The sequence below is a fragment of the Haliotis asinina genome, chromosome 10 (assembly GCF_037392515.1).
Source record: "Haliotis asinina isolate JCU_RB_2024 chromosome 10, JCU_Hal_asi_v2, whole genome shotgun sequence".
In the NCBI taxonomy this organism is placed as follows: Eukaryota; Metazoa; Mollusca; class Gastropoda; order Lepetellida; family Haliotidae; genus Haliotis; species Haliotis asinina.
In genome coordinates, this window is record NC_090289.1 from 25662069 (window position 1) to 25721426 (window position 59358).

At 39.2% G+C, this 59358-nt stretch overlaps 2 protein-coding genes across 2 annotated transcripts; both read right to left on the minus strand.

Annotated features, from left to right (window-relative positions):
• Positions 1–6225: 6225 nt before the first annotated feature.
• Positions 6226–21289, minus strand: LOC137298093 (probable Bax inhibitor 1). Its single transcript, XM_067830168.1, has 9 exons — positions 21176–21289; positions 17752–17860; positions 15349–15469; positions 14615–14663; positions 13969–14069; positions 13235–13314; positions 9901–10001; positions 9431–9500; positions 6226–7713 (listed from the first exon to the last, which is right to left on the minus strand). Exons 1-9 carry the CDS (start codon positions 21226–21228, stop codon positions 7684–7686), a joined length of 714 nt encoding a protein of 237 aa, XP_067686269.1. The 5' UTR covers positions 21229–21289; the 3' UTR covers positions 6226–7683.
• Positions 21290–29396: 8107 nt separating this feature from the next.
• On the minus strand, positions 29397–35747 carry LOC137298359 (zinc finger protein 678-like). Its single transcript, XM_067830580.1, has 2 exons — positions 35668–35747; positions 29397–31310 (listed from the first exon to the last, which is right to left on the minus strand). Exon 2 carries the CDS (start codon positions 31130–31132, stop codon positions 29966–29968), a length of 1167 nt encoding a protein of 388 aa, XP_067686681.1. The 5' UTR covers positions 31133–31310; positions 35668–35747; the 3' UTR covers positions 29397–29965.
• Between the last annotated feature and the right edge of the window lie 23611 nt (positions 35748–59358).

Sequence of the window (59358 nt, forward strand, 5' to 3'; positions counted from 1 at the left end):
GCTCGATCATCAACTGAAACCGGTCTCACTGTGGAATGTCAAGCCAGTATCGGATACCACATCAATCTACATGCTGGAACTGTGACAGCAAGGGCCGAACTACCTGAAGACTTCGTGGTCTTGTCTTTCTCGTCCTGCTGTAATCTTAAATGGGATAGTTTCATCTTATTTTAGGAGTTTCTAAACAACCACTTGCTTGTTGTTTAACTCCGCACTCAGCAACATCCCAGCTGAATGATGGCGGTCTGTAAAGAATCGACTCTGGACCAGGCAAGCTAGTGATCGACAACATGACCGTCTACCTACGCAAATCGCATACGATGACCGCGTCTGACCATCCGATCCCGTTAGCCGCCTCTTACGACAAGCGTAATCGACCTTTGTCACAAGCATGAGCTGCTGAAGACCTATTCTATCCCGGAGCTTCACGGGTATAGGAAACAACAGAACCAATTAATCGCACATAATTTCATGAAAAAAACTGCGTCATTTCCGATTAAAGAAAGCTATCAGGGTTAACAATAATCTTGGCTTCAGCTGACTGTTGACATTCATATACAATTCAGAAGGATCATTTCTCGAGAACGGAGATAACGCTGTGTATGGGCGGCTTCGACAAGAAACTCTGGTCTCCCTACACACAGGCATCGGCTGAGAGCTGCCATCTTCCATGCGTGGTTTCAAGAACACAGTACCATCCTTTTAATATTCTGGTTGCGCGTCTGGTGCATGTGCGTGCATGAATCTCATATTTTATCTCACCATTTCGAACTACTTCCATCTGGATGCCGCTTTCGATTACTTTCACTTAAAACAAGCAGAGCTCGACACTCCTTCACGCCATCTGGTATTCGTACTATTAATTCATCAAATGTTTAGTCATCATGCACGCGACAACGACTAATTTAGCCTCTGTATCTTTGTATTAATTATCATCAGCATTCATTTGTGCTTGTAATTATTGTGTATATTTGTTGTTAATTTCGTGTATATTCATTATGAGAATGTTTGGGGTACAAAACGAATTTTCCCCGGCATAATAAAGTTACATCTTTCTTATGTTTATCTTATCGTCGCTTCGCACAGACGGAAAATGACGTTATTTTTATTCTGTCTTTGTATTCTGTAGAGACGGTATATCATTTTCTTTAAGGGTAACAACTTTATCACGTTTCTACTTAACAAAACGGATCCTCTCATTGATCTTAAATAGTCACATCCGAACTGTGTAGAATAAACAACATTGGTCCAGTGCCACGATTCGTAGTTGAGAGTTCAAACGTTTGGTAGCACATAGCGGCTTTTTATGTCCGCTGCTATTCACATGATACCAGAGACAGCTGCCGAGGAAAACAATGAGAGATCGTGTCACTGACAAAAAATGCAAAGTGTTTTTTTTTTTTTTTTTTTTTTTTTATTTGTTCTTAAGGTCTTTGACGTCCAGGTGCATCCATCACTTTAGTTTTATATATTCAATAGCGTTTATTTCACATCAGATAGGTCATATTTCATTATTTGTTTCATCACTTATAAGACAATAGTTCATTGGTGATAAGGAAAACATAATATCCTGTGAAGGGTGTAGGCGTTGAGGCACACAGGCTTCTATCATTTCAACCCGGTAAGTTCAGCAGCAGTGTATTTCGTGAAGGATTTGTCACATTTGCCAATTATTAATTTTCAATCCTTCAGGTAATGATTCATTGTTGACAGTGTCTAATTGTGTTCTCGCACATAGCAGCCTGAAAATATACGTGAAGATTTGGGACAGAATTGAAAAGAGGCCACTAGCGGAGTCGGAAGGTCAGGCTCGATTTGACTGATGCCCATGATGTCAGTCACTGGATTGTCTGACCAAATATCGCCGTTATATGAGGAAAATATTGCCGAATGCGGCGATAAAGGACGTTAAGAAATATCTCCTGAAAGTAATTTTCGAAATTCGTTAACACGGAGGTTGATAGACTTTACATCAACAGCTAACTACCGCCTGTGTGTATTCGCTTGCGTAAAGGTTCACGGCTTCGGTAGACTTTACATCAACAGCTAACTACCGCCTGTGTGTAATCGCTTGCGTAAAGGTTCACGGCTTCGGAAACTAAGGAAAAGCACGTCTCCTTTGTTAGGGAGTTCCATCTTAGTGGAAAGGCAGATTAAGAATGTTCCTAGACAAACGCCTAATCCTGGATAAGATTTAATTTTGACAGAAACGAAAGAACGAGAAAAGTGTCTCAGCATGGTGCGAGATTCAAAACGTGATGGAAATCTAGAATTTCATAATTTAGGTTGTTTGCGTTGCAGCAACAGTGGGATGGGCAAGGAAATAACGTGGTTCAGGGATTGTGAAGACAGGCTAAAATGACCATTGCGATGGCTCTTGTCGTGTGTTGTTCTTGTCCCAAATAGTTGTTTTCTGTTTGTTCATGCCATCAACTATTATTTTTCACTCTTAATCGGCTGCTTTATATACCATAGTTATGTGCTGTTAAAATCAATGGTTCATTTGCCTCGCGAGCCAGTGGTCATACTTTCAAACACTCGTTGTTTACACTCAAATATTGTCAGACCACGGCGATGTTTTACATTTATGGGAAACGTCAGCTCCTTTTGTCGTGATGAAGACGGACGTTGTTCATTGTGGCTTACAACAATATTCCCTTTCCTATTCTTTCGAATCTTTCTGACTGTTGCCCATGGATAGTCTGCATTGATACAGAAAACTGTGATTTTAAGTGGCAGGGGGCAATGTCCGACTATCGACCACAGTTTTAGATAATATCTTTTACAGGCATGAAACTATTCAGAAGCCCGTAATAAAGGCGCCATTTCTGTTGGCGCAAATGCCATTAACTCGTTCACAAATACCCATCTTGCCGGTCGTAAATGCGCTCGCACTACTGGGCTGGGTTTTCTGAATTAAATCAAATCACCATATTACATCCTCGCAGCGAATAGTTAAAAAATCCTGATGCGGTGTGAAATAATATTCACTCAGTCACTCAGACTGCATCGAGCACGTTATACGAATGGGTTACGAGGTAGGCACACATGTATATAATATCCACATAGAGTTTAAGAAATTGTTACTTGCGGTATTTTGTTTTGTCAACACCAGTTTAACGAGCGTCGCCTTTCATGAGGCATTATAATTTCCTATTTTTTACCTTTTAACTTGCTTAACGCACGTGTTACACGTGTCTACGGTTGTGGTTGAAACGTTAGATTGAGACCACCTCCGTGGTGTAGTCGTTAGAGCTTGTCCCTGCAGAACGGAAAGTCGTGGGCTCGATCCCCGGCCGCATTAAAGTATAGTACATGACCGTCGCTGACTGATACTCGGCATCACTGGATACAACAAGGACTGGTCAGCTCGGACTAAGCATAATGTAGCTGCGTGATGCATTCATCATAAATTGCAACACGGTGTCTTAGCACTAAAAAAACAGCTTAAATCTGGACTAGAGTACGCCATCACATTCATAAGCATGTATGCGGTATATCAGCGGGATATTCTAAATGCGACGTTAAATTCCATTTCACCTCACCACACCCAGGTCCCGAGGTAGAATAGGCCTTCAGCAACCCATGCTTGCCATAAGAGGCGACTCAGCTTGTCGTAAGAGGCGACTGACGGGATCGGGTGGTCAGGTTCGCTGGCTTGGTTGACACATGTCATCGGTTCCCAATTACGCAGATAGATGCTCATGTTGTTGGGCACTGGATTGTCTGATCCAGACTCGATTATTTACAGACCGCCGCCATATAGCTGGAATATTGCTGAGTGCGGCGTAAAACTAAACTCATTCACTCACTCACCCTCACCTCACCCAAAGTAATCATCGTTAAACCATTTCAGTGTCTATCCCCGCCCGTAGCGTGATACAGCTGATATATCTGAAAAAGGACGTTAAACACATTCTCTCACTGAAAAGTGTTCTGAATTGTCGACACTCCTCGCCTACAGGGGTCAGACTCATTGAGCCGGGTGAGAAGTCTCGATGATTTGCTTGACTGCGTGATATCACAGCCAGACTGCATGGGTCGTTGCCCATAATATCAATAACTATGATTGTTTTGCCTCGTCAGACTTTATTCGACATTATTTGGCAGCCGTCGACACAAAACTGGACTCTTAGCACATCGATAGTCACGCATGCATCGATAGTGATTATGTCTACATATCGCGACTGCCCTATCGCAGCGTCGGGAGGTGGGTTAGCCTAATGTTTAAAGCGTTCGCTCGTTACCCGGGTTCGATTCCTCACATGGGTACAATGTGTGAAGTCCATTTCTGGAGTCTCCCGCCGTGGTACTGCTGGAATATTACTGAAAGGCAAACTTACGCACCATCCATACGTCGCGGTGTTAAAATGGCATAGGCGTAGCAAAACGACGGTCTAATTGAGTGTGGCGTAAAACAGGAAAGTGCATCCAAACCGACCACAACCACACCGACACATAACTATTAACAACCTGTCAAACACAAAAAAGATTTTAATTATGATGCCGTTTTCAAAATCAATATATTTTACCACGTACAAGATATACGGGGAACTGCCTTTACATTTACGGGAACGTGTGTTGATTTTACGAATGCTTCATTACAGCCGCGACGACTTCAGGTCTTGTCTTTTCTGTTTTAAAAACGAAAGAGCTAGTTTGAAAGTACGCTGATCATCGCCTTGAAAGGTTTGTCTTTTTCATCATGGTGTGGAACGAAGTGCTCTGGAGAGATTTGCCAGATATTCATACATCCATGTTCTCAAGACCCGTAATAATATCCGGGTTAGAATCAGCAACCTGTCCTAAAGTGCGACTAACGGAATCGGACAAATTGTTTTGAGTTTCATCTCTCATAAGGGCGGTGGGGTAGCCAAATAGTTAAATCTTGGTTCGACTCCCAACAGCTCATGTCCGGTGTTCCCCGCCGTGATATTACTGGAATATTGCTAAAAGCGGCGAGAACCCATATTTATTTCCTGGCAGTCTAAAGCCGGTGTACAACCACACTTTCGCACTTACCCATAGAGTGCATACTTAAACATACATTCGGCTAAATACAATCGGCGCATCACTTTTATTTGTGGGCATAACAATTTTGACTCGTCCCGATCATAACTTTGTCCACTATAAGAATTTGTGTCAGAACGAGTGTGACTGAACCTACAACTCATTGACACGTGCTTAACGTCCCAAGATGTATTTCTGAGAGAAAAAAAAATAAATAAAAGTGTGTTTCTCCCTCGTCACATTTTTCTATCAATTTTTTTTTAAAAGTCCTACCGATCTCGTCACTTTCAGAAGATTAAAATGTGGTTAAAAGTTTGTTTCTTTATCGATTTGTAGGACGAGTTGTCTCAAGAGGGTGTCATGCGAGAGGTCACTTATTTTGTACATAAATTTTATTGGGCGTCTAAAAAAATCTAAAAAGTCACTTCCACCAGCCATATATATTTTAAGCAGCCCCTAAAGCAATAACGATGACATCTCATGCGCAATAACAAGGATTAACATTTAGCTCATTCGACCATCAATCCAATAGTTTCGGTGGGCAACAGTCCAACTCTTCTTTGGCAGCAAGTATTGGGTCTCCACCAGACAATGCATTATTTACTTAGTATATTGACTGCGGAGAACCACGGATACAGCCAAGATAACACTAGCAATAGGATAAATCCACAAAGTCACACAGCTTGACCAAAAGCAGTCTGGGTAATGAAACAGAATCCACCCTATCCTATGTCATTAAAATCACCCACTGAACAAAACCATTTTCCTTCAACAAGGCTTCCCTGAAACCAGTCCATATTTGGCGTTGCTCCGATCTTCCACTGAATGTCTATCAGGATCAGGCTTACAACGGGTTTGCTAAGTAAATATTGCTGTAGAAGAGAAAAGAAGTAGTGTACATATTCATTGAATGTTTTGAATCCTACTCCATAGAGCTGGAATATTGCCAAGTGCATAAAACTAAACTCACTCACTTTAAATGCTTCTTTAGCGTATCTCTTATCTTTCATGTCTTGCTTTGAAACAAGAAAGTACAAGGGAAACCACATGTTTTCGCTTGTATTGACAAGGTTTCAAACCACTATATCATGAAAACACATCTTTCAATATGGTTTAGTCAGTCTACCTTTATTTTCATGAAACATTGTAACTGTCAAGTTTAATGAAGCAACATAATGAATTACTATGGCCCAAAGCAAAATGTCCACCAGTATATATGATAGAATAAAGTTTATTGATTCATATTTCACACATACAATGAGGGTAACAACACAAGGTTACAAACGCTGGACAATGGAACAGTTCAGACATGCTGACTACTCTCTATTATGACATAAAAAGGTACCAATTGATCACACTGTAATATACAAAAGCAATCATTTGCTTCAGTAAGAATTTATGATTTAGTCATCTTTTGTTAGTAAATGACACTTCAGATATCTTCCAAACGTATGCAATCAAAAATGTCTGCTTAACACGAGTTAGTTATTTCCCAACAATGAAGCCATAACAAAGCTGTTGTACCATGTTGTGCTAGAACTCAGTAACACATAAGTGAAGTTCACCATGATAAATAACATTGCAATAATACATTACATAATCTTGAGAAATATAGTAAGCAACAAATTTGGATCACAAAAATAATCACAACTGGCTGTCACATCTTGATACAAAACAAAGAAAACAGAAAGAAAGAAAAAAACGTAACAAATTTAAATTTTGATGCATACTACACCAAACAGATGCAAAAAATGAACAAACAGATTTGGAGAAAAAATCAGTCATAAAAGCTAGAAGGGGTAACTAACAGTAACTACTCAAGAGCAACTGCATGGAATGAAAATGTTTGTTTAATAACATACTGGATCACCCGAATACATAACCAAAACTGTAGACTGGCAACTTGAATAGGACTAATTTCTTTATTTGCGTAACATAGACATACACTGAGTGTTCACATAAAATATACCTATGGTGTACAATGTTATAAGAATTTGCAGATCACTGACCTGTGCAGTTATGTTTTCCAGCTTCCAAATCAAATTACGTTGATAAAAACATTCACTTTTTCATGATGAAGATAGGGTTAAATTATTGCAACAACGTTTACATGGATGAAGAACTCCATTACCCTTGACAAGATGATGTAAACACACAAGTGGACTGGACAAGAGTTGCCTTATTGGATTCACAAAAAAATAATATCAGAGTCCAGTGAATCAGTCCAAATGCAATCAGTGCAATATACAAAAAGGACAAGGCATGTCTACTGAGAGAGTACTTGTTAAAGGTGCATATGTTCATTAAGTCTTTGAAGGACTGCTGTATCAAAAAGATTACATGAATTGAGAAGCTTCTGAGTAAATGCTAGAAATAACTCATAGGTACACTTCCAATGGTGGGTTGTATTAAACACTTCCAGTCTAATCACCTTGCCTATTTCTGTTGGAACTGGCTTACTTATTCTACATGGCTAGCTTTTGAAATGTACCTTGAAATACTGTTCCTGATAGTACTTCTCTGATAAATATTGATTTCTCCTTTAACATTTTCATTAAAAAACTATATTGTACATTAAGAAAGAGAAAAGAATAAAAAACAAATAGGTGTGTCCTTTCAAGAGTCTCCACATTAAACACACAAGATGTGATTCTGTGTCTTCAATCACGGAAATTAGTTTCTCTCCTTTTTCTTGTTCCCCTCCTGAAATTAAAAAACAATCAGTTGAAAAATCAGTTGAAGTTATAGCTATTTGAAAACAGATGTCATACAACAAAATTGTCTGAATAACTCTTGTGTCCTATCTCAGAAGCTGTTCACTGTTTGTTTCTGTCCAAATTCAAACAACCCTTATCAACTTTCAACTTCTTATCATTTGCAGTGAGTGAGTCATGTAGCACACCACATACATCTGGTGTTCCATAATCCACCCAACTTGAACCAGGTGTTACAGTCATTGTATGCCAACTCATGCACACTATGACCCACTATGGTGAGTTTGAAGTGATTCAGACCTGGTATCCTAACCTGAACATTATACCATGATGGAGTTAGTGCTACTGCATATTACCATTGATAAGCCCACAACCTAACCTGATTCTTTCAAAATCAGGATCAAAATGGTATGTTTCGTACATAAGCTGACCCACCACAGTGGGGTCCAAATCTCATCCAACTCAAACCACAACACAAGTGTTCTGTGTTATTCACAGAAATCACAAGCATGCTGCATCTACTCAAGCCCTGAAATGTAGTTAACAGAAAATGGACAAGTATGCATATTTTGTTTCGCTAAAGGTCATATGTACTGCACAATCTTGCATGCTTATTTCACTTCATTCCGTGCGCATACAACTCCCTCTTACCATGTTGTGATTATACCTTTTATTTACATTTATAGAGCCAAAACTGTGAGTGAAATTACAGAATGCTATGATATATTTCTCTCGGTAAAATAATAGTTTAAGATACTATACTTTACCGATCACTGAATAAGAATTCATCCCATAACATTACCGGGTATGTTTCAACTAGATTGCTAGGAGATGTGTGCACAGCTAATTGTTATTTCTCGCTTGACAAATATCCACAGTAGTCTAAATCCCTGCATATGATCCAATGACTAGCAAAACCAACAAGAACCAAAAAGGTAAATAATCTTGTCTTGTGATGTTTAATTGCAAATTTTACGTCTGACTGACAAGGTTGTTTTCTCGTGTTCATTTAAACAAAATGATACAATGTCATTTTTCATAAATGGTCACCAGAAAAAAAGTTTGATGAAAGTGTTACCAGTAGATAAGCTGATCCCCTCTTTTGGTTGCTTTTGGGGGGTTTTCAAAATTGTGGCTTATCTACGGTACTTCGTGGCTTAATAAAGCACACTTTATTCCAACTATTAACGATGTCAGCATGTCAATGAGCCAGGAGTCTTCCTTCAGGATATAGACATTTTACAAGAATCACACAAGCATGATCAAGTCAGGGATTCTACATATCTGTGGACAACTCTCATCCCTTTAGGTATCAGCATTTAGTCCTTGTGAATAAGTAATCTCATTTGTGTCCTTTCTCACAACAAACATAGGGTATTGTTGGCCTAGTGTTCCCCATAATCGTAACTGATCACAAAAAACGTAGGGCAGCTTTGAAGAGTATTCACTGCATGACAGCTTAATTTGTGACAAAGCCAAACATGATGTAATTCTGTGAAATTTACGTTGCTGAAATGCTGGAGCAAGGGAAGATTGCTGTCAAACCAAGTAACTTCATCGGGCAGACAACCAAGGTCATACATTGCCAAGGGGGTGCAACTCTGTACAGCTAATCACAGATACTAGGCCAACTTCATAGCCATCCAAGCCCCCATGCAAAGAGGTTTGGTGGCTGTTGATTTGAGTTCCTGTAAATGTCTGCTCACCTTTTTGGAGAGGATGATAAGGAGTCTGCGGAAAACCTGGATGAAGTCCAAGAACAGATCAACACTGTGCCTGCAATCATATAAACGTAAGAGTGAGTGAGTGAGTTGGGTTTTACGACACTTTTAGGAATAATCCAACAATATCATGGTGGTATCTGGAAAAATGGGCTTCACACACTGTCCACATGTGGGGAATCGAACCCAAGTCTTCGGCGTGACGAATAAACTCTTTAACCTCTAGACTACCTCTTCACCCCTACAAATGGAAGAATGAACATGACATATACCTGCTTTGACATGTTGTCAACCTAAAAGTGACATCAATTAAAGTATAGCCCATAGGTCTATCACCAGTCACAATGGGTAAAACCAGGAAACTATAGCTCCCTTAGGGAAATATGCATCTTTTAATCTTCTAATCAAGCCCTTTGCACTTAACAACACAAAGTCCTTGAATCATAGGGACCTACCAGATGTAGTCATCATCTCCACGGCGACGCTTCTCAATGATGAGTTGTGTGTCGTACAGGATGAAGGCACAGAAGATGGCCAGGCCAAGGTACAGATTTACCTGAAGACAAACAGTGACGAGATATATATCTTTTACCTGAAGACAAACAGTGACATGACACATAATGTATGTGTTTATCAAGCTTTTAGTTTCAAAACTCATTTTCTATTGAACAGACGAAGATGAAGTTTAATAAACTTTAACAAAATGTACAAAACTGAAATTTGTATATTTCTAAAGTGTTCATATGCATGATTATCATTCACTTCCCTCACAACAGTATATATAGTCTGGTTCATAATTATTGAGAATTTTTCTTCTTACTTTGAGCTATCCTAACACCTCAACTGATTCACTGATACTTAAAACTAAGTAATGGTATAAGGGAGGTAACTCATCTTGGCCTACTGAGTATAGTACAATTAGAGTTACCTCCCCTGAATTTGTAGCAGACGTCATTTTCCTCAGCACTGTCAACAATGTCTACTGAAGATAAAAGAAGGTTGATTTTTGAGTTGTGTAATCAAGGAATTGATGATGTAAATACATTGGCAGAGAGGACAGGAACTCCTCTTTCTACTGTGTATAGGATTAGGAAGAATTTGAAAGAGGGAAAGGATTTGGGGCACCAGAAAGGAGCAGGGAGACCCAGAAAATTGGACTTCTCAGATCGCGTCCGGCTGGGAATTTTAGCGTCTAAAAAGCAAAGGGCAAGCATCTCCAACATCAGGTATGAAATGATAGAATGGGGATCAACAGTTGTATCAAAATGTACAGTTAGAAGAAATTTGATTGATCTTGGATGGGAGAAAAAGACTGGAATTCCTTCTCCTCTCATGAAACAAGAACATAAAGACAGGCGTGTTGAGTGGTGTTTGGCACATGAAAACTTTGACTGGGAAAATGTGATTTTTACTGATGAAAGCTCAATATGGGTATATCCCAATAATGTGAAAATATGGACAAAGTCTGCGTCAGCACCGTTGTATCGACGACCTAAATACAGCCCAAAGTTTCATGTATGGGGAGGGATATCCTTATTAGGAACGACCCCGCTGTGTGTGTTTGAGGGAAATCTGACAAGTCAACGCTACACTAACATATTAGATAATTTTCTCCTTCCAAGTGCACATGTGTTTTAAGGAAATGACTGGATTTTGCAGCAAGATAATGATCCTAAACACACCGCAAAACATGCCAAGCAGTGGTTTCAGGAGAAAAATGTGACTGCATTACCATTTCCTGCATATAGTCCTGACTTAAATCCCATTGAGAACATTTGGGGGATGATGAAGGAATGTGTGAATCAAAAGGGGTTGACAAAAATTGAAGACATGAAGAGAGAAGTGGTCCGATACTGGGACAGCATAACTCACGAGACACTAACCTCTCTGATAGGAAGTATGCCTACCCGTGTTAGACTGTGCCGTGAAGCTCAAGGAGACTTGATAAAATATTAAATTGTTACCTACACAACATGAAAAGGTCAGTTCACTTTCACAATACATTAAATTTTATCTGATTTGTTCTCGTTTAATAATATGAAATGCTTTAGCTATTCTCAATAATTTTGAACCATACTGTATATATAATCCAGAGAGTAACATTTTGAAACTCAAAAAAATTATCACTAAGCCTCCAAGACATATACTGACAAATTATCACTAAGCCTCCAAGACATATACTGACAAATTATCACAAAGCCTCCAAGACATATACTGACAAATTATAACTGAGCCTACAAGACATATACTGACAAATTATCACTGAGCCTACAAGACATATACTGACAAATTATCACTGAGCCTCCAAGACATATACTGACAAATTATCACTAAGCCTACAAGACATATACTGACAAATTATCACTAAGCCTACAAGACATATACTGACAAATTATCACTGAGCCTCCAAGACATATACTGACAAATTATCACTGAGCCTACAAGACATATACTGACAAATTATCACTAAGCCTACAAGACATATACTGACAAATTATCACTGAGCCTACAAGACATATACTGACAAATTATCACTGAGCCTACAAGACATATACTGACAAATTATCACTGAGCCTCCAAGACATATACTGACAAATTATCACTGAGCCTACAAGACATATACTGACAAATTATCACTAAGCCTACAAGACATATACTGACAAGAAGACAAAGTCATAATATCCCCTGCAATGGCAAAGTATTCTTCATGAGTATGTCTCCTGGTTATGATTATAGTATGTCAGTGTTTTGGTGTGCACATGGCAGAGATGAAGGAGAGTATTGTAAGGTTTTCAGTTCTGCTGATGAAAAGAACAATATCATCAAAGTCAGTTGAGGTCAAACTTGTTGCCATTGAAAACACAAAAAAATACATTTCATACACTGGTGTAATCCCCAAAAGGCACGTCTAGAAGTGAGTGAGTGAGTTTAGCTTTACGCCGCACTCAGCAATATTCCAGCTATATGGCTGGAAATAATCGAGTCTGGACCACACAATCCAGTGATCAACAACATGAGCATCGATCAGCACAATTGAGAACCGATGACATATGTCAACCAAGTCAGCAATCCTGTTAGTTGCCTCTTACGGCAAGCATAGTTGCCTTTTATGGCAAGCATGGGTTGCTGAAGGCCTCTTCTACCCCGGGACCTTCGCGGGTCGCACGTCTAGGAACCATGGTGAACATGGCAAACATGTGTACCTCTCAAATGTTTGAGAGATCTGCTCCGGACAAGATGACATCCTAAAAGCCACAGCCTAAGTCATGTTTCCATGGAAAATGGAAAAAATAAAATTCACATGTGGCTCTGATCCCCAAACTGGCACACCTAGGGATCATGCTTGATAAGCGTACCAAGTTTGGTAAAGCCAACATGGAATGTTCAGAAGATGCTCACAGTCAAAACCATAGTCATGTTTCCATGGTCTAACCCCTAAAAAGGATCACGCTTGATATGAGTACAAAGTTTGATGAAGCCAGCATGTACAGTTTGGAAGATCTGCTTCAGACAAGATGACATCCACATCACCTGTCATAGTCACAGCCTCAGTCATGTTTCCATGGAAACCGCACATCTACAGATCATGCTTGACATGTGTAACAAGTCTGGTTAAGCTATCACAAATGGTTTTGGAACTAGCTTCGGACAAAGTATGCAGACAAAGGGACACATGGTATGGCATACGGAACTTCTTTCTATATCCTACTTGCGAGGGATAGAAAACTGAAATGACGTCTGTACATTCTGTGTTTCAATGTATATCTCCCATGAGCTTTGCTCACCTACCTCATACAGCATGGTAGAGCCAAAGAAGATGTTGGCAAACCCAAGCATTAACATCCAGGACAGGGCAGACATTAGGAATCCTGGAACACCATGGATATTAATTAAGTACATCATTGAATAGTATTGACATTGATCAAGATTGTGTGATTAACTACATCCAATATCTGAAGTCATTTAGTTTGCTCACCCCTCTAACACCGAGAAGTCCATTTCACTGCCGGAATTACTATACAGGTCAGTTCCTTAAATATTATTGTGGAGAAAAACTTAGATGCACAGTCTTGCATCTCCATTTAACATAGTGCTAGGTCTGTGATTTGCTTTGTGGAATGAGGGAAATATTGAGTGAGTGAGTGAGTGAATGTAGTTTTACGCCTCACTAAGCAATCTTCCAGCTGTATGGTGGTGGTTTGAAGGTAATGCAGTCTGGACCAGACAATCCAGTGATCAAATGCATAAGCATCAATCTATGCAACTGGGATACGATGACATGTGTCAGCCAAATCAGTGAGGCTGACCACCCGAACCCGTTAGTCGCCTCTTATGACAAGCATTGGTTACTGAAGATCAACTCGGATCTTCACGAGCTGGGAAATATTGAGATCACCGAGTCATGGAATCAGTGTCACTCAAAACGGAGAGTCACTAGGTAGCAAAGCCAGGCCTTTCAGGTTCCATATATATTTTTAACTCCCATTTGTCGGTTCATGAAATAGTCTGATTAGTGCACCCACCTCCCATGTAGAGGAATGTCCTGTCCCGTGCATTGTAGAGAGAAGCCAGAGTGAAACTGATGAAGACCACGAACGTTCCCATCAGAGCCGTTGGTATGATGCTGAGGGCAGGAAAAGACAACTCTGTCAACATCGTGTACTGGATAACAAGGTTTGAGTGTAGTGGAATTGACTGTAATTGATTAATTAAACAGGCCCACTTGTGGGGTTGATATGTAACAGCAGGTACAAGTAGTTCACCGGTACGGTTATACATGCTTTACTTATCTAATGTGTTAGAAATTAATCTTTCAACCTTGACCAAGCAGGCTTTAAACAAGGTAGCATAAATTTTCTTCTAGTTGCATTGTCTTCATTCAACACAAATCAACAATTATTTCATAATTGAACCCATTCTTCAATTTCATTACCATTATGGTTCTGTATGCCACCAGTGACATGACAAGCATGCCTGATTACTGTTTAATGCTGTAGCCAGAAATACTCAAGTTCAACTATGTGACATCAATTTAGTCGAGAGTGGAATCACCAGTGATGGGCACTGTCAGATGTGACAGACAATCAGAATGGAGAGGTGCAGTAAGCCAATATCACTTACATTATCCCATTCAGCACATCTAGTGCTTCAGAGGCACGAGTGACTTACCTTGGCTCAATTGAAATAACCATGTCAAGAAGGGGACCCAGGGACATTCCTGCCAACAACAACGAGCAATAATACCTGAAGTTTCCAGCGAGCGAGCGAGTGAATGAGTGAGTAAGTGCCACACTTTGCAATATTCCAGCTATATGAAATGGTCTCTAAATAAGGGAGTAAGGACTAGACAATCAGCAAGTTTGACCACCCAATCCTGTTAGTCGCCTCTTATGACAAGCATGGGTTTATTTATATGGGTTGAAGTTTAAAGACAATGAATCAGTTCATCAGCTTTCAGCTCTATTTAACTGCTCATAAATCCCATAATCAATGCAAAAGTGGAAGTGAGTTCAGCATAATATGTTAAGTGCTACTTTGATGAGTCTTTCAGTGAAAGGTTGTCAGCTTAAATGCAGAAAGTAAGTCTGAGGTGATGGAGGACTTAGATGCTTAGAATTCTGGAGATACCCAAGAGCACTGCTTACAATATATCACTGACAAGTCTAGAAAACAATATCTACAGAGAGAACAATTTTCAGCAAACAAGGATTGGTAAATGATCAAAATGTCCATACTGATGATATGATAGAGCGAGTAAATGATAGAGCGAGTGGCTTAAAATTGAATGTCACACCAGCAATAATTTAACCAATATTGTAACTTCCAGTTTGTGGGACCTAAATGGATTGAAATTCTCAACGTGACATTTGAAAATATGTATCTCAATATCAACTGAAATTTACCTGAGCAGAATGTGAAGCCAGTGAAAATGGCCAGCCTCTTGGGTTGGCTCTCTTTGTCATGCTTGGAGAAAGCCAGCCACAGCATCAAACCAATGGAGCCCAGTGTTGTCAGCAGGCCAGCCTGTCAGGAGACACAGCATTGAACATAAATCAGTACACAAAAGTCAGAAGTTGGTCACAACCCAAACATTATTATTAATAAGGTCCAAACACGCTGTCTATTTAAATACCACAGTAGCAACAAAAAAACTGAAGATACCCCTTACATATTCTAATGATTCAATGTTCCCCATCAGTACAATCAGTGTGGTGCTAAAAAGTAATATCAATCATTGACAATACATGTGCTAATCATGTAAACATCTCTCCGTGTCAGAATGGGGTTGGTGGGGTAACTTAATCATTGTGTGATGGTTAGAGATGGTTCGCGCCAAAGACCTGAATTTGAATCCCCACTTGTGTACAATGTGTGCAGCCCAAATCTGGTGTCCAGGTCGTGATACTGCTGGAAGTTGGTAAAACTATACTCACTCGCTACCTGAGAATGACAACCAGTATTCATCATACACTATTAAACTCATTAAGCCCTTTGGTTCTGATCATGACAATAATGGTCCTGATCAGAACAAGGACAGGATTGTGCCACAGAAAACGGCCTTCAAAGGAATGAAGCTCATACTCGTAATATGTCACATGCTTGATGATTACTTCTGACAAAATAGTTGTTTGTTTGGTTTGTTGTTTAACGCTCAGCAATGTTCCAGTCACATGGCTTCAGTCTGTAAACCCAGTAATCCAGTGAATGACTGCGTGAGTAGTATTAGTAACCTACGCAACCAGGATACAAACTGTGTGAACCAAATCAGCAAGCATGACCTCTGGATCTCATTAATCAGTTCTTATGACGAGCATGGATTATTGAGCATGCTGAGTGAGTGAATGAGGAAGGTTTTCCACCACTTTTAGCAATATTCCAGAAATATGATGGCAGGGTTCACCTGTAATGTGCTTCACACATCGTTACCATGTGGGGAATCAAACCTGACAAGTGGATGCTTTAACCACAAGGATACCCCACTACCTCCATATTGGTTACTGAAGAGCAATTCTAACTTGAATCTTCACAGATCTCCAAGAAATGAAGATTTACAAGTAGAGCATCCAAAACCATTAGAACTGAACTACCGTACACAAGCAAACAAAACACTGGAAGCTGTCTAAACCGGCACTCACAGGGACTGAAGAAATAATTCTGTTTAGGCATTGCGCTGAAACCATGAAAACTGAACTTCTGTACACAAGCAAAGAACAATACAGTGGAAGCTGTCTAAACCTGCACTCACTGGAACTGAAGAAATAATACGGTTTAGACAATGTGCCGGATTGTAGAGCTGATGATAAATGTACAAGCAACAGACAGGACTGAGATTTTATGCTTGTGTTGACAACTTGTCAAATTGGACAAATGTCGGTTTTGACAGCTTCCTGCAACATACCCTGTTTCACATTGTAAAAATGAAAAAAACTGTAACAGTACACTCTTGGTAGAGTTGGTGAGATTTAAATTTTAAAGGTCACATGCAACGCAAAACATAACTTTGCAGATTCTGACACCTATCGGTATGTACTTGCCAAAACAAATCATCAAAAATGCCAATTTAACACAATGAAAATAGCCAGTGAAATCAGTGTGCCAGAAATCACACGATTTACTAATTTTCCCCAAGGGATGAGGAAAAAGTGGTTTCAACAAATATACTGTGCTGCACTCATAATGCATGTGCAGTAAATAGCTTCGCAGAACTTGAAAAAGTATGCCTGCTCAGAGTATGAGGCTGTGTCCGGTTTAGGGACATCTATAGTATAAACCTGCCTTCCTGTCTGCTAATCACAATGTGCAATGCACAACTTCAATCACTGACTACATGCAATTTCAAATTAACACCTATCAGGCTTATAAACCATAAACAAAGAGCCAGTTATTGAGTTAAGCACATTGGTAAATGAACTAGTGGCCCATGAAAAAGCTTTGTTACACTTGAGTGCACAACCAACGGCTCTGACTGCGTTTAGTATCACTGCTGCTTCGTTTCGAGGCAGGTAAACCCGAGTGCAAAATATTGCACTTTTGATTTGCGATTATATCCTTATATCCTTATATATATCATGAACAAGTGATACTGTATTTTAATTATATTTGATTTTTTGGTTGCATGTGGCCTTTAACATATCATTCTGAAACCTAACAAGATGCAGTGATGCACTCCAGAATGTACAATGAATATGTAACTGCTTAAAGAAGAGATATACATATGTAATAGTACTAATACCCATACAGGCAGGATAAAGTATCATATTTTGTGTTGAATAATGATAATGGAAACTGCATTATTGATGACATACCTGCATGAGACCTGTAAACAGGTGTATGTATGCTCCGACAGCAGCTGAGATCATCCCGATTGCCAGAGAGCTGTACACATTCTTGAGATGTGTCTGGACATAACCCTCCCTGAAACACAGCCACATGATCACCATCACCTCAGAATCAGCATTATCAGTGTATAACCTATGTTATATTTGGGATTACATGTTCTTAGATAAGTACAAATTCTTGTACTGTTTTCAGTCCCATATTGGACTCGAACCCACACCCTTAGAGTCAGGCTCCTAATTGCTAGCACACAAAGTTTTGACTACCAGTGCTCCAACTTTCATTTCTGCAGAAGTTGCAGTAGCTGAGTGGGCTAGGCAGCTGACTTTTACTGTTAATTAGGTGCCTGACTCTGAGGGTGTGGTTTAAGTCCGGTATGGATGGGTCTCAACTCAAAAAGGTACTAGAATTTGTACTTTACTAAGAAAGTGTAATGTAACGGTAACCCTGTTTTTCTGGGCATTATCATGTGCAGAAGCCTGAGGTCTTTCATTAACTGCCCGACGAAGGAGGGCAGTTGAAAACACAGGGAAGCATTTACTGCCAACAACAAACGACGGAGGTCACTGACACACATTTTTACAAATATAGACACGTCATAGAACAACATAGATGACGTCACTATTACGAGTGACGATATTCGACCATGACCTTTGCCCATACTACCAGCCGCCATTGTTTTCAGTGATGAACAACGTTAGACTTCAAGTCGATATTTTCATTGCTGTATGTTGTCATTTATGGTAAAATTGATATGGTTGGCACAGGTAGGAAAGTGCATAATGGCACAGGTACATGTGACGAATGTGAGTCAAATATATGGTCAAAAATGAACCCTTGTTCAAACGAGCCGTAGGGGATTGAACTTCAACAGCTGAGCTACTTATGACGTCACCTAACAACAGGTTTGATAATGGCCCATCATCAAGCATTTTGCGGGCATTATCAAGTTACAGTGGCATGCTCATTTCTGATAACATGCAGGCCTTTTTATGATAATTCTGTCCATTTTAGCTATAATCCCAGATATAACGTTACATTGGACTGCTTTCTAAATGTCATTGTGTAATCTTTATCAGTGTATACTGGATACCATCCTGTTACCACCACAATTATGACCATTCAGTTAATACTCATAGTTTCTCTACATCTCACTTAACAGACATTCATTCCATATCAGTTACCTCACGGACAGTTTTATCTTAATTTCTTTATCTTCCATTGTTTAGGTGGAGACTTACTAAACCAACCAACTAAACCAAAAAAAAATAAAGATTTCTTCAAAAGTTTGACCACTGCTTTAGAAACACCCCAATGTGTCCTTTTTCTCCATTAAAGTGCCAATCCTACTGAAGATAACAGAAAATTTTTTCAAAAACAAATACAAATTTAATCCTGATCTTTCATCATGTCCATTTAAGATTTAGTATAAGTTTTCACAAACAATTCCCCAAACAATTTCAAACAAATTTTTAATACTCTTTCATGGTATTCCCGTGGACCCTAAAAAACAAAATGTAATTGTTTGTTTATTTTAGGGTTGTTATAAGGACCACAACCTTAAATACTTCATTTTTGATACTATCATTGCTTGTTAAGAAAATAACAAACAGTATTGTTGACCATGGATGCCAAATCACTTCGGCACCAGATTAAATAGATTCAATACTGCTTGTGTTCAACTTTTTAGTTGGTGAAAGTGGGAGGGACTGACATTAGATCTGATTTGAATGTAAGATTACATTTACTTGAAACTAAATGAATGATATCTGTTACAAATTTTCACTGGCCATGCTGGTAAAAGTAATATCAATATCGATATTGTAAAAAAACAATATCAGTAAATTAGACCACCATTTCAATGTCAGGTGGCAACCTGGCTACGTCAGTGGTCATGGTAGATAGATAAGACTTATTTTTCTGAGAGATTAACTTGATAGGCGCACCATCTACCACGTCCACTTGTCTGGCTGGAGATATGAGCTGACATTATTATTGAAAAACCATATGAAAATTTTAAATGGTGAGAGTTCTTCCTGTACCCCTAATCCCAACTAGTATTGATTAACTGATATACACCAGAATTACTAACAACACCTAATACAACAAATAGCTGAGGACTTACAAAAAACAACTAAAAGTCCAAAACTTAAGTCCAATAATTAGGGCTGAACCACTTAGTGTTACCTCTGTTGATCTGCGGGAGAATGAATACGGGGGAACTGAAAGAACTCTTTCCTATGACATCCCCGGATGCGGACAGCGCCATCAATTTCGCCAATATGTTGTTGTTAATGTTATTTTTGTAGGAAACACTTAATAGCTTTTTTGTGAAACACATGAATATATCACATATCTAAAATGTGGGTTAGTGATGGTCTTCAGGCACTTATGTTTGTACCCCTTGAAGACATGGGTTAGTGTTGGTCCCTCAGGAACCTATGCCTGTTCCTCAGGAAAGTCTGGGTTAGTGCTGGTCTTCAGGAACACAATCTTGACCCCTGTGGAAGTGGTTTGAACAAAATTCATTCCTAAACAGCTTACAGATAACCTTCTCTGTTAAAACAGATCAGCTTTGTTTTTCAAAATGTCATCTATATCAGAATACTCTTGTTCATGGTCAAATCATTTGAGTGTCATTATTCTTTTGCATCCTTTAGCAGGTGTAAGAAATAAGTGATTTACATGGATTATGCTCACAGGTTTGTTGATAATTTTCAGCGATGGGTTAACTTCCTTGCTTCCTTCCATACCTCTAAAGGTTAGTTGCATAAAACTTTAAATCATATTAAAGATAAAAAAAGTATGATTTTGTCTTACATCATCGAAACCCCCTGACATTGGGATATGCATACTCATAACAATAATTACAGCATACTGTTCAATTACAGATTTACAATGTTATCAGACAAAACAATCCAGCGGTCTTGGCTGGAACTATCTTACTATTTAATACTGAATCTCTATACTGCATCCATGAATATTCACTATGAAGTAAAGTACAGTATTAAAGCATGCTAAATACATCAACACGTCATGTTTTTTGTACTACGGACTTCTCTACTTTCGTTCTGTGTACATCAAGTGTGTTAGGAAACGATACTGTATTGTGCAGTGGTTGATACGCCACTGTGTGAATATGATTATATAATCATAGGTATTCCTTTTATGTCAAAAGTCAAAGTCAATCGGCACTTTACAAAATCTATATAGATTTCCTTCCAGACTGTTCAGGAAGCTAGGTGTAAATCTGACCTCGTCCAACTGTTCCACACTAATAATTGTCTAATTTTCAAATGAAGCCATATAACAGGGTTGTCCTTGCAAACTTTGATGTTTTGTGTAATCTACCTTTGAACCCTTACAATAGTTATAATTCACAGTAATACTTACAAATGGTCAAATTTGAAGAGATGAGCTGGAAGAAATTCGTTCCTCGTCGCCATTTTTGATAACTGATTGCAGTCAACTCCCCCTAGCGGAGCTTCACATGGAGAGAGTTATTTCCCCCTGAGGGTGTGTCACAAGGTCAACGTGTCTGAATGCCATTTGATCACTGTGCTTTGACGTATTCTCTTCTTGCATCAGAAAGGGTGACACACAGCAGCGTCATATCCTATTCACATATCACATATCACATAGCGAATAGTGAATTTAAAATTTAACCCAAATATCTAATGAATACATTGCTTCGGTTCCCATAACAACGAGAGAAATCCCAAGTCCCTTTATTACCAGGGAGACAATCTAATTTCCCATAGTCATTGTTGATGGAAACATTTTTCTTTTTTCAATGACAAAGTTCTTTCCATTTTTAGAATGATACAATGACACATTTACCCTCTATGAACAAATATTGAAAACATGCGCATTAAACTCGCTTTATAAACTCACTCAGTTCATAACCAACTGTTGTGTTGTATCAAAGACCACTCGGTGGTAGATTTATATTTTGTAGTCATGTTGAGTTGTTTAGTAAATATAATTACAATAATTTAGTGATGGCGGTAAAAGAATACGAACAGGAGGAATAGAGGAAGAAATTCAAATCGGGATAACCTGCAAACGATGATACAGAATAATATCGAAAAATAGTCATTGTGCGTGTCAAAATCCACAGGTTTACACATATCAATTAAATGCATATAAATGTGCATATTATTGAATTGTACACACTATAAAAAAAACTTTATTTTGACAAATAAAAACCCCAGGTATATACTGATAGGTGGTCACTGATATACTCTTTATGTTGAGCATCATCAGCACTACTCTCTCTGCCTGTCAATCAAGCATTGTGCCAAATAGTTTCCAAATGGTTCTAGGTGGTCGGGCTAGCTACGCCTGGAGGTTACTAACCTACAAAATAATTCTGCAAATCTGTAATCTACGTTACAACCTGATCAATATTACCCTCTGTTAACGCTGTTGAGTTAAGCATTTTATCTTTGGGATATTGCTTCTTCTTGTCGCCTGCTTTTGCGTAAATAACTGTACAAGATTAACGGTACAAGATAACGTTATGTGCGAGAGTGTTAACTTGATCAAGTTATTACTATGGTGCTAACAAACCAGACGGATTGGAGAGGAGGTTACAATTAATGTTTTCTTAAAGAAACACAACTTGAGAATTGAGGACTGAACTTTGTGAATGACATTTCCTTTCAATGTGTTATGCAGTCATCATGAAAAAATACGTAGATTACAACGATCATGTAGATTAGTGTTGCATGAGAAGTGTTAGTGCTTCAGGAACCCATGCTTGTCCCCTGTGAAGATCTGGCTTAGTGCTGGTCCTTCATGAACCTATGTTTGTACCCTGTGAAGATATGGACTACAGCTGGTCCTTCAGGGACCGATGCTTGTCTCCCGTGAAGAAATGGGTTAGTGATGGTCTTCAGGCACTCATGTTTGTATCCCTTGAAGATATGTGTTAGTGCTGGTCCCTCAGGAACCTATGCCTGTTCCTCAGGAAAGTGCTGGTAAGTGCTGGTCTTCAGGAACACAATCTTGACCCCTGTGGTTGTGGTTCGAACAAAACTCGTTCCTAAACAGCATACAGACAACCTTCTCTGTTAAAACAGATCAGCTTTGTTTTTTAAAATGTCATCTATATCAGAATATTCTTGTTCATGGTCAAATCATTTGAGTGTCATTATTCTTTTGCATCCTTTAGCAGGTGTAAGAAATAAGTGATTTACATGGATTATGCTCACAGGTTTGTTGATAATTTTCAACGAGAGGTAAACTTCCTTGCTTCCTTCCAAATTAATCTAAATTGGAGTAAATGTAGCAGTAACTAGAGCTGTAACTTTAGTTGCAACAGTATACACACATGATATTAGGGCCCCAAATTGTGTCTTCAGAAAATACGTCATCAACCAAAAGTACAGCACTTCTGAGATTTTGTCATAATTATGTTGTTATACCCAGGGCAGGTATTAGATATTCTTCAGTATTTCCATGTGTCTCCATATTGCAATGGACAGATATAGAAGAAACAGTTTTATCTATCTATTGTACTCTTTTTAAGCATTTTGCCCGCAGTGTCCAACTGCGAGACGTGAGAGAACAACCCCATCACGTCTTTAACGACAACGAATTTTATGACTAGATTTTAAAGACGTCCCAAGAGAGTACATATGTGAACCGGTAGTACCTGTATCCAACAGATGCTGCCATTTTCTTACGTACAGATTTCGATGAAACATTTTCAAAGTCTTTAGGTTTGATTGAAATTTGTTGGCAGAGTTGCTGGGAGATGATCCACCGTTTGTTGGACTATTGGGTGATGATCAATGGTTGGGGGAACTACCGGGTGTTGATCGATAGTTGGTAGAAGTACTGTGTGATGATGGACAGTTGGTGGACCGTACGGGTGATGGTCGACATTTGGTGGACTACCGGGTAATGATCAGTAGTTGGTGGGAGTAACGGTTGATGAGCGGTGTATGGTGGAACTACTGGTTGATGATCGATTATACAAACACAAACATTCAGACATATACACATGCATGTAAATACCCACACAGACACATATGTGCGCGCACACACACACACACACTTACATACATGTACATATACATGCACACACATATTTACGTATGTGCACATGTACATACGCATACACATTGATCTCGTTGTTATGAAACCGAAGAACAGATGAAAGTAACCCAAGTCTCCCCACTCTGCCGATTTCCACAAGTTTAAACGTTTAAGATGATATTAATTTGTAAAAATATAAATTATATAAATATTTTCAAAATCTTTAAGGCTTGGTTGAAATTTAAATAAATGAACTTCAGGAATTGTAGTCCGGATCTAATTCCTGTTTTCTAACGTGCTGTGAAATAATAAAAAAATGTCGCATGTAATGCGAGATTTCATGTTTAAAGTTATATCTAAGTTTAATATTCGATGCCACCTCTAGATCTATTTGTACCAGCTTCCTCGGGTTCTTTAAATGCTGTCTTTGTTACGCTATACAGAATTATGCATTATAATATACAATTATTGTGCTAGGAATACGCCAGGTTCCTCCATCTCAATACTTACGATACATTTTGTGCGTGAAAAGTTATTTTTATCTTAATTGTTTATAGTAATTATGAAACAATTGTATCATGATTTTGTAAACATCATCATTTTCTAGTTGTCAGCTTGTCGGAAAATGGTCTTGTCAATATCAGTGTTGATGTGTATCAGGTGGTGTTATGGTGTTCAGATGTTAAAAAAAATACAAATAACAATAATAATAATCTTAAATCAAAAGGTTTCATCACACAAAGACATAATTATGTTAATGCAAAATATGTTTTCAAGTTAAACCCGGGATGGTGGGGCAACTTTGTGGTTAACGCGTTTTCTTCTCATACCAAAAGCACGGATTCCAGATTTCGATCGCAGACATGGGTACAATGTGTGAAGCTTCTCTCTGGTGTCCCCTGAAGTATTATAACTGGAATAATGCTAAAATCGGCTACAACTACACTCAGTCACCAACAAGCTGCATTTTTAAAATTAAATTCTCAGCTCCATAGAGTATGTTGGGGTATGGGCGTCTACGATGTCGCAACTTACCGTGTAAAGTTATATCCCTTGAACACACCAGGAGCCTATAATGGTGAGTTCAAATCAGTGTTGGTGGAGTGCGGTAGCCTCGTGTTTTAAAGCGTAAGCTTTACAATGTGTCAATCTCATTTCAGGTAGTACTAAAACAGTGGAAAACTAAGTTCATTCATCCACTCAGATTTGTATTTTCCTTGATCACGTTTGTAGGTTTATTAGCTCCATGAGCTAAATAGTGAACAACTGACACGCCAACCAGTTAGGGCGTTCCTGTCACAATACCCACTAGTACACGACTGGTATACTCTTCCAACTGTCACAATACCCGCTAGTATACAACTGGTATACTCTTCCAACTGTCACAATACCCGCTAGTATACAACTGGTATACTCTTCCAACTGTCACAATACCCGCTAGTATACAACTGGTATACTCTTCCAACTGTCACAATACCCACTAGTACACAACTGGTATACTCTTCCAACTGTCACAATACCCACTAGTACACAACTGGTATACTCTTCCAACTGTCACAATACCCACTAGTACATAACTGGTATACTCTTCCAACTGTCACAATACCCACTAGTGCATAACTGGTTTACTGTGTATCACTGCTGTGTGAATTTGTTGATGATGCATTGTACAAAATATTTACATAATGTAATTTGAACCTTCTCTCTCCTATTTCAGCTTCGATCTGCTCAAGTTAATTAAAAGTAAACAAATAATGAGTTTACAATGATTTCACAAACACGTTTGGTCATGATATGGCTGAAATTTTGCCGATGTGACGATAAATCTTAACTCACTCACTTGCATCACTCTTTCACATTCAATCATAATCATTAATGTCAAGCTGTTGATCTTATTACTCAGTGTGATAATTTTTGTCAAAGTGCCACTAGCAAAACGCATGGTAGGGCAATGTTTCCCATGGGAAAACAGTCCGGTTGTGTGTGCTTTCAAGGTACCCAGGTACACACGGAGTACCTAGAACATATACTGACATTGCTCTTCAGAATCCCGCATGTGACTTTTTGAAACAATATTCAGATTCAGGATTCGAATACCAAATCCCGAATCATTTCCTAACATAATGCTGCTAATAAACTTTAATTTATGCACTCTACCCACGCTCGCCTCTGATAGTTGCATAAAGAATCATACTTAACTCTGGCTGTAATGGGTTTCCCAAATCATAACCCGCAAACAGTTAGAGCCAAATCCTATTGCCGAAATAGCGAAAACAGCAATGTATGCTAGTTTGAAATCACAGCTTCATACATGATAGACGTCCATTCCCTTGATAGTCAATCAACACATCAAGCATCACATTCAGAACAATCCGGCTTGTTTAAAACCGCTCTGGATGAGGTCCTTCCTCTTTGACGTGGTGTCATATATGCCTCGATTATCCATTGTCCATGACGTGGCTTGATGATGCTGGTCCTGGTGTCAACTGAGATTTCAGACACTGTATCATCATTCCCTGCATCCTGTTGCTCATCAACTTGTCGCACAACCTCACTGGAATACCACTCATGGAAGCACTGTTTGATCTCTTTCTTAAAATCACCATCTTGGTATAAGAATGAGAAACAGTTATACTTAATGTTACACGGTCAGTCTTGGATGTAAGTTGATGTTGATAATCAAACGTCCTTAGAGTTCTTGTTGAGAGCCAGGTCAGGTGGTTGCAGCGTGTCAGTACAGACGGCTGGGAAGTACAGGAACAGTTCTGATGTCCTCTTGTAGGAGTTCACCCAAACTGTTCTTATGATGAGCTCGGTAGACATCAAAGATGCATATAATGCCTCGTGGTCGGGATCTAATCCCAGTTGGTTAGGTGTTGCTATAGCACAGGGGGCAATAACTTTCTCCACAAATCTGAGCATGGCTTTCTCGGTGCCCCAGTGTAATTCTGCATGTGAGATGTCCCAGTCAGCCGGAACGTTGATGAATGGATCGGTCCAACGTAGATCAGAGTAGATTTTCCAGTGTAGATCAACTGAGGGGCAGCAATTTACCGCACTTGGTCATGGAAAGTAAACCAGTTCTATCAGCCATGCCTGAGATGGTCACTTGTTTTGTCCCACACTCTTCCACTGTACATTCACCACTAGGAAGAGGAAAGAGGCCGGTATATGGCATCAGTCATGGAAGCGCCACATGAAACCACTGATGACACAAGGTGTCACATATGACAATATGACAACTGCACTAAAGCAATACAGAAAATCAGTGATGACTCTCGGTGTCACATTCACGCACATGATATCGACCACTGAAGCACCAAAGGAAATTGGTGATGACAGTGACACATTCAACATATATGGCATCAACCACTGAAGCAACAAAGGAAATTAGTGATGACAGAGGCACATTCAACATATATGGCATCAACCACTGAAACACCAAAGGAAATTAGTGATGACAGAGGCACATTCAACGTATATGGCATTAACCACTGAAACACCAAAGGAAATTAGTGATGACAGAGGCACATTCAACATATATGGCATTAACCACTGAAACACCAAAGGAAATTAGTGATGACAGAGGCACATTCAACGTATATGGCATTAACCACTGAAACACCAAAGGAAATTAGTGATGACAGAGGCACATTAAACGTATATGGCATCAACCACTGAAGCACCAAAGGAAATTAGTGATGACAGTGACACATTCTACATATATGGCATCAACTACTGAAATGCCACATGAAGGTAGTGATGACTCTCCGTGTCACATTCAACACATGTGTCAACAGCCACTGAAATGCCACAGGAAACAAGTGATGACACTCGGTGTCACATCCAAAGTACAAATGTAGAAGAAAAACACATCCATAAATGAAAAAAATGCATGAAGTCAAAATTAAGCAAGGCTGTGACAGAAAATCGTGTGATGTTGTTTTTTGTTGTAAATAATCAAATGCACTGCTCGGCTATTTTATTTTGTGGATTTGTTCAGTATCAAGGTACACTTACTGGAAAAATATATGACTTGTTTGAAAATATACTTGGAAGTTTTTATAATACCTTATCAAAATAAGTACTAGGAATCATGTGTAAAGTGTAACTGCATAAACAGAGCAAAGTCTTAATTTGACAGTTTGCTATTTTATCTTTACCTCATTGCACCTCGTGTTACAACCATAAAGTTTTTCCATGCCAATGCAGACTATTGTAGGAAAAAGCATGATGATCGAGTGAAGAAACCTACCAGGTGACAGCGGAGAATAGTGGGGATGTACTGGGCGATGATCCACAGTTGGTGGAACTACTGGCTAATGATTGGTAGTAGGGAGAATTACTGAGTGGTGATTGACAGTGTGGAAAACTACTGTGTGATGGTTGAACGTGGGGGAACTACAAGGCGATCATCCACAGTTGGTGAACTATTGGACAATGAATTACAGTCCGGAGAACTGCTGACTTAGGCTAGATGGTTGGTGGAACTACTGGATGATCATCCATGGTTGGTGTAATGGTTGGGTTATGATACATAGTTGATGGAACTACTGGGTGATGATCAAAGGTTGATGGAGCCAATGGAGATGAATTAGTGGTCCACACACACAAACATGAACTCAGACATACACACATTCATTTACACATGTGGACGCACATGCATATACATACACACACATGCACAGTTTCAGACACATTCATATGCACACAGAAAGCCAAGCACACATATCATTATGCACACAGACATAGACTCAATTATATAAAAACTGCTGTCATATAGCTGGATTATAACTGATAGTGGTGTAAAACTAACCTCGCTCATTCCATGCCCATTTCCTTAAAAAACAACAGTTGTTACACAGCTCATTTGTCACACGTTACACAGCATTCTGTTCCTATTTGATCCAGAATTTTTACTCTACCACAATATTTACATAATATTCCCCTACATATAATACAGTTAATGAGAAAATCTGTTCCACAATCTGTTGGTAATAATGTGCACGAAATCAAATTACCCATGACAAGGGCCAGAACTCTAACTCGGTTTATGTTTTTCAACTCCATCAATTCATGTGTGTCCTGAAAATACACATCACATTTGGTGTCACAACCTAGAACGTCAAGAAAATCTGTGCTTATTGCAGACATGTTTCCATCTTGGACTCATGGGCAGACAGGAGTTCAAGCCAATATCCCCTACTACTTTGTGTACAAGGATAATAAAGCATCTTAAAAAATGTTACATTCAACTGTATGCAAGAGATGTTGTGCTCTGCTGTGATATTGCTGGAATATTGCTAAAAGAGCATAAACCTTAACTCACTAACTCAGTAAAACAGAAATGTACAACAGCGGTCAGCGACAGCATGTTGGTCTCAGCATTTAGTTGTGTTCCATGGGGCTGTGCATTGGCAATTAATTGTAGTGCAATATATTGCAATTCATGCGTTGTCATGCATTAGGGACTTCAGTGTTTGACAGTGAGTGACACTAGTGGCAAATGGCAATTCTAATTTCTACAATATTAGTCTTTGAACACAGTATATGTATCCCAACATTTGTTTGATAAGTTTATTGCAATATACACTGGTATGCCGGTGTGTCTTGCACACCCCTGGGTGAAAAACCCATGTGAGAAAATTGTTATCACAGGTGTGAGATTTCTAATCCCATGATTAGCTACTCCATGTTCCTGACATAGGGTCAGGCTATGATCGACTGCTTTCCATATTAAAATTTAAGTTAGTCGTGCTTCATTCGAACAAAAGCCAGTTACACCTTGCTATGCATACATAACACAAAAACTCAACAACACTCATTACTGTTTACTGGCTGAGTATCTGATGGTGAAAATGTTCTCCCACATTCATCACATTGATAAGATATGATTCAACCTTGAATCTGTGTTTCTGCAGGATGCCTGCAGGTGTACATCCTTTCTTAACTGTTTCTGAAGAGTACATGACTGTAATTTCAGCCCCTACATTCAACATGAATAAGGCTTGGTTTCTGTGTGAATCCTCAAGTGTCTGCAGATAAACTAATTGTGTAACTTTTCCCCCCATATTGAACACACCTTCATTAGACTTGATTTGTGTGAATCATCCTGTGCGTGCATGTGAGCTGATTGTGTCATTTTTTGCCTCCAACATTCTTCACATTCTTGATTGGCTTCATTCTACTGTGAATCTTCATGTGTGTCTTCAAAGCTTTTGATTCTGTAAATGTTTTCCCACATTCAACGCACTGATAAGGCTTTATTCCACTGTGAATCCTCATGTGTGCCTTCAGGTGATCTGATCTTGTAAAATTTTTTCTACATTCAACACACTGATGAGGCGAGATTCCACGGTGAATCCTCATGTGTTCCTTCAGGCGAGATGATGTTATAAATTTTTTTCCACATTCAACACACTGATAAGGCTTGATTCCTGTGTGAATTGCCATGTGTCTCTGCTGGCTTGCTGAGCTTGTAAATGTTTTCTCACACACAATGCACTCATATGGCTTGAGTCCTGTGTGACTTTTCATGTGTGTCTGGAGGCAAAATAAGTGTTTGAATGTTTTTCCACATTCATCACATTGATAGGGCCTGATTTCACTGTGAACCTTCATGTGAGCCTGTAGCTGACCCAATTCTGTAAATGTTTTCCCACATTCATCACACTGATATGGCTTGACTCCTGTGTGAATCCTCATGTGTGCCTCTAAAGTACCTGAGTGTGCAAATGTTTTCCCACATTCATCACATTTATAAGGCTTGATTCCTGTGTGAATCCTCATGTGAATATTTCGGCTACCTACTTGACCAAATGTTTTCTCACATACCATACACTTATATGGTTTGATTACTGCATGAATTTTCATGTGTTTCAGAAAATCACTTGAAAGTGTAAATTCTTCCCCACATTCAACACATTCATAGGGCTTGATTCCACTGTGAATCTGCATGTGTCTCTGAAAATCATCTGATTGTGTGAACATTTCCCGACATTCAGGACACTGATAAGGCTTGTTTCCACTGTGAAACTGCATGTGTCTCTGAAGATCACATGATTGTGTGAATGTTTTCATACATTCAGGACACTGATTAGGCTTAATTCCAAAATGACACTGCAAGTGTCTTTTCAAGTTATGTGATGTAGAAAACGTTTTACTGCACTTTCTACATGCATAAAACAGCTTTGTTACACCACTATCTTTGCCAGGATTCTCAATACCATTCATTTCCATGGTTCCAATAACATGTTCTCTTTGGAGATCACTTGTTTCCATGATTCCAATAACAGGTTCATTCATGAGATCACTTTTTTTCCAAGGTTCAACTAATAGGTGGGTTCTTCATTGAAATCCCTGGATTCCATGGTGTCAGTCAGAGATCTGTTTCCATCAAACCCCTTCAAAGGACTGCATTCGATTCAACGGCAGAGAAATGATTCTGTAGATTGCTTTCAACATGTGGATGTTGTGGTATTTTCTGCAAACAAAAGAAACTTTGTTACACTCAAGGGTATACAACATGATGGAATGAAACACTGCATGACAACAAACCTGATACTGTAAAATGTCTTCACCCACACTACACACAACTTAGTGGAATGACTGTCAGTATCCAGAATGGAAACTGCCAATGGCATGATGTACAGTTATCTTCTCTATAGCCTCAAAATAAATTGCATTCATCAGATTAATTTCCATACTTTTACTGATGTTAGATATTGAAGGGCTATGCCTAGTCAATCATCGCCATCCTGTCAAAATAAAACAAACAGCAAATAACATTTATTAGTAGACATCTTGCCAAGCGGTGTACAGTTGACATACACCAAGGGGTAAAATTGGTTACAAGCAATGAATATATTTGATAATCATTAATTCATTTAGCCCCTATAGTCTGCTATCGGGATTGTGATTGGCCAAAATCAGGCATGCCCAAGCAGCCAATCATATTACAATAATGGATACTGTCCTTGTGAACGAAAACTTTTAGATTTAGATGAAAATGATGGTATTGTGAACGCATTAGGCAAGAAACTGCTATCTAACCATAAATTGTGAACTTATGGGGTCTAATCGTGCTACATAATGACCTGTGACATATTAAACATTGTGTCTGTCAGTGACTTGACTTACATTAAATGATCACACAAAAGGATAGATATAGTAATTTATAAGTATGTTTGACAACATTCAGGAATGCTGTTGTTGATTTTATTCATCAGTTTATTCAGTTCATTTAATGACATTCTGACCACATTTATTGAATGTACTTGGACCACTTGAAATCATTTTCCGATTGTCTCAGCATGGCATCTAATCAAATTGATAATTGTAATGTAGGTCCTATAAACATTTCCTTGAAAAACAAGCAACACACAGCACACTTTGCAACACATTTGACAGTATTTCTATATGAATCCTGATTACTTTCTCTCCAGATAGTTCAGCCAGAATTTCAGACAAAGCTGCTGGTAATTTTCAAAATCACCAGGATGTGCATGAATGGGGGTAATCTGTGCATTATGTGTATTCACTTGTTAGAGGCAATGAGATTAACAAATCTGCATTAGGGATAAGCTGGTCAGTAAGGTCATTAGAATCTGTCTATAATGATTCCTGTGGTTTTCAAGATGGGACACATGAGGATGTGAATGTTTTCACAGCAATTTCAATTTCCTGTGTCCATCAGCAGTTTTGTATAACCTTCTCCACAATTAACTTTCTCAAATATAAAATGAGATTTACAATTATGTATAAACATTCTTGTAAAATACTATCTGCTCACAAATTTTGAAACGGAATTCTTTCCAAATAACTGTGGAGGCCTGAAGCTGTTTCGAGTGGTGTATGTATATGAAGTGGTACACTTGAAAAACTCTTATCTTATGGGAGTGTTCCAGCAGCATGGCCTTTGACGGTAAAGGTTCTGAAACCACTGATACTGCCTACAATGAAATCCGCTCAACAACCCCTCATTCACATAACAACAGTGAAGATAACGTCAAGGCCATAAAAACACTATCACAACTTATATGAAACGCTTCACACATTCTCAGCAAACCTGCCTAACTTGTCACTGATGCCCAACAGCCTTTGACAGTTGCAGAACGAGCATATCTCTTGGAAGAACTGACAGTGTCAAGAGAACCATCTGCCGCATGCAACAGGGATCCTTACCCAAGACACCAACTACACTCCAAGCATTTCAACCAGACAGATATTGGAATAGCACTGTAGGATCACAACCAAAGCCAGTCCTCATCCATGACAGTGTTCCAGATTCCAGAGACATTGTATTTGTCACATAATAATCATTATGCCACCTAGCCAGCTCTAATGCATGGTTCATGGATGGACATTTATTTGTGCCCCTGCCTTGTTTAACCATCTGTTTATTGTGCAAGCTCCACTGGATAACTTTTACACTGCTCATGTTTCCCTGAAATGATGTTCCTATAATCTGACCCAGATCACGTGGAGTAAAGTGATTCTTGGGTTGTATCAAGTCTACAAAGCAGATGAAAACATTAGAACCTATGTTCATCCTCGATATCTCTCAGATATATTCGATATATCTACACTATACCCTGGATGCATCTACGGGTTGATTCTTAATTACCTCCCTTTGCAAGCTCCACATTCTCACAGTAGCCAATCAGCTAAGCTGTTGTTACAACCAAGCTGACCAGTGTCAACAAAGATTGCGGTCGCAGCTGCGAAGGGTTGTTTGCATTGTGACTCAGATTTGGGGAAAATCATACAAACTGACAGGTCCGAAACTTTGAAAACATATATGCAAGAAACCCTTCTACCTCCTTCAGAGAACCTCTGCATGGCTTGTGTTGCCAAGTGTAATGGGTTGCATAGAGAGAAAGTGAGCTGTGATCGCTACGCTCAGCTTCACAGCATAGACACCTGATTGGCTAAACGCCAACCAAGGAAGGTAATAAATTCATCTGACTGAGCTGTATAGTGGAGATTCATCGTAACATATGCCATGGAGATATCAAAGATGTTCTATGTTGGATGATGTCCTTGCAGATGCCCTCCCAGTTGAAGACATAGCAGCTGGTTTGAACTTCATCAGGGAAAGTGCTCCAGAGCAACTTCATGAACTGATTGCCTACTTTGATGTCACCATGTCACAGGATCCTTTCCAGTCTCCTCCTTCAGATAATGGAACAGTGCCCTTGATGCATGTCCGCCATTTACACCCACTATATCCTCATCTGTGGAATGTTCATGAAGCAACAAACGCTGATGGTGACCACACCAAGAACCTGTGTAAGAGCTGGTACTACAGTTTTGGCCAATAGGTAGGACACAAGATGCCCACTGTGTGGAGAGCCATTGACAGTCTTCAGAAAGATGCTGCCAGCATCCTCACAGCTCTTCATCAAGATGCAGAAGGTCAACCTCCAGTAAAGTATGTGAGGAAAGGAACATGAGATCACCGAGCTCAGTTGAAAAAAACGGTGTACAGCTTACACTGACAACTGATTAACACTAGAACAGCTCCTGTTGTTACTGGTGAAAAAGATTAGTCTTTCCAGGTAAAAGGCCACGTTCAAGTGAACTGATGAAACATGATCTCAGTATATGATTATATTTGACTAAATAACTATATCAATACAACAACTATACAATATCAGCTTGTGTTTGTTCGTTTTTGTGATGGGTGTGGGGAATTGTCCTACTTGGTACAAAACAGGTGAGGGGGAAATGTCAAGATCGGGAAATGTCCTGTGGGAAATGTCATGGGGAATTGTCCTGATGCGGAAATGTCCTACATTGTAAATTGGTGTCTTTCTCCGAGCTATTACTGATAATGATGAAACTAATATTCTATACAGTTGTGACCCGTTTATCCGAACACTTGTGTTTTTCTTGAAATTGTCTGCTGTCTTCTTTCATATTAGGGCACACAAGGCTTGTTGGTATTTGCGTGTATAAACACACTGACAGGTGCTCAGTCATCGGGATATAGGAGACAAAAATGCCTATAAGTTAGTGTTTTGTATGTGACAACGACCGCCCAGTTACGGAAACTGGATTTCTGACCAAGTCACAGTGAGTGAGTAATTTTACAGCAATGTGAATCCGATTCGAGGAATTTTCTTTTGGAAAGCGAGTTTTCACGATATCTGATGTTCGTTTCTGTGAATAATGTACGGTATAGCTTTTTTACAACAGTGAGTTGACATGTGGACGCATTTGTAATGACTTCCGTTGTTTGAAATAGTGAAAAATAATGCTTACACACGATCTGTATCACCAGGGCTTGTATTGCTGAAAATAATACGCCCTGGGTCCAAAAGGATACACTGATATCCATACACATATAAAGAAGGGCTTCTTTAGTCAAGGTTTCATTCCTTTTTAGTCTACTGTAAGATGAACTCTCAACTTGTCTCACAATGAATTATTTTGAGTTGCTGTATGATGTAAATATGTACTATTTCACGACTGAAATTTTGAAATGGCGATAACTGTTACAGTTATTTGTGCGAAAACATCCATTTGTACCGCCACGACTCCCCTCTGACGAGAATAGAAGAAACACCATCGGCGGCAGTGAACGGGATGGGCAGATTGAGGAGTAGCTAATTAAAGTTGAGGGTCTACAGATCTACTCTAAACAAAGTCAAAATACAGAAGCGTGCCCGGTACAAGTCCATATTCTGCAATCAAAACTGAATATAGTCTTGTAGATCTAGTTGTCTCTGTTGAACTCTACGACTGCATCGCGATATATATCTTGCTCGTTACTTTATTGAAATCTACGATCACGAATAAATCCAAAGGCTACATGTTTCTGAATGCTCTACACTTACGTTAAAGTGCCACCACAACGCACGCCCTGTTGAGTCCGGGACGAAACTGTACAATGAAACTCACAATATTTTCCGTTGCGTAGCTATTTTTAGAAGAGACTGGTTTCCTGCCTCACTCCTCAATGACCTGGCCCCATGGCGCTCCTTCATAGTAGCGAGGCCAGTGTAGCGGGAACCTCAACAGGGACCGGTTCATCCGGCTTTCCGGAATGACCCGAGTAGTTACGAATGCGGTTCATCCGTAACTACTCGCTTCTTTATGTAACCTGCTTGCCGGAATGACACGAGTAGTTACGAATGGGGCCGGTAAGCTTCAATCAGGAACGATATCTCTAGTCCTGGTTGATCATGGTGGTACTTAATAATCACCAAACGACTCATATATGGTGTTGATGTTTTTGCTTATTCATTTCAAGGAATTAAACCTCCCTCATGCACCTAAAAGAAGGAGAAAAACATATTTGTTCAAGACATATTCTGACGTAATTATTACCACATGTTCATCCAATATTTCCAATTATATTTCAGGAAAGGGTTTAATAATTACAAATGGGATTTCTTTTATTGAATATGCAAATAAAATTTATTTAAAACAACCAAAACAAAACAAACAAGAAAAACAAACAAACAAACAAACAAACGGGACAAAACAAGCTACATTAAATCCTAAAGCAGGAAGTTAAAATTGACTTTATATTTCCGAAACTGAACATTCGTGTAACCTGGCTGCTATACCCAGAGTGAAATTTTGACTGAATTTGCTGAAAAATGTATGAATGGAAATAAATAAATAAATAAATAAATAAATAAATAAATAAATAAATAAATAAATAAATAAATAAATAAATAAATAAATAAATAAATAAATAAATCCCAGATAAAAATATTCTCTATAGATGTGAAATACATGTATATGACAATGTTAAGGATTAAAGTTGATCAGTTACTTACAGACATATTTTGTTGCGATTTATAATTACCTTTCATAAAACATTTGGTAGCGAACGTACAATCACCACAATAATCCTCCACTGTCATTCGTCCAAGTACAAAGCTGAACTTGAAACTGACAGGAGTTTGCAGCAGTTTCCGTCAGATCCAGTCATCCGAGAAAAATGAATGTAGTTTGTTTGCAACCCACAGACATAAAAACATGTCACGTGTGCAAGTATCACACCTGCCTAATTACATGTGGCAGAGACAGGACTCGGATGCACGAGTCATAAATCAGTTTATTTTGTTTATGGCGTATGGCCTGATAGGTGTAATGTGGTCAATGATTGAAGCTGTGTATTGCATATTGTCACTAGCAGACAGGCAGAAAGACATATAGGTGTCAATAAACCAGACATTGAGCTTTCTCTGTGACAGAGACTGCTTACCACAATCAATAAGTTTTTTATGTAACGAGTAGATTATTTACTTGTTTGTTTACACAACCAAGATTAGAGTACTGCTCACGACCCCATACTCCGAGCATGCATACTGTTTCAAGCCAACCTCGAACCTATTCCTGCGCATGCGTTATGGGAGCAGCAGTGCTGTTGAAACCACTTTTTCCCCCCGCGCTGGGGGGAATGTTTGGGGTATCGTTTAAACTCCGATTTCGCGGGCTTTTTTCATCGCGTTTTTTTCCCAACTCTATAGGCTGAATTGGCATTTTTTGGTGATTTGTTTCGGTAAGTGCATGCCGAAAGGTATCAGAATCTGCAAAGTTGTGTTCTACGTTGCATGTGACTTCTAACATGTCTTGCCCCTCCAGTCTCTGGGGTCAATGTTGTGCAGTTAAGAACATTTCTCAGAAGGGACTATATGCGAAGATTCCTGCAGCACGAAGTCTGCGAAAGGGCTGTGCGGTGGCTGATGCGATGTCACAGGGCTGTTGCGGCCGTCGCCGTCGCTTTCACCAGGGATACTCTATAACTCTCTATATAGGCTCCCTGCTTTCACGAAGCGGTGTTGCAACTGAATGGCTCATATTCGCCCGTGGAGGCACGGCCACAGGGGCTTGTATTGCTGAAAATAATACGTCCTCGGTCCAACATGCCTACACTGATATCCATACACATATGAAGAAGGGCTTCTTTATATGTGTATGGATAGCAGTGTAGGCTTGTTGGACCCATGGCATATTACTTTCAGCAATACAAGCCCCTTTGCGCACGGCACCATCACTTCAGCTGCGTTGGGGTGGTGTGATTTTTTGGTCCCTGTGCCCGGACATTTTTAAAGAACATTTAGTTTCACCAACCTATACTTTCTTTTTGCCGCCTAGTTTATTAAGATCACTAGATCTCTCTAAGAACTGTCTCTGATGGTTGGGAAATACATTAGTGTTTAATTCATTAGTGTTTACACAACAGTGTGCCAATATATAGCCAATCCACCCGTGTACATCCTTATCATCATCCCTACCATGTGCATCATCCTTAATCATCATCCCTACCATGTGCATCATCCTTAATCCTCATCCAATCATGTGTATGTCATCACCATTTCCCTCCATCCTTAATCCCAAATCTGTGTTATGTAAACATAATCTTACCACTGGCTTCCATCATTGTTATCATAACTGTCGGCTTCCTATCAGTGCTTGTTTATACTTGCTTCCAGCTTTTGTTAACTCATTCTACTTGTTACTTTGTTATGGCTTACCTGTACATGTAAATATAGCTCTGTACACCATTCTCATTCACGTGATGAAGGAGTAAGCATTAACTCCGAAACGTTGCGTTCTCAAAATAAAGAAGTTGATATCCATAAAATCTTCATTCTTATCTCATTTAGCGTTAAAAACGATAATTCGTATTTGTAACCTTTTCAGTAACAAACTCCAACTTTCTTTAAAATTAGTATGTGCTTTTCATTGTAAAATGCAGTCCAATTTTGCCATATAGTGCTAAAATATTACCTTTCACAATTGAAAAATTGTACACATTTTCAAATTGTTTTTTGAAGGTTCAGAAATTAATCTATTGAAGCTATTTTTGGTTTAGTTGGGCAGTATAATATGTTTACCAGTACACAACTGCATGTTGTTAAATATTCGATTAAGATAAATACAATTAGAAATTATTGTTATAGAATGTTGAAAGTCATGTATGCAAATGGAAAATGTAGGTGGGTATCTGATTCGATAATGTTGCTGTTTTCCATTTCTTTTTTCTGATGTGTGGATAAGCCGAGATGCTGGCAATGGTTTACTATTTCACAATATTTTCTCTCAATGTCTGATGGATACATCTTTACAAAGTTTTCATGCTGTATAAGTATGTGTCTTGGCAGCAGGAGAGCCAGGGGAAAATCTCTTCCTTACAGGTATTAATGTTTTAGTTGATATCATATATGAACAGAAACATGTATGCATGTAAGACTTGTGTGAAGATTATCTTAAAAGGGTAGTTAAGGAGCCCGGATTTTACACTTAAATGTCTATACTTATACAAAAGTCTATACTAACCAGAAAAAGATGCCTGTAGGAGCCCTGTATTACACCAGGCATCATAATGTAGGATAGTATGCATTGAGATGATTTTTTCAATTTGAGACTTCCACAATATTTTAATGTTTATGTGAGATATATGTTCAAGGTAAGTATATGGTGTGTATTTCACTTATGAAGATCCAACTTGTTCGTGTTGAGTAATGTTATTTAATTTGTAGGTGAGTTTCCTGAAAAGCTGTCAGGATGCCACATGATTCAAGGAAGAGGATACACAGTACGGCCTCTGTGGAAAGTGTCATGATTATGTGTATATGTTTACATTTTCATTTAACCCATAAAAGTGAGTGAGTGAGTTAGTATTTAACGTAACGTCACATCGGCAGTATTGCAGCCATATCGTGACGAGAACGATTAATTATAAAAATACAAATGAATTACTAGCACGGACATTGTAAAACCCTGTCAACGAAGGACAGTAAAACTGACTAGAATATCACAGAATAGAATATAAAACTAGTGGATAGACCTAAAACAATGTATCTATAGAGGACAGTACAATATAAAAATGAGCTATAGGTTGCCAACAACTGAAGGTAGATCACCATACTAAGGACCATGGGGACTTACAGTACATTTGCTTCCTGCATGGACCCTAGCTGGATTTACATCATCCCCTCAGCTGTTAGCAATTTAGACAAATCTAGCCATAAAGTAAAAACACACTTATTCTACGATTAAAAAGCTGGAAAACTGAAATTTACGTCAAATGTTTTTGGACTTACGTACCCTCTCAGGAGGACAATATTTTACGGTACTTCAACCCCCACTAACGATTTGAGTTACTAATTTAATCTTCCAATTTTAAAATATTTATCTATTTACAGTTCGGTTAACAAATTTAATTCCTTTAAACATGCAATAATTAAATGAGGACTAACACTGTTAAAAAGATCCTTCATAGTACGTGAATTAAAATACTGATCCCTTGTGATGGAATACTCAACACAGTCAAGCAAGATATGCTTGACTGTGATTCTTTCATCACAAGGGATGCAGAACGGAGGATCCTCACCTTTCAAAAGGTATTCATGTGTATATCTGGTGTGGCCAACACGACATCGCCGCATGATGACCTCTTCAAATCTGGACTGACAACCCAAGTAGGTGTAACCAATATACGGTTTTATTGCATGTAATTTATTTATGCCCCCTTGGGTGTCCCACTTCTTCTGCATCAGATCACGGATGTAAGTTCTAATGCTGGCTTTATAATCAGAGTATGGAATAAGAAGTGGTGTCACAGATTTGTTGAGTGCTGCCTTGGCAGCAAGATCGGCCATTGCGTTACCGGAAATACCTACGTGGCTGGGTAACCAACAAAAGACGATGTCGTATTGGCCAGTGGCAAGATTATTATACAATTCAATAATTTCTATTAGAAGTGGATGTTTACAAAAGATATTTTTAATAGCCTGAAGGCAAGAAAGAGAGTCGGAATAGATTATATATTGTTTACGTTTAGGGTGTCGTTGAATATATTTGAGAGCTGTTAATATGGCGTTAGCTTCTGCTGTAAAAATAGAACTATTATCGGGTAATCGAGAAGATATTGTTCTGGATCCAATGACAGTGGCACAAGCAACTGCGCCACCGTCCTTGGACCCATCTGTAAATAAGGATTTATAATTGCTATATTTATGTTTCAGTTGATTATATTCTTGTTTATACTGTAATTCATTCGTTTCTGATTTTTTAAAAGTCGTCAATGTTAGGTCAACTTGTGGCCTAACCAACTGCCAAGGAGGAGAAGAAAGAAGACGGGAAGGAGCTATGTTTTCCAGTTCAATGCTGGCAGCAGAAAAAAGTGGTTTTATTCTTAAACCAAGAGGCGGAACAAGAGAAGATTTCTTTTTGTATAAATCCTCATACAGGGGATTGAAAACACAGTTATATGCAGGGTTGGACTCATTTGAATATAGTTTTGTTACATACTGTAAAGCTAATTTTATACGTCGCTGCTCAAGAGATGGTTCGTCAGCCTCGACATACAGTCTGTCAACAGGTGAAGTTCTAAAGGAGCCAAGACAAAGTCTTAGACCTTGATGATGGACTGAATCTAATAGTTTTAAGTTGCTTTTGCAGGCTCCACCAAAGACAATGGAGCCATAATCGAGTTTAGAACGCACGAGAGATCGATATAGATGGAGAAGGGTAGCTTGATCCCCTCCCCATTTAGAATTTGAAACCACTTTCAACAAGTCAAGTGCTTTCAGGCATTTAGTTTTAAGTGATTTAATATGGGGTAAAAACGTTAAGTGTGAGTCAAAAATGAGACCCAAGAACTTAGCTTCCTTCACAACTTTAATTGGTGTGCCATCTAGAGATAGTTCAGGGTCTTTATGTGGTTTATATTTACGACAAAAATGTATACAATTAGTTTTCGATTTGGAAAATTTAAAGCCGTTTTCAAGACACCATTTATTAATCTTGTTTAAACACAACTGCAATTGCCGTTCAATGGTATGCATATTTTTACCACGACAAGAAATATTAAAATCATCCACAAATAACGATCCATCAATTGAATCGTTTAAAACTTTTGATAAACTGTTTATCTTTATACTAAAAAGTGTGACTGACAAAATACTGCCTTGTGGAACACCCTGATCCTGATTGTAATGATCAGACAGGGTAGAACCCACTCGGACTTGAAATTGTCTGTTATTTAAAAATTTGCCTATGAATTGAGGCAAACGACCTCGCAAACCGAAATCATGTAAATCTCTCAGAATGCCATACTTCCAGGTTGTGTCATATGCCTTCTCAAGATCAAAAAAGATAGACACAGCATGTTGTTTATTAATCAGCGCGTTTTTCACAAATGATTCTAAACGCACTAAATGATCAACAGCACTTCTGTTTTTACGGAAACCACATTGTATATCTGTGATAAGGTTATTTGTTTCCAAGTACCAAACAAGTCGATTATTTATCATGCGTTCCATGGTCTTGCAAACACAGCTAGTTAATGAAATCGGACGATAATTGGATGGATCCGTATGATCACGTCCAGGTTTAGGTATGGGTACTACTATAGCATCACGCCATGAAGAAGGAAATTTCCCGGAAGTCCAAATATCATCAAAAATCAGCTCCAGTAGCAGTGTCATGAGCTTGATCAAGAGCAGTATGGAGTTCATGAATAGAAAAAGTTTCATTATAATCTTCCCCATTATCAGAATTGAAATTCATAGTTTTCTTTTCTTGTTGTTTTTGATATTGCTGAAATTTAGGTGTATAATTCGAAGAGGAAGAGTGTTTAGCGAGAGTCTCACCCAGTTTATTCACAATATCTAATTTATCAGTAAGTAATTGATCTCCATGTTTAAGATGATGGACAGTAGATTTAGTACCTTTACCTTTAATTTTCTGGATCATGTTCCATACCTTGGACATGGGTGTCCGAGAATTTATTTTGGATACATAATTTTGCCAAGATTGGCGTTTGTTCTGTTTAAAAGTACGCCGTGCTTTAGCATTTAAAATTTTAAATTTATTTAAATTGTGCACCATGGGATGGCGACGGAAATAATGTTCTGCCTTTTTCCTTGCCTTCCTAGCTTGTTTGCACTCATCGTTGAACCATGGTTTTCTTATGTGTGGAACTGTAGAGGACTTTGGTATACACTCATCAGCTATGGAATTCAGTTCATCAGAGAAAGATTTGATAGCATCAGGAACGTCAATAAAACGTTCGGGTTTAAGTTTTTCAGCACACAGTGTTTCATATAAAGCCCAGTTAGCCTTTTTAAAATTCCGCCTTGATGATGGAGGAACATCAGATGGAGTTACAGCTTTTAATATAGTAGGAAAATGGTCACTTCCACAGAGGTCATCGTGGACTGACCATTCGAATTCATTTAATAGTTCGGAATTTGTCAATGACAAGTCGAGAGCAGAATAGGTCCCTGTACCAGGGTGTAAATATGTGTTGGAACCATCATTATAAATACATAAGTCATTGTCAGAACAAAAGTCCTCCAACAACTTACCTTTAGTGTTTATATTTACACTACCCCAGAGAGGGTTGTGCCCATTTAAATCTCCCATTATAATACAGGGCTTCGGGAGTTGGTCATAGAGAGCTTGCAGATCAGTTTTGGCAAACGTCGAAGACGGCGAAATATACAGCGAGCATAGCGTAAACTCTACATGTAAAGTAATTCTCACAGCAACAGCCTGCATATTAGTATTAAGTGATACAGGGCTTTGAATAACGTTTTGTCTGACTAGAACGGATGACCCGCCAGTGGCTCTATCACCCGGAGGTGAAAAAGAATGATATGCATTAAAATGACAAAGGTCAAATGTATCTGTTTGTTTTAAATATGTCTCTTGGAGACATATCGCTGAAGGTGTAAACTCTTGGACTAATAGCTGTAATTCATGTAAATTAGTCCTCAATCCTCTGCAGTTCCACTGTACAATATTACTGGAATAAACTATCTTTTGGGGGGATTTATTGGGGATCTACCCCGCACTCTTTTGGAGGGCGACAAGCTATGTGCCCTAGAATGGACGTTTTCAGAAACGTCCATGTCTTCAAGAGACCCATATTTATTAAGCAATTGAATTTTATTTTGTGACCCTTTAGGAGCTCTGCCACTTTGCTGTTTTGAAGCATCAGGCTTAGGCTTAGATTTACCTTTAGCAGTTTGTTGTCTATCGGCTGAAGATTGAGACTCAGTGCGTGACTGCGAAGATGATTTATGATCAGAAGAAGACTTTGAAGTTCCAGGAAGTGATTCCTCAGTCTGGGATGACATAGCTGGGTATAGAAGTTGTGGAGAGTCGCTGTTGACCCAAGTCAAGGTAGTTTGGCAGCTTGTAGATGATTTTGTTATTTTAGGGCTACGCACAGATGCGTTTGCTACTGTAGCATAACTTTCTGTAAGGTCAGATCTCTTCACCAGTTTTTTTGCTTCAGAAAAAGAGATATTTAGTGTATACCTTATTCTGTTTATTTCCATTTGCTCTCTCAAGATTGGACACTGTTTCGATGAAGATGAATGGTCGCCTGAGCAGTTGGTGCATTTTTTGTAATCACTGTCACAATCTTCTGTTGTGTGTGTCTTCTCACCACAGTGAGCACACACAACAGACAATGTACAGGTAGATACACCGTGTCCATATTTCTGGCATTTAAAACACCTTAGAGGGTTGGGGATGTATGTCTCAACTTGGATGTTACAATAACCTGCCTTCACTGACTTGGGAGCATTTGGAGAAGAAAAGGAAAACAGATAGGTATTTGTTTGGATTGTTTCATTACTTTTCCGTGTTGAAAAACGCTTTACATAAAGCACACCCTGATCTTTCATTTCGGATGCTATGTCAAGTTCTGACATATCAGCAAGCAACCGATCACGATCTCTGACAATACCTTTACTTGTGTTCAGGGTCTTGTGAGCAGAGACCGTGACCGGAATGCCCACAAAAGAATCAATACCCATCAGATTGGTTGCTTGCTGCTTTTTCCCACACTCAACGAGCAGGGCACCCGAACGAAAGCGTCTAAGATTCTTCACATCTCCAGCGATACCTTGAATACCCTTAGATACTGCAAAAGGGTTCAATTTTAATGGTGTCTTGTCAGGAGTTTCAATTACAAGGAAACGTGGCCAGTACTCAATCGATAAAGACGGTCTATGGTCAGTATCAACAGGATCAATTTCAAGTTGACGTTTTGATTTCTTGGGGGGGATTTCATAAGCCATGGGTAATGGAAATTGGTTCATCATCCGAGCTCCCCACCCACCACGGAGTATCACAAAGGACAATGCTAAAGCAAGCGGGCCTCCAGCTTGCAACACCAAGGATACTCGGAAGATATACTCAAGTAGAATAATCATAAAGTAATTACTCTACCAGATTGGCCCATGAGCCACCGCCTTCTGGGCATACGACTCTAGGCAAATTACAAAACAACATAATTCAGAAGCCAATAAATCCAAGACCAAAATTTTAATTTCAAATCATATTTGTGCAATGATATATTTATAATCTATGCACAGGGCTTGGCATGACCAGCCGATTGGTTGAACCGGGCCCATTCAACCTCCCGTCTAGGTGAAGTAAGGGTCGAAGGGGTGTGATGAGCAAAGGGAACGCAGTCACAGGTCCCCAGTGCCCTCAAACCCCAGACTCCCGTCCTCCACCGACACAGGGCCGCAACCCACGGCAAACGGGTTGGTGGACCAAATATCCCCCCGGGTCCACTACGGGGGTGTCGGCGAGCTCTTGGCGTTACCCAGCACCCACCACGAGGAGGTGGCTCGCCACGGGTGCCACATGGTTAAGGTCACAACAGCACAGGCATAGTACTGGTGCTTGGTATGAAGGAAGTAATCTTTAACCCTTGGTACCACCGCTCATTCATATCAAAAGATGAACACTAAACATGCCACAGTGATAGTTACACAGCTTTTAGTTGAGGTTTGTCATCATTTCCATTTGTAGGGTTTAGGATGTTTGTCACTTTACGTTCAATGAATCAATGTGTTAGACAGTTCACATGGTTATTCCATGACACCTTGAGTGAGTGAGCGAGTCAATATTTAAAGTCACATCGGCAATATTTCAGCCATATCGTGACGGTAACATAACACTGAAAGGGAATATATGTGTATTATAAAAACTTGTCGACAAAGGACAGTAAAACAACTAGAATATCACAGAAAAAATGTAAAACTAGTAATTATACCTAAAACAGTTTATCTATAGAGGACAATACAATATAAGAATGGGCTATAGATTGCTAACAACTGAATGTTCTCTCATTATGCCTCTCTGTGTGCATTTTACCCATTTTTGACCTACGGTGTATTTGTTAACGGAATTGTTTTATGCATTTCTTATGTTCCTTTCAGAGTGAGCGATCACATCGTGACTAGAAGATCCGCTTGGATTTCGACTTCAAAAACAGTCCTGAGCTGACAGTTTCAACTGGGATGAAAACTTACCGGCATATGGAAGGATACATAACGAAAACCGTCATTCAGCTCTGGATAAAGTTTGACATCAACGTTTTGAGCGAGGGCTGTTAATGTAATGCTGTTAATACGTTGTGAGGAACATATTCTCACAATATTCTTTTCAGATAATAAGGATGTAAATGCAACATTGAAAAGGCTACCATCGAGAAACCACCCAAAATCAGCAATGGTTTATGAGTTTGTTGCAGGTTTATATTAATTCCAATTATGCTAATAAGCACTAGTTACTCTGAAAATATCAAGACTGTGCTAGTGCAGATGAAATGGATGTATTTATTATGACAAGTAAACAAAAATAACTTGTATATTTCCAGGTTGTCCACCATATCATGCAATGTAATTTCAAGTGTATGGAATTTCATTTGATGTTCATATTTTATATCTTGCTAATGGGAGGTAATATACATGTACATATAATACACTATTATCAGACTTCAGGACACTGAACCAGGACGTGCAGAAGATAATAGAGGCTATTACAGACCTCATAAAGAATTATTGAAGTTATAAAACAGCTAGCCGTCACAAATGGTGAATAAACACAAAAAGTGCTTAAATTGCAGTATATGAAATAGGAGAGAAGTCTTATGGAGGATCCCACCAAAGGACAGCAGACTGGGAAGAGGAGGTCAAAAAGGAAGGAAAATGTGCTTGGAGGAAACCATTGCATAAAGTCATTCTGAAATGTCAAAATCAGAAAACAAAATGGGTTCAGGCGTCTGACATCACTTCACTGACAGGACAGGAAGAAAAAAAAGACATGTGAAGGTACATACAATAATAACGATAAAACATTTCTTCAAAATCAAGTTTGCGGTTTATAGCGTGTTGGCCAAACAGGCACAGCACTTATCTTTTTCTACATTTGTGCGGGATTTCATGTAGATGGCAAGGAATAAATAGCTATGTTCAGTGGTGACTTTCTTCGTTGACCATGTTTATTGTTAGGCATGAGTATGCTATTCGCTGTTTATTGTTCGGCATGAGCATTCTATTCGCTGTTTATTGTTAGGCATGAGTATTCTATTCGCTGTTTATTGTTAGGCATGAGTATGCTATTCGCTGTTTATTGTTAGGCATGAGCATTCTATTCGCTGTTTATTGTTAGGCATGAGCATTCTATTCGCTGTTTATTGTTAGGCATGAGTATTCTATTCGCTGTTTATTGTTAGGCATGAGTATTCTATTCGCTGTTTATTGTTAGGCATGAGTATGCTATTCGCTGTTTATTGTTAGGCATGAGTATTCTATTCGCTGTTTATTGTTAGGCATGAGTATTCTATTCGCTGTTTATTGTTAGGCATGAGTATTCTATTCGCTGTTTATTGTTAGGCATGAGTATTCTATTCGCTGTTTATTGTTAGGCATGAGTATTCTATTCGCTGTTTATTGTTAGGCATGAGCATTCTATTCGCTGTTTATTGTTAGGCATGAGCATTCTATTCGCTGTTTATTGTTAGGCATGAGTATTCTATTCGCTGTTTATTGTTAGGCATGAGTATGCTATTCGCTGTTTATTGTTAGGCATGAGTATTCTATTCGCTGTTTATTGTTAGGCATGAGTATTCTATTCGCTGTTTATTGTTAGGCATGAGTATGCTATTCGCTGTTTATTGTTAGGCATGAGTATGCTATTCGCTGTTTATTGTTAGGCATGAGTATTCTATTCGCTGTTTATTGTTAGGCATGAGTATTCTATTCGCTGTTTATTGTTAGGCATGAGTATTCTATTCGCTGTTTATTGTTAGGCATGAGTATTCTATTCGCTGTTTATTGTTAGGCATGAGCATTCTATTCGCTGTTTATTGTTAGGCATGAGTATGCTATTCGCTGTTTATTGTTAGGCATGAGTATTCTATTCGCTGTTTATTGTTAGGCATGAGTATGCTATTCGCTGTTTATTGTTAGGCATGAGTATGCTATTCGCTGTTTATTGTTAGGCATGAGTATTCTATTCGCTGAAGTAACTACAGTGTAATATTTCTACGGCAATATTACGCTGGTGCAATAGAGCTATATGTAATGGTTGACAATGATGACATTACAAAGCAAATACTTCTGTCACAATGATCTTGCTTGACTCAAGAAAAACCTACACTGTAGGCAGTAATGTTTCCATCAACATATATTGGATAAACAGAATACGAAACTGGCTTCCATGATATACCACTTTCATGAAAGATTTAGTATGAAATGAGTGAAAGTGATTTTGATACCAAATCATTAAATCATTTATTAACAGTGTTCTTCCATGGAAAATTATTTTGTATTCTCATTATATGATGTATAGTCAATCGAAAAGGAAGGTACGACACCATAAGAACATAAAGGAATTAGTGAAGTTTATGGAATAATGATTTCAGCCTTTGCTGTGACACTGAAACGTAATGACTGAAAAGTGTGCAAGTGAGTTTAGTTTTACGCCGCACTCAGCAATATTCCAGCTATATGGCGGCGGTCTGTAAATAATCGAGTCTGGATCAGACAATCCAGTGCCCAACAACATGAGCATCGATCTGCGCAATTGGGAACCGATGACATGTGTCAACGAGTCTGACCACCCGATCCCGTTACTCGCCTCTTACGGCAAGCATAGTCGCCTTTTATGGCAAGCATGGGTTGCTGAAGGCCAATTCTACCCCGGGACCTTCACGGGTCGACTGAAAAGTACCATTACTTGTGCAAAACATTGCAAGGCATAGAAATCATTCAGAAAAGGGTTCAAATTATTGGTGTAGTGTCACTTGTATTCTATAATGTAGTATTCACATTATTTCACCTCAGGTGATCTTATGCATTATTTATAAATGGATGATGATGCAGTTAACTGTACCTATTTTTGAAAAAAGTAGCTCTCGATTGATAAAATGAAGATTGATCGGTTGATGGTGCAGCTGAAATATTTACTGTTTGGAAAAAAAACTAATGTTAAGCACATGTATAAGAAGTACGAGGAATGCTGATGCCTAGATTTGTATCCAAGAAGGCAAAGTATATAAATAATTCACATGCTTTCTTTCAACCAGGCTCGATGCCTGGTGCAAAGAAAAAGACGAGGTCGTGCAATAGATTGAAATCACATGACCAAAAGGGTGTAACAGCCTAAGGCACATTTATTGTGTACATACGCAGCATCTGGTTTGTCTGTGCGTTATATTGTTGTTTCCAACTCTTAACAGAAAAAAAGAAAACAACATTGCAATCTTTGAACAAATATAGGGGATGTATCACAAAGAACTGGACACCTTTTGCTGTTTTCATATTTTTGGCACTGTTATTTTTATCAAATTCTGTGGACATAATTTGGGCAAAAAGGGATATTTGTTTCAGGGCATACCCTTATTTAAGAAATACAGTTCGTTCTACCACCATGTATAGTGCAATAAAAAACACGTTGGCCCTGACCCATTATAGTTAAAGCACGAGGACGCCTGCGTAAAGTTCGTGATGTTTACATTCCCACAATGCAATCGTGGAATGTTGCTTGAGGACTTCATCTGGAGGTGCTGATCTAAACTTATGCTGGTAGTAGAAATGTGATGTTCACATTGACCCATATCGTTCACGTTAATCACTGATGCAACTAAAATAATGCAGAGGAGATATCTAATCCAAGCGTAAGCGTCACCAAACTGTTTCTCATTTGTTTTTATTGTACATAAGATGACATAAGATGACAGACACGTGAAAGGAACAGCGCGTCAGTTAGCCCTTTGTGAGGATTTTTAATTTAGGTCACGACACCATAACTTTTTCTGTGTTAGAATAATCGAAATTATCCCTTGAAAGCATTAAATCTGACATCTTAGAGTGAGTGAGTTTAGGTTTACGCCGCACTCAGCAATATTCCAGCTATATGGCGGCGGTCTGTAAATAATCGAGTGTGGACCAGACAATCCAGTGATCACCAACAATGTGAGCATCGATCTGCGTAACTGGGAACCGATGACGTGTCAACCAAGTCAGCGAGCCTGACCACCCGATCCCGTTAGTCGCCTCTTACGACAAGCCGAGTCGCCTTTTACGGCAAACATGGGTTGCCTGACATCTTAGAAAAGAAATAATAATAACTCTAGCAGTTCAGGGCGAAGTGTGCGAAGTTCTCTCTACTCCAATGTGTTTTGCAATACAGCATAATAAGTAGGACAACTGGTACCCTAAACCGCGGATTGTGTACGCCTCTGTAAGTGTAAATTGACATGGTTCCAACGACCGAAAGCTATGGCAACAATGTTGGACTCAACCCAAAAGAAGTACTAGATTCTGTACTCTACTGAGAAAAGAGTAAAAGTATTATACAGTGGAAACTGTCTAAATCGGCTTTCATCGGGATTGAAGAAATAGTCTGGTTTAGACGGAGTGCTGGATTGTAGAGATGATGATAAATGTACAAGCCACGGGTAGGACTGAGATTTTATGCTGGTGTTGGCAATTGCCGGATTAGATAGCTACCGATTTTGACAGCTTCCACTGCGTTTTGTACTTTACTGAGAAAGTGTAATCCCAAATATAGATATTGTGTATAAGTGGCATTGCATATTCATCGCGTGTTATGAAATTAACGAATACCAAGTCCATGTTACTGTTTTGAGAGCTCAGGAAATACTCTTGTATACAGAGACACAGATAAGACAGAAATTGTCATCTGCTATCAGATGATTTGTTCTTTCGAAATGTGTCATGCTGAGGGATTTGCCATCTTCTGATGACATGTTTAAAAGTGTCCAAAACACGACATATTTTCACTCAATCATGCCTTCGTCAACTAGGAAATGAAATGGCACTATATGAACATGGAGGATTTTTCCAATGCATATTTGATAAAAATTATATGTATATGTTTGTTGCGCAGTGGAAATAAACATATGCAGAGCTGTCTAATAAATGAAACTGAAAAACTAATCAACTACATTTTGAAACTTACCTTTGGCCAAAATAAGGAAAAAACGTGACAACTATTGCACGTGAGACAACTGGATGACTTACAAGGAACTGAACGTGATTCTCTTGAAGTGACTGAAATTGAACCATGAACTGAAACCCGCTGTATTTCCCTAACTGTCTAACGTCTGACCACTAATACAAGTTCAACAATCTAACAGCCATTTGAACCTATAACACTAATAAGGCAATCGTTCCTAACGCCGACACGCGAATGGGAGCGTATAGCCTCATCGAACGAATAGCAACGAACGAACGAATGGGGCACGAATGACCGGTGTATCCTTGACCACCCCAAACTACCCCGCATTTCACGTGCACTCATACCCATCCCTGGGAGTATTCGTGCGATCACCACCAGTTTGTACCAGCTGCGTTTGGGCGATCAGTTTTATGTGAAAACCTGAAAATGTCTTCAGAACAATGTTACTATTTTAGTTCTTAATTGAGGAGTAAAGAGCAAAATCCTAAATTATCCTAATGTAAGACATTATTTTATGCTAAATATTCATTTGCATTTGGCGATACATGTTTCTACTTTTCAGGAAGAGGAGAGCAAACCTCCCCCAACAAGAGAGGATTCAGTGAAACTAAAACAGTGAGAAAGTGAGTTTAGTTTTACACCGCTTTTCAGCAAAATTCCAGCAATATCACGGCCAATATAATGGGCTTCACACATTGTATCCATGTGGAGAATCGAACACTGGTCTTCGGAGTGACGAGCAACCGCTTTAACCACTAGGCTACCCCATCGCCCCGAAACTAAAACAGGTATTACATGATGAGTTTAAGACTCATAAACTATATATAGATGAATAATTATGACTTTGTATACAAAAATTCCATATGAGGCTATGTCAGTTTCACTTACAGCCTAAGACATGTCATTTCCTCACTTGATCCATTTCTGAATTGTATCAGTTGGTAAATGCACTGAAGACTATTTGTGGGACCCGTTAAGGTCCGGGATAGAATTGATTGTCTGGCCCAGACTCGATTGTTTACAGACCGCCAGACAGATGAAGTATTGCTGAGTGCGGCGTAAAGCCACTCACTCTTACCTGTGTGGGTCCCGTGGGAGTTTTAACTGATATTTGGACGGCCAAAATTGGAACGTTTTGTCAAAGACGGAAAAAACGTGGCTGGATGACCCCCGTTATTACCCTAACGTTGAGTATCAAGATGGGTGTGAGATTGTTTGTGTACTCGTTTATGCTTACTGTCTTGTCGGGTGACTTTTAAAGCAACAATGGACCCAGATCAGCTAGCCAATGCTATAATAGTGACTTCTGTAAGAATGGAGTACAAGCACGATTGTCAACAACAACAACAACAACAACAACAACAACAACAACAACAACAACAAAAACATGTCGGGCGAATATTTACCGGATGGGAGTGAACAAGCGTTGCCATTGCAACTCAAGGGCAAACAATGATGATTTGAAACTGAAACTGCTTGATTTACAAATTTACACTGTCAACATCGAAGCACAGTCACGCTGTTCAAATCTGATGTATTTCAAGGACTCACTGAACAAAGAGGGCAATGGTGGGAGGATAGTGAAGCCATAATGGGAGACTTCCTTCGTGATAACCTTAAACTGGAACACTCTGATGCTGTAGCTGTAGAGTGGGCAAAGATACCGCCTGAAAACCAAACAGCAAATCGCCGCAAATTTTATTCATACAACGATAAATGCAACAATCTCACAGCTCGAAAATCGCCTCTGAAAGGTGATAAAAACGTTCGCATCTCAAAAGATTTTATGGAGATGGTGAGATGGCCTACCTCACAACTCTTTCCTTTCGTGGACAATGCACGTGGTGAGGGTTGTTGTACCCTCTTGAGTTATGACAAGTTTGTTATCAACGACTATATCTATATTTTTGATGAACGCAAACATGATCTAACGCAGATCAGTCAACGACTTAACTGGACCCACAGACCCTAATCTATACCTCGTAAGGTCGTCTTATCATTTCTTCTTTGGAAGGGAAGCAAAACGTCGCCACAACCGTGGCAGATATTCATGTGGTGTCTTGAGACCACTTCAAGATATATTTTTCTAGATGTAAAGACACATGGGGCAATTGTGTTGTCCTTCAAATAATTAATGCTGATTTCCCGTATCCTGTCTTCCATGTATGTACGGGTGTGCATCTGACTGGGGCACTGGAGTATGACGACCTGGACGATATTGGGATCGGCTTGCTGGAGAACAAATTTCACCAACTGAAAACAGAATTTGGAGATAACAAAATGATTATACGAGTAGATTTTAATGCGAGAACAGCAACTTCCGATGATTTTATTTTTGATGACAGTGAGTGTAACTTTCTGAAAGCAGAGAAATAAATATATCTCACAATACTTAGAAAGAATTTTTCCATTGCCAAAATAAAGGAAACCTTAAAGCGTTGCTGCAAAAATAAATCTAAAATAACAAATCTTGAAACTGTGAATTCATACAAGTACGTTGGTACTGTGTTTACCTTAAGAATGATAGGGGAAAAGTCTGTGAAACTTGGCTATGCAAGCACGTAAAGCAATGGATCTAGTGTTAATGTTGTTGAATAACAATATACATATTGAATTTTAAACTACCTGCGAAATACTTAATCCAAAAACATCTCCCTTTCTCACACTTGCGTGAGAAATAAGGGGATTAAATACCACAAAGTTATAAAAGAGTACAAACAAAGGTCTTCAAAATATTTTTGGAGGTGGGTAAGTGTGCTGCTAAAAAACACTGTTCTTGGAGAAACTGGTCGACACTGCTTATTCATAAAAACAAAACAAAACAAAACAAACAAACAAACAAAAAGGAGAAAAAACAACACCCCTGCAAAAAAAAAAAATATTAAAAAAAATGAAAAAAAATAAAACAGAAAAAAAGTTATAAAATATTGGATTAAGTTATTATTATGAATGAATGTTTCACGTCATGTTTTACATTGTTATGACATTCCATGTAAATTAACTGACCTTTTCACATTCGTTAGATGTTATTTATAAGCGGTTTTAGCTATGTATAGGTTATGCAAGTTGTTGGTGATATCTACAGTTAGAAGACGTTGACTCATATGTACATTCAATCCTGGCAGCAAAGTATTGAACCATCATGATATTTGTCACACTATTCTCATATATAGAACTTATTCCAATGCGAAACATATATCTATACACTTGAAAATAGAAATGTAGTTAGATCGATGCGCATCTTTCGTATATCTCTTAATGATTTAAGGGTTAACCAACACCGTTGAAAAGACAGTCAATGATAATTCCGATACAGAATCTGTTTAATCTGTGATATGAATGTTGAAAAACGAATACCATGTTTCTTTATGTGTAATCATTCCATACTTAAAATATTCCTTAGTAATCTAATGCAGTGTTTGGATGTCTGTTCTATTTCGTGGAGCGTTTTGGTATGAAGGTACACTTACTGAAAAAAATCTGACTCGTTGAAGATAATATTTGTAGTATTTTACAAAACGTGAAGCCCAGCGTTGAAGGTCCTAACAAGTCATTTTCGAGAAAATCGATCTTGAAGTTTAAAACAACAATATTTTATAAACTACTCGATTCAATACTTTGGAAATGTGCGCATACATGTGTTACACATGAAGGCTTGGAAAATAACCAAAAGCATGTTTAAGCTGTTGAAATAAATAAGAATTGTACCCTCCATGTCACGTGATTCGACGGGATTTGTTAGAATACTCTCGAACTAATAATCTATGTTATCTTATGGAGATGAATCGGTATAAAACCTCTTTTTAGGCTAAATTGTACCACGGTGAAATTTTGCACGGAGATACAATATGCAGTGATACATACCCTGAGATTCGTAACTCAATTTTCACCGAGGTGGACATAGAACACTCTGGTTTCAGGCGACGAAACCTGAATCAAAATACGTACTATCAATCCCGTGGCACGTACAACTGCATACACAGAACAAAATCTCAATTTTATCTTTAGCTAAGTGCGTGCGTGGGGTTACAAACAAAATGTTTATCCATGTCATGACTGAATATTGTAGTTCGTCAATATGTTTATTACAGTGGCTCAGAGGGACATTAGGGCAGTCGACACGCTAACCTACAAACATATGGAGTTCACACACAGTTATATGTGTCGCTCCTAGGTGTTGTATAGCCTGGTGCTGTTGTTCTGAGGGCATGTTTTACAATAACCTGCATATATATGGAATGTGATACTTGTAAACAAAAGAGTCGCTTTAAATATAATAAATACGATGCAAATACTGCGTTTTATACAGACTTAAAAAAACCTAATGCTAATTCCATTCTTTCAGTCTAACTTCACCGTACATAACGTGATTTAGCTTATCAGTAAGGTTTGTGACAGCAGATTGTGTACATTTGTTGTAAGAAATGGAATGCTGTGCTTTTTTTCTTTAGAAAACCCCCCAAATTACAGGTTAGCGTTCTTATCTTTTGTTCGTTTTGTAATAAACATGTTTATGATGGATGGATGTTGTAGTTCGTCCATATGGCAGGATCAAGTACATTGGGAGATAAGCGAAGTCAAACATCAGCAAACAGATGGAGTTCACACCCACTTATCTCCTGACGGTCTACCTGATCGCTGTAAAACCTTGATACAGGATGACGGGCGTGTGACCTTTTTGTGACCTAATGAAAACAAACATTATCAGTTCATAACACTCATGCAGTTAGCATGAAATTCACGTGCTGACTCAAATGTATGCTTTTCAACTTTTTTGGACATGCCGAGGCGTAGGCTTTCTGATAATACCAGATGGGAGATTATTGGTATGCATGAAGCTGGTTTGTCCTGCCGCAGCATTCGTCCAGATCGAATATCAATCACACTGTCGCCTTGTAAGGAAACATGTGGCCACTGGCTACGTCAAGGATCGTCCACGATCAGGATGGCCGAGAAAGTCCACTCCCCGTGATGACTGTCCCTAGTTCGCCTAGTGAAACGCAAGCCCATGACCAATGCCAAAGATCTCAGAGAACAATGGAGAGTGGGTATTCGTCAACCAGCACCATCCGAATGAGGTTTATGTCCGCTGGACTCCGTACACGTCGTCCAATCAGACGTCCCTTACTCACTGATAGACACAAGGCTCAACGTTTGGTGTGGTGTAATCAACGACAAAGCCACAATCTGAGGACATGGCGCAGGATCCATTGGTCCGATGAAAGGAGTTTTCTGCTTCGTGTTACTGATGGCCGTTGGCGAGTTTGGAGGAATAATGAAGCTTTCGACATGGTTTTGGACATGATCATTGATAACGTTTTTAGTGACCCCATATAACCGTCAATAAATTACAGTCGAAAGTAGCAGCAGTGTTGGTAGTCGATGGATTGACACTTTAGATGGTTCAGTTAGCGAAATTATAACCATGTGTTTGGTTTCGATATCATGAATGACCAATGTGTTGCGTTTAACAATGTGTTGTCTTACAGCGTGAAAATGGGTGGTGCTTAATTAATGCTCACGTGTATATTAATACAGGTTTTCTCAAACACTAATTTCATTGAGATCCCAACCACGATGGGAATAAGAGCTTGTTTTCTAGAATCATGGCTAAGAAAGTGGTTTTAGGTACATGTTAAATATGTTTCAAGACGTTGAGGAGATTCAACAAGGCTTATTAGAACTGAACAGAGAACAAATTCTTTCTGTCAATGGTATCATCAATAGGTTATGAAAGGGAAGATTACCAGTGACTCGATATGAAAGACGTCGTTTCCTGAGGAAAAGTGACAGAAATTACTACTTATCAGTGTTACGAAGATAAGTTCACCTCTGTGGACTTACAGGCAGCATTTACCTGCTCCTTGTCAGCAACTCTGTTGATAAACAACCCATCATGACGTTGGTGAGCCAACGTATCCATTAAAAATTATAATTATTTCATGGAGCCGTTTCAAAGGCCTACCCAGAAACCCTGTGGATACTTCCTGGTTGATATAAAACCCCAAAACACCTCCCCATGTCCGAATCTGCCCCAATTTATCGCGATAAGTTCAAGTCTTTACACCAGGGGGTCTCAGTCTCTTCATAACAACTCCGATAAAATACCACTATCAGTCACAAGAAACCTACACCAGTCATACTATACTGCCTGTAGAAGAAGCGTGGTTAACGACATGCCACTAACTTATGTGTCCCATGATGTCATAAGTATGTTGTTATGTAGTTTTTGTTTAAATAGAAGTAAAAGGTCTTTTTTTTAACTTATCATATCTCACCTTGTGCAGTTCTCTTCTACGACCATGTGTGGAACGTGTTTTGAGTTGAATCAAATCTTGCTGGCCTCTGACCACCTGACATCTGCCCCACCATCATTAAGCACGGGCAGCTTACCCAGCTGACCACGTGACTGTCTGTGCCCGTCATTCTCTCTCTTCTCGATACATGGTGTGGGCGTGTGTTTTTTTCTGACGAATTCTGAGAGTTCTACTACCTCAACATGGGTAAATCAAGTTGAAATACTTTTTAAAAACGGAAGCATTGTGACAAATATCTCAGCGATTTTTGTGCTTAGGCCAATGCGACCGGTCCGACTTTTTGTGCCGGCCTAAATGATGATGCCTTTTCTAAATATCATAAAGAGGCTTGCCGACGTTTGGCGGATAGAGATCGCCGTAGAACGAATGACGGGCTCTCATCCTCGAAGCGGGAGAAGACTAAACGTCGCAAGAAATTGGCTGTCCGTTGTTCCGCTTCTCATTCACCTAATGAAGAGGCCTCCGATTCTTACTTTAGTGATAATCTTCATCAGTTGTTTCGGCTGCATACGTCGAGTACTATCCCTTTGGACCATTCATCTCCACCTCGGGTTGTGGGATTATCTACTGCTGATGTTCATTCCTGTCCGTCGTTGGTGGTAGCTGAGTGGCAGGGTTTTATGCGCCACTTGGAGTGATGTCCCAGGTGTCTTACCAAGAGGCGGGTATGGCGCTTTCCACTTTAGTGGTTGAGTCCAGTGCGGCGCTTCGACCGGGAGAGGTGACTGTCTTCAGAGCAGCGTTTTCTCAGCATCTTAATACGGACCTGTTGAGTATACGTCAATCACTTTATTCCAGTACGCCGTTTACTTCTAGAGCGGTGGTCACCTTTGCACATGATGCTAAAGTGCAGTTTGTCCCATATTCGACGCCTGCAGTGAGTGTGCCGATTGCTCCTGGTGCAGCGCTTTCAGCCAGCACTTTGGGGTCCGAAGCAACGAGTGGAAACAGTCTCTTGGACCCCGGCGTCTGAGGCTTTGTCATCCCATGCGTTGGACGTTGATGCTGTTATGCAAGCAGTAGCTTCAGTCTTACGTCAACCTACTACAGCTACTGCTTCAGTTCCTGCGACCGGTCCGATTCAGCGTCGTAGAGCTCCTCTCCATTTATCCTCCTGGCAGGATAGATTCCGTACAGACCTGTTTCGACAGCCCTGGTTGGTGAAATTGTTGAAGTATCAACGCATGCAGGTGGAGGATTCTTAGCGACAACGACGACCTGCTGTATCTCCTGTCCAATCCAGATTTGCGCTCAGGTGGTCGAGGCCGTTCTGGACGCCAGCGTCTGTCGTTTGCGGTTTAACGATCAGACTCTGCATCTGAACAGTCTTTCAGAAGCTGGAGAAACAGTGGCGCCAGGATATTAGAGCCAGACTTGGTCCTTCCGTCCCCAGTTGTGCCTATCCAGATTTCTCCAGTCGACGGAAGACTTGGGACTTATGGCCCAAACTGGGTCATTTTGGATCAACGAACATTCAGTACAGAGTTACAAAAAATATAAATTTATTTTTTTTACCATATTCAAACCACCCATATAATGTATTATTTATCGTTCTTTTATCAAAACATTGTTCATCAAGCTAATCTTTTGATAGGGCAAAGTTATTTCCTGAACAGGTAACCCTTATGGTGAGCAATCATGCCGATTTTGGTGCTTGTATCAGAAAGTCAGCGGACGATTCGGCCTCTTTCGGTCTGTTATCCATCCTACTATTAGTGTAGTGCATTGAGTGCGCGCCATTCACGCACTAAATTAATATCTGGGGCATGATTTTTCTAACAGCTGCAATCGTTTATTGTTCACAGATATGGAAAATAAATACACAGAACAGTGGTTCATTGTACCAAATCGAAGTGAATAAAATCTGATGACAGCGTAACATATCTTTAAGCTGGACAGTGATACCTTGCTCTGCGAAGTTTTGATTTAGCAAAATGCGCTCTGTTATTT

Coding starts and splice junctions, on each gene's coding strand:
- LOC137298093 (XM_067830168.1), bottom strand. CDS start 21,228: ATGGCGACGAGGAACGAATTTCTTCCAGCTCATCTCTTCAAATTTGAC. Junction 17,861..21,175: donor CTCTTCAAATTTGACCATTT/GTAAGTATTACT, acceptor GCTGTGTTTCAG/GGAGGGTTATGTCCAGACAC. Junction 9,501..9,900: donor GGAGATGATGACTACATCTG/GTAGGTCCCTAT, acceptor ATATGATTGCAG/GCACAGTGTTGATCTGTTCT.
- LOC137298359 (XM_067830580.1), bottom strand. CDS start 31,132: ATGAATGAACCTGTTATTGGAATCATGGAAACAAGTGATCTCCAAAGA.